Raw genomic sequence first — 64,384 nt, 5'->3', positions numbered from 1 at the left:
TCTTCCCGGACCAGGGCTCGAACCCGTGTCCCCTGCATTGGCAGGCTTCTTAACCACTGCTCCACCAGGGAAGTCCCATTGATTGATTTAGAACAGAACATTCTTGAATTTTCTGAGTCAGAGTTGAAGATTATGGATTAGTTCACTCAACCCTTTGCAGACTAGCATCTTAAATCCCAGGATGTGTACAAGTGTCAAAGGATTAGTGAGTTAAAATGGTTAAGTGGCAGCATAAAGCAGAACATTAAGTGCCAAAATAAAAACTGAATAAAAAGTGTTGGATACTGTGCGTATGTGTTTTTGCTTCTATGTGTACTTCTTTCACAACATATCCTGAGTGCTTACCATGTGTGAATCACTTTACGTGCATTATTTCATTTAATTCCTGGAACAATCATGTGAAGTGTAATAAGTGTCACCCCCAGTTTGCAGAGGAAGAATCTGCAGTACAGGGCAGTGCAGTGATAGAGCTCATAAGTGGTCTAGCTAGGATACAGATCTGGGCTATCTGAGGCCAGAGCTTGAGTGTAACCACTGTACTATACTATAGAAACCACGGGAGAGAACCCAGGAGGGGGAGGCCCAGAAGCACTTTTGGGGACGGCCCCATGTCTTTTGTCATTATACCTCTCTATGCTTGTGGGGCATCAGTTGCAGGGAATCCTGGTAGTGGGAGGAGTGTTTGGGAAGAGGCTCCGCTCCAGAGAGGAGCTGATCAATAGAAGCGGGAAGAGTGAGAGCATTGCAGGGCAGCCTGGCCCAGTCCTCTCCCACTCTGGCTTTCGCTTCCAACCGCAGTGAGCCAGCAAAACAGAGGCAGACTGGAAGATGCCTGGTGCCTCACTCGCAAAGCTGGGAAAGAAAGGCAGGGGTTGGCCGGGGTGCCAGAGAATGGTGACAAGCGGATCGTGAAACAGAGGGCAGGGGCTAACGAGGGAGGGTTGGTGTTGGGGGTTTCAGTGGTGAGTCTGTACTGTTAAGATCAGGATGACTCATGGAGAGTGCCAGGCTCATCCTGTATTACCCTCACCCCATTGGTACAACTGCCTGACATTTTCACAACGGTATAGAGGCTGCCAGGACTCTGCGGACATCAGCCCCGCCCTCCTCTCCCACACACTGGCTGTTCCTTTGCCCTAGAGCTGGGCAGAGGACATGGGTGCCTGTATCAGGGGACTCCAGTTGATCTCTCCAGGGTCATCCTCCACCTACTCTTTTTCTGGGCCCTTGTTGCTCACTGTCTAACCTCAGTGTCTACTGTGGTTGAAACTCAGCTCCACCTGCCTTTGGTAGAGGTGGACACTGGCTGCATGAATATCTGGAGAATGACTCTTGAAATTTGAAATCTCTTTCTGCCCACCTCTGCTTACAATTTCCCACTCAGATTATTTTTCTCTTAGAATAAATGAATGCAACTCTATACTCTTTTTGTCCACTCATTTCCCTGTTCTTTTGAGGTGTCTTTCAGATAGCTTTAATTAGCAAGCTCCAAGCTGACTAGCCGGGCCAAGCCTTAGGGCCGGATGCTGCTGAGCTGTTAGGAGTTGGGTGAGGACTGAGGGAGGACATGGTGTGAGTGGAGAAGGCTTCTCATACTGGGAGATCTGGCTGGGCTTCAAGAGGGGGCCGTTGGTGGTGTGGCCAAGTTCCAAATGTTGGCCTGAAGCCAGTGCTCAAAGAAAAGGGGCCCTCAAGACAGTCTAAATGGCTCACTGTGGGAAGTGACCTCACAGTCCTTTTCCCCAAGACGCAAGGGGTTTCCCTGGGATCCTCAAAGACCAGAGCGGTCAAGTCATTTCCCCACTGACTGTCCTCAATCACGTTTATATTCTTTCTCTCCCAGCCACTCCCATAGTTCGAACTTTGCTTCCAGCCAGAATTCAGAGGCTAGCAGAAGGATTCCAGTGCTGGAGAGGTGGGTGGGGTGAGAAAGTCCTCATGTATGTTGGGGAGGAAGAGGCTGACCCTGGGACATATGCTCCAAGGCTCTGCTGCCGATGAGGTATAGGGAGAAGTTAACCCTGCAGTGTGTGTCCTGGAAGTGTCTGCTCCTAAGCTAGAGACAGCAGCTGGGAAATGTGTGATCTGGGGGAGGTGAAAAACAGGGGTCCCTGTCAGAGGGGAAGAGGGCTGTTAGAGGGGGAGGGGCTGCCAGACAAGGGCCAAAGTCTTTGCTGGGTCTGGAATCCATCAATGTTTAAAATGTTTTGAAATTATTTTGAAATAGTTGTAGACTCAGAGGAAGCTGCAAAAAAAATAGTGCGTGAAATCCTGTGTACCCCTTCACCCAGCTTCCCCCAGAGGCGGCATCTTACATAACTGTAGCACAATATCAAAACCAGGACGCTGACATAGGTACAATACTGTTAACTAGCCTACAAGCCTTATTCAAGTTTCTCCAGTTTTCTTTTTTTAACATGCATTCATTTGTGTGTGTGCATAGTTCTATGCAATCTTATCCCACGGATAGGTTCGATAACCACCACCAAAATCAAGATACAGAGCTCTTCATCCCCAGGAAGGAACTCCCTGTGCTATCCTTTTATATTCACACCTCTACCTCCCCCATCCCTGTACCCCGGCAATCAGCAATCTGTTCTTCATCTCCACAGTTTTGTTATATTAGTGGAAACACATAGTATCAGCATTGGTGTTTGTTTTTTTTCTTTTGCGGTGCCGCAGGGCTTGTGGGATCTTAGCTTCCCGACCAGGGATCAAACCCGCGGCCACCGCAGTAAAAGCGCGCGGGGTTCTAACCACTGGACCACCAGGGAATTCCCAGCATTGGTTTTAGTTTAATGAATTCCTGAACTTTGAACTCAAATACAAAAGTCCTCTGGCAGGTTGTTTATTCGAATATTAAGCTTGTTCCATTCTCTGGATTCCTCCGGCTTCTTCATTCCCCCTTAACCTGAAATACTGCTCCCCACTCCAACAATCTGGTTTCATTTCTCCTTTAGGGAAAATCTACACATCTACATTTACTAGGCTGGTCTGGGGCTGGTCTGGGAAAGGGAACCTCCCTCCCTTTCTCGGCTATTTATAGCCAGGCTAATTTTGGGTGGCCTGTCTCTCTCTCTTCTTTCCTGCTCCTTCCTCCTGTGGCGGGTGAGGTGACTTCTCAAATATTTGGGCAGAGGAGGTCAGAAGCAGATTCTTGGCGTCTGACTTCAGCCTCGGATTTAGCAGGAGCCAGTGGAATAGAGATGCAGGGAGGCAAGGATTGCAGGTGCAGAGAGAGAGGCAGCTGGGGCTCTGAAGGCATTTTGACCCCGGTCGGATGTTTGGGCCGAGAGTCAGGAGTCTGGGTTCTATCCTGATTTTACTCCTCTGCATTCTCCTAGCAGCTCTTCTCCATTGTCTGCGCTCTGAGATAGAAAAGGAACGGAGAGCGCATATCTGGGGGATAATAAAAGTAGGATCTAGGGGCCAGCCTGCTGAATTACCTGGACAGCACCTGTTTAGAGGTGTGCTGGTCCCCTGGAGGGGATGGCCACAAGTGTAGTGTTGCAAAAATGGAGGCCCAAACTTTCAAATGTGTAGAAACTTACACAGGGCAAGGATTGTCCCACTGGGCAGCAGAGTGAGAGCCTATTTAAAAAATTAAAAAAAAATTTAAGTATAATCCTGGAAAAAGAAGTAAGAGAGACAAAGGGAATATGGGAAAAGGAATTACGGAGAACACATGTTGGAGCTTTGAAGACAGGGAGGGAGAACAGAGAGTCTTAAGGATATGATACTGTTCGGGGGGCAAAGGAAATACTAGGGACATTGAGAAATAGTCTAGAAAGATTCCAAGTGACAGAGACAAGAAGGGGGATAAAGACAGAGCTGGGGATGAGACAAAACCAGAGGGTGAGAGAGAGAAGGGAGAAAAATGGAAAGATGGATATACCCAAGACCAACACCCAGTAAGAAAGAGAACCAGGAACGGGATGTGGCAGCAAGTGAGGTTCCAGTTGTGTCAAATTATTTCCTATCTCTCTTCTTGGCCCCATTTCTGGATTAGAGTTATAAATAGCACAGTTGGAAAATGTCCTCCCCCCCTTTGCCTTTGTCTCAGCCTGGGGGGAAGGGAGAGGCAGAGGGGCAAGTCCCTGTGCACATCCCTGGGAAGCCCCACCCCGATCCTGCCTGGGCCAGCGCAGGACCCTGTCCCCTCCAATCCCTTCCCCTTTGGAGGGTAGGAAATGTACGGTTCTGGGAAGGATCTGGAAGCCAGAGACATCTTTCCCATCCCTCTCCCTCTTGGGGCCAATCTCTCGCATTTTTGGCCTTCTTTGACAGTCCATGCTTTCCCCCCAGCTTAATTTCCTCTTCCTATATCACCCTCAGTCTTTTCCTTGTTTTCTCCCTTCATTCCGTCCTTGTTGATCAAACTCTTACCCTTCTTTCTCAATCTCTTTTCTCTTTCAGTTTTCTTTCTACCTGCCTCCTTTGTTCCCCTCCCCAGGCCTGATGAGTTTTTCTTTCTTCTCGCCTCTCTTTTCCTCTGCTTCTCTGAACGCTGACGATGTGTGTGTCTAGCAGAGCCGTCGCCACGGCCGGACTCTGAGAGGTGGGATGGGATGGGTTGGGAAATGGTTTGATTCAAACAGCAGGAGAGGTGCTCTGTGTGTCCATGAGGAGAAGGTAGCATTAAGGGACCACTCCGGACCCATCTGCATCTTTCTCTCTGCATTTCTCTCTTCCCAGACTGCCCTTGAGCCTCATCCACTTCCCATCTCTTACCCGTCCCGCCCCCCGCCGCTCCTCTTTTTCGGCGCCTTTCTATCCGTATTTCTCACTCCCTCCCCGTTCCCAGACGCCGCCTCCACCGCTCGCGGGCTAGGGCAGGAGTCGGGGGAAAGGGAGAGCGCTGGCGGGGGCGGCGCCCGAGGTGGGGTGGGGCTGGGAGGGTTCCCACCCGGAGCCACCCTCCTGGGCATCCCTCTGCGACTCCGGCGGCCTCCACCTGCAGCGGGGCCGAGGGGCGGGTCGAGGGCGGGGCCGGGGCGGCACCCGTGGGAGCGGAGGCGGGAGCCGGAGTGGACCAGAGGTTGCGGCCGCTGCAGTTGTCCTGGCTGGTGCTGGGGCGGCGGAGCGGCGGGAGAGGGGTGGCGAGGCGGAAGACTGGGAGACCCCCTGAAGGACCAGCGAGACTCGGAGACCAGAGACCCGCCTCGGGAGACCTGGGACTCGGGGCGCGAGCGGATTTCCTTGCGCTCTCCCGGAGCGCGCGCGGGGGTCGCCCCATGGCAGGGACTCCGGGCCGCGATCCATGGGGGGCCCCTGGCATTTGTTACCTTCTTGGCTCCCTGCTTGCCGGACTGCTCTTCCCAGGGGCTGTCGCCTTCAATCTGGACGTGATGGGCGCCCTGCGCAAGGAGGGCGAGCCAGGGAGCCTCTTTGGCTTCTCTGTGGCTCTGCATCGGCAGTTGCAGCCCGGACCCCAAAGCTGGTGAGTCACCACACCCGCGCACAATCCCCGTGCCCGAGCCACAGATGCCCCCCCCGGCCCGCCCCATCTCTCAATCTTCCAACCCCATCAAGACTCAGGCTGTCTACAGATAACCCACACCCCAGCCTGGAGCCTTGCCTGTCTTGGGTCTGACTGAGACCCAGCATCTTGCTTTGGGGATAAGTTGGAGAACAAGGTCCTTGTCTTGGCTGGGAGCTGTCTCCTTTCACCTTTCACCCCAACTTGCATTCTTGCTCCAGTCCCAGGGCTTGTGGCTCCCCTCCTTCCGGGGGCTGAACTCCCTCAGGGAGGGAGATTGAGCATTTGGCCTCTGCTTAGGTCAGGAGGAGAGGGAAAGGACAGAGATGCTGAAGGTGCCGTGAAGGGATGAAGGGTAGACTCCAGAAATAACTTCCTGCCAGGCCATTGCCATGGGATGGAAAGAGAGCATCAGGACACTGGGCTGCCGCTTCTGTGGCTCAGGACCACAGGAAGGCTGGGAGAGGACCTGGGAGGGTCTGGCAGTCTGAACTATGTGGTTTGGTGATAGAGGGTGGCAGAAAACAGAGCCTCCAAAGTTGTAGCAGCAGCAGCAGCAGTGAGAGAGATCCAGGAAGGATGCTGGCCAGGCTGTTCCCCTTCCTCCTCCTCAGGAAATTTCCAGCTCCAGGAATCTCAGCAGTGGGGAGAGGCAGGGAGAGTGAGGGGCAGAGGAAAATTCTGGTTATTTTCTAATCAGTTCAGGACCTGTAGGAGAAAGACACACTTATGGGGCCTGTGGCTGTCATGCTTCCTGTACTATTGGCCCCAGCTCCTTATACGATTTTAAAAAGAGAGGCAGGAAGGGGAAGAAAGCGGCCCACCCCTTCCTGCCTGGGGACTTTTCTCTCCTAGGCCAGTGCCTAAGCCACACTAAGTGTCCATTACTGGGATCAGTGCTGTCCACTGGGACTATCTTCTCCCCACCGCTATTGGCCTGGGGGCAGAGCGTAGGGACAAGAGCTCATTTCTCTCCCCTGCTCAGGGAGGAGGGGCTAGCTCTGATTCTTCTTCTTCCGTTATCCCTGTCATCAGGGAGCGGGGTCAAGCAGTCCCCCAAACTTTGGGAGCAATGGAAATCTCTTCTTCAGCCTTCTATCTGCTTCCTCCCTCATCTCTGTCTCCCTCCCTCCCCCTTCCCCCCATGTGCTAGAGTTCTAGGACTGGAGGCCTTTTTAGGACATGCTGAGCTCTCTGAGCTATTTCCAGGCAAATTCTAGGTTATTTTTAATAGCTTGGTCTCTTGTCATTTCCCCCTCGTCTCTGATGGTGGCCCCTGAGCCAAACTGGGGGCCTTCCCGGAGGGGCCTGACCCCCTCACCCTGCTCTTGCCCCAGCAGGGGGCGCTCTGCTGTCTGGTGGCCTGTGAGAGGCCAGATACCTCGCTAAGTCCCTGGCTTTGGGGTTGCAGGTCCCCTTCCCCAGCACTCGCTGATCGAAAGACATCACCAATTTTGATGTCTTTCAATCTGGCCCCGGATGAGACTTTGAAGTGTAACCTTCTTTGCTCTGTGGTTTCAGCCTTATTTATTTCCATCAACTGTAATACCATCAACGGTGCTACCATATAGAGTTGTGAGCATTGAAAGAGTTGTTAACACACGTAAAACGCTGACAATAGTGCGAGGCCCACAGTGGGTGCTATAAAAGTGTTGGTACCTTTTTTCTTGTATGGTGATCCACAGAGCTGGAGCGTAGCTTTAGTGCCTTACAGCGAGCCTGGATCCAAAGGCTTGGCTGGAGCACCCCCCCCCCCCCCCCCCGGGCTGAGCCAACCTTTCAGGCCAAGCACCCTCCCCAGAGGGCCATCCAGATTGAGAGAGTCAGAGTGGGCCGGACTTGGGTTGGGGCCTGGAGTGAATGGGGAATTGAGAAGTGCAGAGGTACTGGGCTACTCCTTCACCTCCACTTAGCCAGGCTCCCAGGGAGTCCTTTGCTCCTAGCTGCCTTTCTCTCTGCAGTGGCTGCATCTGTGGCTACTGTTCTGTCCAGAGGCCTGGGGTGGCTGGGGACCATGGGATGAAGCCAGGAGGGAGTGTGTGGCTGGGGCAGAGGTGGAGGGACTGGAGAGGCTGTGTGTGGGAACTCTTGTTCCAGGTGGGATGGTCTGGTCTGTTCTCCACCAAGGGTGGGGCTGGGCATAGCTATGCACTCAGCTTCTTTCCTCCATATGGACCCCTCCCCTCCTTTCTACTCCCTACTCATGACTTCCAGGGGAGATGTGAGCATTAAACACGACTGTTAGCTTCTCCTGGTGCTTAGTTATGCGCTGACCAGCTGAGACACTGCGTGTCTCTGTGAGCCTACATAATGTGTGGGTCCAGCAAACACATATGGACACCTCCTAGGGGGCAAATGCAAAGATGAATGAGGCAGCCCCAGTCCTCCAAGGGCTCCCCATCTCTGTGTTTGGAGGTGGGAGCACCATGGACTTGTCTGAAGGTTGGCCATGCCACCTAGCTTCTTTTTCTGCTTGGGTACCCTCCTCTCCTCATCCCTGTCTTCCTTTTCGGAAGGTGGCCAGTCATTGGGTGGAAAAGGCATGGATATTGGAATTAGGCATATGTGGGTTTGAATTCCAGCATCCAACTAATGTCTCTGAGTGAGTTTCCTCATCTGAAAGAGAAGGAAAGAATCCTCACATAGGATTGTTGTGTAGGTTAAATGAGATAATGCACGTAACATGCCTAGCCTGGTGCCCGGCACCTAGTAGGGAGTCATAAACGTTAGTTCCTCATATCCCTGGCATCTAGCCTAGGGCCTGACCCATGGTAGGTGCTGAATACATATTGCTTCCTTGTGTCACCAGTGCCTGACACAGGGCTTGGCACATGATAGGTTCTCGATAAATAGTTGTTAACTATGCCCGGTGTATGCTCTCTTCCCTGACACTCCCCATCCCCCTCTCTTGTGACATTGGCTCTGACACGGGGTGACAGCTGCTAAGAGACGAGGAGGAGTTGTGGGAAGGGAGAATGGCTCTGTGCCCCATCAGAACTGGCACAGTGCCCCACAGATGCCTGTCTGCAGTATTGCCCCACACAGTTTTGGGCCTTGCGCCCCAGCGAGGGCGATGGAGGAAAAGAGCGGGGGAGAGAGGCCTCGAGGTTTGTCTTGCTGACGCTTTTGAGTCTCCTTCTGCGAAGAGAAGATCCTTGTAGCCAGCTGGGTGCCAATCACCTCACCTCTCTCTCTCCTTCACTCCTGGCCTGGGGGTCCTCCCCAGGGGACCCAGGCAACCTCCATTCCCAGCACAGTCCTCCCCTGGGGAAGAACTTGGCTGTGATCATGGAAAATTGTCCTGCCAAGAAAGTTGTAGCTGGGAAAGCGTCTGAGGGGGAGGTAGGAGAGCAGGCTGGGCCGGGGTGGGGCGGGGGGAGGAATGGAGAAAATCATGGACAGGGGGAGCAGAAGGAAGGATGGGGTAGGGGATTCAGGATGTATGGGGAGAACGGGGCTAGGATTGGAGACAGAAAGAGAAACTTGCCCCTACCTCCATGCCAGCCGGCGTGACTGATAGAATCCTGGGCTGGCACGGTTGCTGGGCGGTGGGTCTTTGACAGATCCCCGAGGAGAGGGTGAGGGAGGCGGACCCATATCTAGTCTCTTGCTTGGCCCCCCAAGGCTCGTCCCTGGTCCACCTCATGGTGCTGTTACTTTTGCTCCCAGCATTTTTGGCATTTCTTGGAAGGTTTCAACTGAACTGTGGTTGGGGAGGAGGGCAGAGCTTGGGGATGGGGCCAGGGAGTGGGGGGTAGGAAGGGCTGGTCAGGAACAGGTGCTGGGAACAGGCGGTTCTTTCAAACCAGCAGTGCTGGCCAGGCTGCTTGGGTGGCGTGTGTGTGTGTGTGTGTGTGTGTGTGTGTGTGTGTGTGTATCTACTATGTATGTGGTTCTTCATCCAGATGGTATGTGCATGTGTAATGTGATGATTGCACGGCCAAGTGTGTTAATTTGCCCGTATCAGGACATGGGAGAACCGGCTTTTGGCCCTTTGCCTTAGTCCTTCAACACTCTGCCTGGTACCGAGGAGCTGGGCCTGGGCAGCTCTGGGGAGGTGGCCACCAACTCCTGCCGCTGCCCCACCGTGCAGGCTGCTGGTGGGCGCTCCCCAGGCCCTGGCCCTGCCTGGGCAGCAGGCGAATCGCACTGGAGGCCTCTTCGCTTGCCCCCTGAGCCTGGAAGAGACTGACTGCTACAGAGTGGACATCGACCGGGGAGGTGAGGGCCCTGTGGGGGTGGGGTGGGGAGCACAGGAGGAGGGGAGGGGAGGACTTGGCTTCCTCTTTCCTCCCCTAATTCCCAGTGTCCCGCCTCCAGCTGACGTGCAGAAGGAGAGTAAGGAGAACCAGTGGTTGGGAGTCAGTGTTCGGAGCCAGGGACCTGGGGGCAAGGTTGTTGTGAGTACCATATCTTTTTTTTGTTGACTTTTAATATTTACTATTTTTATTGAAAAAGGTCATGAAAATTAATTTTTAAAAAGAAGGAAAAGCAGTTTGACTCTGTAACGGTAATATAATTGCAATGAGTACCACTTCTTGTGGCTTATGCAAGGGTGGTGTGTGTGCGTGTGTGTGTGTGTGTGTATGGTGTGTGCATATGCACAGATGTGCTTACAGAACTCAGGTTGGCAATATGGTATGATGGTCCGCTTCTGAGGACCTCAGAGAGATACAAAAAGGTGTAAGACATGGTCCCTGTCCTTATAAATTAAAAAATATCTAACCGTTCATCCATCCACTGATTTGTCAAACTTACTGAGAACCTTTTATACATCAGGCATTGTGCTAGTTACTGAGAGAGGATGTGTAAACTCAGGGAAAAGCCTGGTTCTCAGCTAGCCTCCTGCATAGTTTCAGAGATTCTCATTCTCTCTCTCTCTGTTATCACTAACATGCACAAACAATAAGTCCCTATGGGGCAGAATATGGTTAATGCTAAGTGAGTGGTATGGTCCCCAGTCTATACAAGTTCAAGGGAGGAGTGGAGAGCAAAGACTCCTGCAGGTGGGGTGATTGGAGCCAGGATTTCCAGAATAAGCAACACTTGGAGAGTGGAGTAGGGAAGGGAGTTCTTTGCAGACAAGGTGGCGGTGCTTAGAAAGGTTCAGAGGCAGTACCAAGCTGGGCATGTTGGGGGTGGTCCCATCTGGTGGGATCGAGGAGACACGAGTTCTGGGTGCTGGCTTAGTTGTGCTGTGGGTGCAGAATGTACAACAGGGTTTCTTCCTGCCAGGATGAAGAAGTGGGTGCAGAGAGGATAGGGCAGGGGATTATATATATACCTGCCTTACACTGGGCTGGGGGGCGGTGCCCAAGTGATGCTGGCAGATGTGTCTGTGTGTGTGTGCGTGCCTGTACGCACCTGCGTGCGTGCACCTGTGTGCAAGTGAACCAGTGTCTGCCAAATGTCTGCACACGGGCAGTGTGGCTCAAGCAGGGTCCTGGCCCTCACAGTGGAATGACCCCCTCTCCTTTTCTCCCACAGACCTGTGCACACCGATACGAGGCGCGGCAGCGTGTGGACCAGATACTGGAGACGAGGGACGTGATTGGTCGCTGCTTTGTGCTAAGCCAGGATCTGGCCGTCCGCGATGAGCTGGATGGTGGGGAGTGGAAGTTCTGTGATGGACGCCCCCAGGGCCACGAACAATTTGGGTTCTGCCAGCAGGGCACGGCTGCTGCCTTCTCCCCCGACAGTCACTACCTCCTCTTTGGGGCCCCAGGAACCTATAACTGGAAGGGTGAGTGACTCCCTGGGGAGGGGAGAAGGGAACAAACATGTCCAGTACCTCAGAGAGAGGGTTGGGGGCAGCATGTGGCCAAGCACGCCCACATGTTCACTGCCGTGGAGCCCTGGGGCCCTGCCACGCTTCTCACCACAGCCATGCCAGCACGCACACGAACGGGGCCATCGCCTCTCCTCCGCATGGCCGAGAGTTCCGCAACATGCTGGCATGAGCTCCCACATGCCCAGCCGGGGCCCGCATGCTCCAACACACCAGCCCACACCTCATCACTCCCATTCCCATCTCCGCACGCTGCCGCTGGCCGGGCTGACACTCGGTGAGTGTGATGCCAAGTCTGGGGGACCCCAGGCAGCTTGGGCCGGGAGGGGGTGGAGATAGGGCTGGAAAGGAGAGGAGGGGCTTCCCTGGGTGCCTGTCTAACTAGCGCCTGGCCTGTGGGTGCTCCGTGCTCCCTGCCCTGGGCACTAACAGGTCTGTCCTTGCAGGCACGGCCAGGGTGGAGCTCTGTGTGCAGGGCTCAGCGGACCTGGCACATCTGGACGACGGGCCCTACGAGGCGGGGGGTGAGAAGGAGCAGGACCCCCGCCTCATCCCCGTCCCTGCCAACAGCTACTTTGGTAGGGACCCCTCCCCGGCCCAGAGCCGCTCTAACCCTCTGCTTCTCTCTCTTGTCCTCTCTCTCCATGCTCCCATCCTTCCGTCTCTGTCTCTGTCCCTCACTCTGTCTCTGATTCTTATCTCTCTTGTCTGTTTGTCTCTCTCGTATTCTTTCTCCACTTCTTCCTCTTCCTGTCTGCCTCTGTCTCCCCACTCTGTGGCCCCTCCTCTGGATGTCCCTCCCCTGGTGTCTCCCCTGCCCCGCCCCCCGCAGGGTTGCTCTTTGTGACCAACATTGATAGCTCAGACCCTGACCAGCTGGTGTATAAAACCTTGGACCCTGCTGACCGGCTCCCAGGACCAGCCGGAGACTTGGCCCTGAATAGCTACTTAGGTTTGTAAGCGCCCCTCCACGTCCTCCTGGGCCCTGGGGGCTTAGCCTGGCCTCCCCACCTCTCCTGCCCTGCCCCCCAACACGTACCCAGAGAAACACCCACTGGGCCCAGGTTACAGACAAGAGCTGAGCGCAGTAACCAGGCCCAAGGAGAAGAGGCCCCAGGGGTGAAGCCTCGGGGCTGTGAACGGGGGTCTCCACGGAGGAAGATCCAGATGGGCTGAGGCTGTACTAGGAAGGAAGGAGGCTAGGCCTCTGGGGGACTTTCTCTGAGGGATGGATGGTGGGCATGTGCGGAGAAAGGTCCAACTGTGTTGGTAAGTCCCTCTCCTTTATCATCCGCGTCCTTCTGCAGAAGAGGAGGAAACGAGGCCTGGGAGAAGCTCGCGTGAATCAAACTCTTCCCCATCTCCCCCCGTTTCTTCCTCTCCCGTCCGTGTGAAGTCTTCTTCTTCCTGCCAGGATGGTGGGCGTAGGGGGCAAAGAAGGTGCATTGGATGGGATGGGGGCCTCCTGGGTGTGCAGAGAGGAGAGCAGTTCCACGGAATCATATGGGGGCGCCCTGGCCCAGCTCCTGCCAGTGCCTCAGCCCCCAGCCCCGCGGCCTGGCCTTCTCAGCCATTGCCTTTCTCCTTCCTCCCCAGTCCCTGAGGCCGACCTCACCGCACTTCTCGTGCCAGACCTTAGTCTCTGGGTGGGGAGGGCTTCCGGGCCTCTGGAGGGGAGGAGGAGTGGTCCAGCTGTGGTGGTGATACCTCAGAGGGCACCTCTACCTTTTAGGGAGGGGCAGGGTGGGAGGAGCTGTGACCTACCCTGGCTGGGAGTCTGGTGGGGAGAGCTCACTGGTGAGTCGCCCCCATCCAGGTTTCTCCATCGACTCGGGGAAGAGTCTGGTGCGAGCAGAGGAGCTGAGCTTTGTGGCAGGGGCCCCCCGTGCCAACCACAAGGGTGCTGTGGTCATTCTGCGCAAAGACAGCGCCAGTCGCCTGGTGCCTGAAGTTATGCTGTCCGGGGAGCGCCTGACCTCTGGCTTTGGCTACTCGCTGGCGGTGGCTGATCTTAACAATGACGGGTGAGAGTGGGCTGAGGCGGGTGGAGCCTGGGGGAGGCTGGGTCTAGGAGGGGTAAGGCGCCTCTGGCCTCTCCTCCTGACTCCACTGGCTGTCTCTCTCTCTCCATAGCTGGACAGATCTGGTAGTGGGTGCCCCCTACTTCTTTGAGCGCCAAGAAGAACTGGGGGGTGCCGTGTATGTGTACATGAACCAGGGGGGTCACTGGGCTGGGGTCTCCCCTCTCCGGCTCTGCGGCTCTCCTGACTCCATGTTTGGGATCAGTCTGGCTGTCCTGGGGGACCTCAACCAAGATGGCTTCCCAGGTGTGACTGGGGGCAGGGAAGGCTGGGGAAGGGGGGGAGGGAAGGGGGAGGGGCAGGGGTGCAGAAGCGCCTCTGAGGCCAAGGGGAAGGTCTTCTGAGGGCTCAGGGAGAGGAGCAACCTGGGCTCCTGTCTGAGCTTTACCATTTACCAGCTTTGTGACCTTGGGCAAGTACCCTTTCTGTGCTAGTGATACCTGTGGAGAGTAGCTGAAAGGATGAAAAATGACATGTGTAAGGTGCCCAGGACTTAGTAGCCTCTCAATCAAATAGAAAACACAGGGTATGGAACTGAGTGACTGAGGGAAAGTAGGGGCCTGGACCTCATGCCTCCCACCCTCAGCCGCCAGGTCTGATTGCCTTTCTCCCACTCCTGCAGACCTTGCTGTAGGGGCTCCCTTCGACGGGGATGGGAAAGTCTTTATCTACCACGGGAGCAGCCTGGGGCTTGTCGTCAAACCTTCCCAGGTGAGGGGAGTGGTGGGGATGAGGGAATGGGTGTCTGGGGGACCCAGGGGGCACAGCAGCAGAGGGCGGGGGAGGCAGAGGCTGGGGTGTGACGGGTGGGGAGGCTGATGGTCTGGTCCCCCAGGTGCTGGAAGGCGAGGCTGTGGGCATAAAGAGCTTTGGCTACTCTCTGTCGGGCGGCCTGGATGTGGATGGGAACCGCTACCCGGACCTGCTGGTGGGCTCCCTGGCTGACACTGCCGTGCTCTTCAGGTGAGCCGTCCTCCTCTGCTGGCCTCCCCCTCCAAGGCCCAGCCGCTCTGCAGTGCCAGATCTGCCGCCTCCCCTCTTTCCCAGCCTCATGTTCTCATGTTTCCTGTGCCCTGGACTCCCCCTTCCCCAGGGCCAGGCCCGTCCTCCACGTCTCCCACGAGGTCTCTATTCTTCCAAGAAGCATCGACCTAGAGCAGCCCAACTGCGCCAGTGGCCACTCGGTCTGGTGAGGCGGGGTCCGAGGGGAGGGTGGAGGGGAGCCTCCAGGGTCCAGTTCTCCACTGTCTACCCAGTTTGGGGCTGGGGCAGGAGTGGGCAGGGTTGGGGTGTGGCCGGGGCCTGTCAGCCTTGTCTTCGTCCCCGCAGCATGGACCTCAGGGTCTGTTTCAGCTACATTGCATCGCCCAGCAGCTACAGCCCCGCTGTGGGTGAGTGAGGCCCCTCCACGCTCACCCCGTTGGGTGTCAGGGTGGGTCACTCCGGGGTGCAGAGAAGGGCCCATTGGAGCTGCTCTGCAGCTCACCGGCCCCTCCTCTCCCACCTGCCACAGCCCTGGATTACACGTTAGATGGGGACACGGACCGGAGGCTCCGGGGTCAGGTGCCCCGTGTGACCTTCCTGAGCCGTGGCCCGGATGACCCCAAGCACCAGGCCTCAGGCACCGTGTGGCTGAAACACCAGCATGACCGAGTCTGTGGAGACACTATGCTTCAGCTTCAGGTGGACGCTGACCCCTTGGCCTCTGAGGGTCATTGTCATCGCATCTTCTCTTTTCCTGGCTTCCCCTGGCTTCCTCTCATCTTCTTCCCAAACACACTCACACCTCAGTCTAAGATCTCGACTTTTTGGAAGGCTCCCTTTCGGGCCTCTCTTTTACCTGCCATTTTCTTGCATCTCCTGTCAAGTTCTATACGCCCTGGAGATGGCCACGGCAGGTTCCATCTTCTCGTCTGGTCCCCGAAGCCCTAAATCCTGGCTGTCCTCCCTTCTCCACCCCAGTTGCTCTCCCCCGGCTAGCCCAGTTCTCCACCTCTCTCCTTCGTGTCCCTGAGCCTCTTTCCAGGATCTGTTCTAGGTCTGGCTGGGGCTTTGGGCAGGGCTGGGGTCTGGGAGTTGTTCTTGTATTCATGTCTGTCTTTTCCCTTCCCCAGGAGAATGTCAAAGACAAGCTTCGGGCCATCGTGGTGACTCTGTCCTATAGTCTCCAGACCCCTCGGCTCCGGCGACAGGCTCCTGGCCAGGGGCTGCCCCCCGTGGCCCCCATCCTCAATGCCCACCAGCCCAGCACCCAGCGGACAGAGGTGAGCATGCGTTCTGGTTTAGCCCAGGAAAAGAAGCTGGGAGGGACAGGGATCGTGAATCCCTCGCCAGTGACATTCATAGCTTGCAAAATTCTTTCATGCTACCCCAGTTGTTCCTCATATCTCTAGGTGCTGTAACAGGTGGGCCACAGATGTAAAATGGCCCAAATTATCATGCATTCCTAGTCAGAGGGGACAGGCAGTCATTCAGGGGCCCAGGGTGCTGGGGGTCTGCCATGTTCAAATGTGGCCTCCAAGGTCCTTAGGTCACCTCTATCCCATCAGTTGGAGGGGGGCGGGGACTTCCTTGTATGGGTCTTACGGCCAGTCCGGAAGCGATGCTCTTTACTTCTCTTCACGTTCTAAGTCTGGGACTTAGTTACATGCAAGAAAGGCCAAGGAAATGCGGCCTCACTGTGGACTAGCCTGCTGCTCTCTACCACGGCACTGTAATACTCCCACAGCTGAGGACACAGCTCAGAGCGGTTAGGTGACCAGCTGGGTGTCACACAGCTAGGAAGCAGCAGATCTGCGGGTTGAACTCAGGTTGTTTATTCCCGTGCTCCTCTACCCCGCCATACGCCTTGGCGATACATGCACCCCCTGGGAATGACCCCCTCCTCAAATCTCTCCCCAGATCCACTTTCTGAAGCAAGGCTGTGGTGAAGACAAGGTGTGTCAGAGCAACCTGCAGCTGGTCCACGCCCGGTTCTGCGCCCGTATCAGCGACACGGAGTTTCAGCCTCTGCCCATGTGAGGGGGAGCGAGGGAGCAGGTGGGGTGGGAAGGCAAGAGATCAAGGGACGGAAGGAAGTCCCCTTGCGGGGGCCAGCAGGAGCGGGGGCTGAGCCTGCAGGGAGGGGGTGGAAGGTGGAAGGTGGGGAGGACCTGCTGAGAGCTCAGAAGTTTGCAGGATGAGGGCAATGAGGGGCCCACAGGGGTCCTGTGGCAGAAAGTGACAAGCCTTCACCATATAAAACATTATACCGTCACATACATCCCACTGTTAGGTCTTCACAACCCCATGAAGCAGGAAATATTACTAGTCCCACTTTAGAGATGGAGAACGGAGGCCTAGAAAGGTTAAGTTACTTGCCCAAGGTCAGTAAGCGCTGGAGCTGGGGCCAGAAACGAAGGTCCCCTGACTCCCAGTCTTGACTCTCTTGAGTCTGAGGCTTGGAGCCGTGTGTGCGGAGATCGGGAGAGCCAGGGTGGGAGGAGAGGTTCAGGGAGTGGGGGCAGGCAGCATGCACTGGCGGGGGGAGGGGGAAGGGAGAGGCGGGGGCAGGTGTCCCGGCCTTAGAGTGAGTGGGGTCTGGCCCCCCAGGGATGCGGATGGGACGACAGCCCTGTTTGCGCTGAGTGGGCAGCCAGTCATCGGCCTGGAGCTGAAGGTCACCAATCTGCCTTCGGACCCAGCCCAGCCCCAGGCTGATGGGGATGACGCCCATGAAGCCCAGCTCCTGGTCACCCTCCCTGCCTCTCTGCACTATTCAGGAGTCCGGGCCCTGGACCCTGCGGTGAGGGCCCGGGGCAGGGCAGGGGTGGGGTCTTGGGGGCTCCAGTAACCCAAGCTGATCTCTCCTTCTCTCCCCACTCCAGGAGAAGCCGCTGTGCCTGTCCAATGAGAACGCCTCCCATGTTGAGTGTGAGCTGGGGAACCCCATGAAGAGAGGTGCCCAGGTCGGCATATCTGCCCTTATCCCTATCCGAGTGGCTCTCTCACCCCTGACCCCTCCTTGCCCTCCTGGACTCTAATCTTGCTCCACCCTTTGCCTAGGTCACCTTCTACCTCATCCTTAGCACCTCAGGGATCACCATTGAGACCACAGAGCTGGAGGTGGAGCTGCTGTTGGCCACGTAAGGCTGGCGGGGCAGGGTGGGTGAGGGTGGGGGCAGTGGCTTGAAGTCCACCTAGAAAGGGCTCTGCTGTCCTCACCTGATCCCTTGGGGCGGTGCCTGTGCCCGCCACCCACGCCTGCCCCTGCCACACTCCAGGATCAGCGAGCAGGAACTGCAGCCAGTCTCTGCCCGAGCCCGTGTCTTCATCGAGCTGCCACTGTCCATCACGGGGTAAGCCCTGTCCAGGGGGGCACCTCCGCCAGAGCGGTGGGCATTGTTACCCCCAAACCCAGGCCTGGGCTCTGCCTTACCTGGCCTGACCCTCCTGACCCTCCATCAGGCCCCAGGCCTCCTCAGCCCCTGTTTTGACCCCTCCTCACCAGGGTGGCCATTCCCCAGCAGCTCTTCTTCTCCGGCGTGGTGCGGGGCGAGAGCGCCATGCAGTCTGAGCGGGATGTGGGCAGCAAGGTCAAGTATGAGGTTACGGTAAGTGGCCTGGTGAGGTCCCTCCCTTCTTGGCACAGAGGAGAAGCTGAGACATGTCCCAAGGGCTGTGGCTTTTCTCCCATCTGGCGCCTGGTTCGAGGTCTCCCCCAGTTCCTGGGCCTTGGCTGTGTGCAGGTGTTTGTGTTGAGGGCTCAGTTGACCATTTCCTGCTCATTCCTGACTGGACATCTCACCTGCTGGTCTGGGGAGGCCATGAGGGCCCAGGGGCCTCCGCTGGTGGATGGGGACATGGGGGAGGGCTGATGTCTCTCCCTAGAACCCTGCCCTTGCTTGGCTGGGGCCTCCCCGCATTTCCCGGTGACATCTCCGGGTTTTCCTGGGTTTGGGGTGGGCAGAGAATGGTGCCTGTATCTAGGGTCCTGAGTCTTTGTTGAAGCTATGCTTCCTGAGGCTTCCCCGCAGCCCCGTCCCCTCCATCTCTGGGGATTCAGAACCTGTCCTTTGCACTCTCTGTGCCCACAGGTCTCCAACCAAGGCCAGTCACTCAACACCCTGGGCTCAGCCTTCCTCAACATCATGTGGCCCCACGAGATTGCCAACGGGAAGTGGCTGCTGTACCCCATGCGGGTGGAGCTGGAGGGCGGGCAAAGGCCGGGGAAGAGGGGACTCTGTTCCCCCAGGCCCAACATCCTCCACCTGGTGAGGCTTAGGCGAGGTGGGTGGGGCTGCAGAAGCAGGGTGGGGCGTGGTCAGACTTTGGGAAGGATGCCATGGGGCTGGGGGTCTGCGGCCGGTGGGGGGGCCAGGAGGAGGGTGCTGGGGAGGAGGTGCCACCTCTCCTTGCTGCGTTTGGAGGGACCCTCACTGGGCCCCCTCCGCACCTCAGGATGTGGACAGCAGGGACAGGAGGCGGCGGGAGCTGGGGCAGCCGGAGCCGCAGGAGCCTCACGAGCGGCCGGAGCCCAGCACGTCCTGGTGGCCAGTGTCCTCTGCTGAGAAGAAGAAAAACGTCACCCTGGTGAGGGCGGGGCAAACGTGGCCCAGGCAGGATGGGGTGGGGCACGTGGTATGACAGAGGATGGCGGGGAGAGGGGAGGGCAGGGAGTTTCAGGGTGCTGGGTGGCCTGTCAATAGCTGTGATGGTCACAGACACCGGGGGCAAGGTGACAGGGCACTTCACATCACCAGCGCCGCTCCCCCATGCCCACCAGGTGTTCACTCCAGAGCAGGGCACTTACCATAGCCCGTTACCCACGCGGTTGATTCTCCCTGCGCTTGTATGAAAGGTCACATTTTATAGGGGGTGGTTTTAGCCATCTCTGAGATCTGTTTGTTATTCTTTTGAATTCTTTTAGGCCAGAAAGTCAATTTGCATAAGGAAACCTGCTTGATTTTCACAATGTCAAAAAACACTTGAAGGTTTTAAAAGTTCTAATAATTAAATCGATAGTATATCTATGTGATTCATTAAGCCTACCCTCTTCGAGCCCTTTTGCCTCCCTGTTTCCTCCTTGTTTCACACGGCTTTGTTCCTGGCGGGGCTCACTGAGTAGATTAGCGCAGACTCTGTGTACTCGTCCCTCTTAGGATGGCGCTGGTAGTGAGAGTGGGGGGGGCACAGATCGGGGGGTGCTTGGCCTGGTGGCAGAAGGTGAATCCCAGGTGCGGAAAGGATGGGCAATAGAGGCAAAAAGAGGCAAAGAGACCTTGGCAGGGGGAGGGCAGCAGTTGGGCCAGCTCTGGTGGCATCTCTGGGAGGAAGTTCCGCTACCACAGCCCATCCTTCCTGGGGGCCCTCAGCTTCCCTGCCCCCCTGAGAGCATGGTGGAAAGCAAATGAAGTCACCTCAGGGGTGGTATGAGCTTGTGTAACTGCTGTTTCCCTGTTACATGGATAGTCCTGCTTTCTCCAGGTGAATGATTTCTTCTGAAAGGCCACCCTTTTTGCTAAGAACTTTGAAATGGATTCTTTTACTTAAAATGACTTTTAGACAGATCGACCAAGGATTCTTGAATTGCTCGAAAGTGGCCATTCTTCCGTATAGGCAGCGTGATGAATAGAACGTTAATTTTTAGGCAAATGGGCCATTAGGTGGGATTGGGCCAAATGGATTTAGGTCAGGCTTGGAAGGAGAAGGGCCTAAGTCCCCTGTCCCCCCAGCAGCTCCGGGCATCCTCCTGCTCATTCAGTGAGTTTGGGCTTCGCGGAGGAGCGTAGCTTTGCCCCCTCTGGACCTGGGTTCAAGTATCTGTGCCACCTCTTTCCAGCTTTGCTAGCTGTGTGACCTGAGGCAGGTCATCTGGCCTCTTTGAACTTTAATTTTCCTAGTTTGAAAAATGGGGATGATAATAATATTCACCTTGCAGGACAGTTGTGAATTTAAATGAGATAAGTACCTTGCAGAGAGATGCTCAATATATGGGACTGTCATTAGGTAACATAAGCATCTACTGGGGAAGATACTCTGCCTGCTGCTGTCAAGAGACCTCCTCCCTGCTCCCCATGCATTTCAAAGCCAAATAGCCCAGATTTGGGGTAGGCTGCTATTTTGGACCACAGGGTTAGTTTGGGGAGACTTCTTGGAGGAGGGGAGTTTGAAGCCAGGTAAGGAAAATGGGAGAGATATTGAATGAAGAGCCAGGGGAAAATGGGGGCTCATGGAGGGATGGAGGGAAGGCTCTGGGTAGACAGTGTCTGTGTGACCACGTCTGTGAGGGTGCTGGGCCCTGGGCAGCTCAGTGGGCTGGGGCCAAGCAGCTCAGAGCCCTGCCTGTCCTGGTCCACAGGACTGCACCCGGGGCACGGCCAGCTGCGTGGTGTTCAGCTGCCCCCTCTACAGCTTTGACCGTGCAGCTGTGCTGCATGTCTGGGGCCGCCTCTGGAACAGCACCTTCCTGGAGGTGAGAGTCAGGCTGGGGCGCTGGGCTGGGCATCCTCTTCCCCAACCCCCGCCCTGGGGTTCACTTCTTCTTCCTCCTTCCTATCCAAATGCAGCACACTCTCAACCCAAGACAGGCAGAAACACCCTCTGTGTTGGGCACCATTCCGTTTACAACTTCAGGAGCTCGGGGGAGGTGGGGGCGTGGGGGCATTTAGGAGGACGGTCTCCTTCCCTGCTCCCTTAGGAGTACTCGGCTGTGAAGTCCCTGGAAGTGATTGTTCAAGCCAACATCACCGTGAAGTCCTCCATCAAGAACTTGCTGCTCAGAGATGCCTCCACAGTGGTGAGCTGCTGGGCTGGGGGCATGAAGCAGGGGAAGCTCTTCTGTCCTGTTGCTCCAGCCCTTGTTCCCTTAACCCCTTGCTCCCCAGATCCCAGTGATGGTATACCTGGACCCCGTGGCTGTGGTGGCAGAAGGAGTCCCCTGGTGGGCCATCCTTCTGGCTGTACTGGCTGGGCTGCTGGTGCTGGCGCTGCTGGTGCTGCTCATGTGGAAGGTGAGGCTTGGGGAGGGTGATGCCGCTGGGAGCAGGGCTCCCCTGTCAGGCAGGTGGCCTTTCATGGTGTGGTTCTCTCACCCAGTCTCCCATTTATTCAGCAAATCTGCATTGAGCACTTACCCTGCGTGTACCAGGGTCTCTATCGGGCCCTGGATGTTTCAGAGATAAGTCAGATGTAGATCCTGTTCTCAGGGGTTTTATAGTCTAGTTGGGGAGGGGAGTAGTCCAGGACGAGGCAGTGGACTGAGTCAAGAAAGTGCAGTGGGAGCTCAGGCGAGGGAAAGCTTGAGAGCAGGTGGCCCTGGAGCTGTGCCTTAGAAGGTGGGGTGGTAGGATCTGGATGTGGGGAGAGGGATGGGTGGGTGTGGGCCTTTCAGGACTATGAGGGGCAAAGCCATGGAGGCAGGGAAGTGTGGTCTGAATTAACTAGAGCATGGTGGGTAAGGCTGGGAAGGAAACTGTGGCCAAGAAAGCCAAGCAGTGTGGAGAACTGCCTGCAGGGAACTGTTGCCAGGACTGAACTCGGAACCTCCACATACCAGGCTCTACCTGGAGCCATTCTCATACACACAGAGTGTAGCCAGAATCACGTGTGCGTCTGGGGCTCCACATTAAAAGCCTGTTCATGCGCATGTCAGTACAGAGAATCACGTCCATCACCAGCGGTCATCCCCTGAACCACATGCCACATCTGGGCCATGTGGAGCCATGCATGCCCTTGGGGCCCTATGGAGAACTGCCCCCCTCCCCAGGACCAAGCACACCCTCTGGCAAATGTGAGTCATCAGTGGACCAGGCCTCTGGGCGTCCAGACTCTCGGGAACCTTGCCATTCTTAGGGGAGATTGATGCCTCCGAGAAACTGGCTCCAGAATCTCTGCTTCCTGCTCCCATGGAAGGGGGACAAGGCAGAGGTAGAGGCGCCCATCCTTCCTCAGTCTTCCCATCCTCCACCTCTTCTGCTCCCTTCCTCCCTTACGTCCCAGTGTGGCTTCTTCCATCGGGGCAGCCAGAGCTCATCTTTCCCCACCAACTACCACCGGGCCCGTCTGGCCGTGCAGCCCTCAGCTGCGGAAGCTGGGGGTCCAGGGACCGTGGGGTAATTGTTGTGTGTGAGCATGTGTGTGCGCGCGTGTGTGTGCGTGTGTGGGTATGTATGTGAGTGTAGGTCGAGCTCCCAGCATTCAGGGGACCAGGAATGTGCAGGGTGTAGAAAGGAGATTGCATGAGGGTGGTGTGAGTTCCAGGAACTGAGGGGAGGTGGTTGTCAGGGTGAGGCCCTAAGGGTGCGTGTGCACAGCCTGGGGCACGCACAAGGGTTGGGTGGGCTCCTGGGGTTGTGAGCATGTGGGGAGTGCAGGGAGGTGCCGTGCATGTCTTTTCTGTGGGCATGAGTGTGCAGAGACACATGTGCAAGGAGGTGCCATGCAGTCCAGCATGTAGGAGTCCTGGGAAGTCCTGAGTGTGAGTGTGCAAGGGGCACATTTCTGTCTTGGTAGGTAAGGGCCAGCATGTTCATGACTTAGGGAGGGGCCAGGCTACTGTATTCATAGAGGAGAGGGCCCGCCTAAGGGCGACGCTGCTCAGCACATAGGGGTTGTGCGTATGAGGCTTGGGAGGAATCATTCTGGAGTTTGCGGGGCTCTAGGAAGCCATGTTTTCCCTCTGCTCTTGTTTGTGTTCTAGGGGATGCTACTGGGTCTCTTAAAAATCTTGGGGGTGTGGAAACCTTTGGGGTCAGCAGTCCTGATGTTCTACCTTCAACCCCCTCTTTCAGGCACCAAGGGAGATGTCCTTGGTCCTGCACCTCAGGCCCCTCCTGGTCTTTCTCTTGCTGTCAGTGAGAACCTGGGGACCCAGCACTGATGGTCGCACCTGTGAGGGCTGCTTCCTGCACGAGCTGCTGCCCAGCCAGCCCCTTTCTGCTGCTGTTGGTTCTTTCTGTCCCAGGCATGGTGGAGGCAGGAGGCTGGGCTGTGCTGGGCATCTGCTCCAGGGACCTCAGCCCCGGAGCCTGCTCATGTCTGGCCTGCTGTTCTTCCAGATGGGATTCTTCAAGCGAGCGCGGTACCCCGAAGCCACTGTGCCCCAGTACCACGCGGTGAAGATCCCACGGGAAGACCGGCAACAGTTCAAGGAAGAGAAGACGGGCACCATCCTGAGGAACAACTGGGGCGGCCCCCGGGGCGGGGGGCCCGATGCACACCCCATCCTGGCTGCGGATGGGCACCCGGAGCCAGGCTCCGATGGGCACCCTGTGCCAGGCACTGCCTAGCCTCCTCCTTCCCAGCCTGGCCAATGGGTCCCCTGCACCCCTTCCCCAGAGATGGCTCCTAGGGATGAAGGGGGCAGGCTGGGTTGCTGGTGTCCCATCAGGATGTGGCAGGATCTGTTTCCTCAGGGGCACAGACCTCTCTCCCCATGAGGACCACACCCACCCACCCCCAAACCTCCCCTTAGGATGCTGTGAGATGAGAGGGGGTAAATCAGGGATGGGTCGTGGGGGAGGGTGAGGAGGGCAGTGGTGTCCTGATGCAAAAGTGGGGAGAAGGGACCCTAATCCTTCCCTCTCCCATTCACCCTGTATAATGGGACCCCGAGGACCTATCTCCCTGAAAGTGCCTTAAGCCCAGAGGGTGGGGAGGAGGTTATGTCGCTGACTCAGGGGCTCTTCCCTCCCTGGCTTCCCCTCTCCTCTGACCTTAGTTTGCTGCATCCATCCGTGGGTTTTGTCTATTTATTAAAAACGATGCGAGGATGAAGCCTCTGGCTTCTTTGCTGAGTGCTGCAGGGTCTCCAGAGAGGACTGGTTCTCTCTGCATCCCCGCAGCCCAGGACAAAGGTGGTGGTTGGAGGGAGCCCAGGGCGCCTGGCAGGGATACTGGTGACTTTTGTGACCAGGTCCTGGGGGCACGTGGGTGTGGTCTCAGAAGTGGGGGGAACACGGGGAAGGGACGGGGAGCTGTCCTAGGGGTAGTGGGCAAAAACTGGGAGACCCAGTCGAGGAATTTGCAGTTAGGGATATGACAGGGTATAACTGTTTCCTCCCCGTAGTCAGGATGGGAATAGAGCTTTTTCACTGCACAAGGAAGGGTTGAAGTTAGAGAAGGAGAGGGGCTCCCCGCGGAGAGGTGGGAGAAGGAGGGGCTTATTTCACCGCCTTTCCCATGATATGGGGCCCAACAGGTAACCACTTGATGGGAGGGGGTTGTCGTTCCATTTGGAGTTCAGAGAACTGGGCATTCTCCAGATCTTTCCAGGTCTCTCTGGTGAGGCAGCAGCCATCCCCAATGTGTTTCCAGGTGGGCTCTAAAACTTGCTGCCACAGGAAGGCCCAGCTTCCACGTGGCTCAGCCACGTGCTCCCAGAAAAAAAACATTCCTCCCTGGGAGAGAAGAGAGAGCGTCACTTACCTGCTCCATTCTGCAACCTTCCTCTACTCTCAACTCCATCCCGCTGACCAAGCCTGGTCAAAACCTCTTGGTGGAGTGGGAGGTGCTGGCCTGCGAGTTTAGGGAGATCGTCCGGCTCTGTGACCTTCTCCGCATCCCCCGGCTCTTACCCCCCAACTCAAAGTGAGTGTGAAGAGCCTCCTGTGACCTAGGGGCCATGACCGGTGAGATATTTTTAAACAATGACCCGAAGGCCAGCGTAGCCGAGGGCAGACAGATGGGGAGGTGGGGAACCAGGAGCAGAGATCTCATTGGATACAGAGATGCTCGCGCTGAGCCCTCTCCCGAGACCAAGACGCCTGCATCCCGGACATCTCAGCCAGCATCCCACGGAAGGGTGCACTGGGCTCCTGAGTAAGCTGGGGTTCCTCCAGCTCTTTCCTCCTCACTGTACCCTCCCTAGGTGATCCCATGCACCCAAAACAACAACAACAAAACAACCAAAAGTTATAAGTAACTGTTAACGTTAATGAATTTAAACCTTCCAGAAAGCATGAATCTAAAAGGAAATGTCCAATAGGTGATACAAGCCAGATATTCTACGGCCTTTCCTGTTTTGGTCTCAAATTCCAATGCACTTGGAATTTACCAGCTACAAGCTGATGACTTCCAAATCTAAATCTCCAGGCTACATCTTTTTCTGACCTCCAGATCTGGACTTAAAAGTGCCTCTGGGTTTTCTGCCTGGCTGTCTCCATGGCACCACAGACCTAACAAGTCCAAAACAGGTTTCTTCTATCTTGCAAATGGCACTTCTCTCTACCCTCCCTCACTCCCTCCACAAGTCGCTCATGCCAGAAACCTGGAAATCATCCTAAACTCCTTTCTGTCCACACCCAGTTCCAAAGTTTATGGATTCCACTACCCCAATACCTCTACTTAGAACACTCTTTTGTTTCCGCCACTCCCTCCACCCCCTGCTTAACCCCTCAGATCTCAGTTTAAACACCACATCCCTAGGTGTCCTTCACCCCTCTTTCCCCCTTTGTTAGGTGGATCACCTGTGTGATTCCACAGCACCCTATCCTGCCCCATCCAGGCCCTGGTCATATCTCCTGTTCACCAGCAGGTGGGGGTGGGTGGGTGTCTAATGCACTAGTGCCTGAGATTCCCCATCCTGGGTGCCCTGGACACCGGGGTGTCTGATGCTACGTTTGTTGCCCCGTGCCCATACACTTCCCAGTCTGCTCACCGGCCTCAGTACTCTCCGAACTTCCTGCAGGACCCTCTTTGGGCTCTGCACCGAGCACAGCACCAAGGTGCTGACCACCACGTCCATGGAGCCACTGGCCAGCTGTTTCATGTCCTCTCCGAAAGCCACCACAAACCGTTCATATTCAAGATGCCTATTCTTGGCCATACTCTTTGTCAGGAACTTCTCAAAGTGAGGGTTCGGGTCCAGGCAGGTGATCCTGCAGCCACATGGGTAGAACTGGAAGTTGGCGCCGGTGCCACAGCCCAGCTCCAGCAGGGCCACCTTCCCCGAGGCTCCTGCCAGCCCCTTTATCTGGCTGAAGAGCTCCTGTTTCTTGCTGTCCATCTTGCGGTTGCAGTTGACTGTCAGCATGGCCATCAGGTAGGGGAAATAGGTCTTGCACAGGGGCTCCCAGAAACCCAGCAGAGCCATGAGGTGCAGGGGCAGGGTCAGGATTAGCACCAGCAGCTGCAGGAGTCGGACCAGGGTGTCCATGGTAGCCTGGCTCTGAGTGGAGCTTCCCTTGGGTGGCTGGCCTGTCTCTCTGCTCCGCCGCTGCAGACTCGAGTCTCCTTTCGCCCAGTGATAGGACTTTGTTCCCTGTCTCCTACTTGGCCGTTTCCTCTTTGCCGGGGAGGAGTTGATGTATGAAATCTCTCCAGAGGGCGCTGGTTCCAAAATCCCGTAGGCTCTTCAACCAATTTTATTACGTGGGGGCGAAGAAACAGGTGGTGCCAGTGTGTCCTGAGTTCTGGGGCGCTGTGCCCAGTTGAAGAGGCTGGTGTGTGCTGATCATCTCAGAGGGACGCGGGAAGGGGGAGGGGAGCTACGTCTCAGATCACAGCCTCATGGGGGCCAAATGCCCCGGCAGAGCGGACTCCTGCGGCACGTCCCGGCCTCATTCCGGGCTCAGGTTCTGCTCAGTTTATGCAAGTTGGAAATTCTGGTTGGGTGCCCCTGGAACACCCCCAGGGCTTTGTAAACTGTAACATGCCTCTGCCCCAGATAGAAGCCAAACACAGAGAAGGATGTGTCAACCCCAGGGGGGCGGTCACAAAACTTCTCTGCTGGGCAGCAGCACACGGGCTGCCCTGGCTCCAGCGGCGCCGTGTGGGAGACACTTTCCTGAAATAGCTCATCCCTGCCTGACTCAGGAATTGTCCCAGACCTTATCCCTCAGCCCCGCGCTGGCCGGGGCACAGTGGGTTTGACCGGCAGGACAGAGGCAGTGGACTTGGACAGAGCACCCGCCCCAACCAGGGACTTTGTTTAAAGTCGTCCTCCCCCAGAGGCCACCAATGACCCTGGAAAATGCTCCTCGTGAGACTTGAGGGTATTGGACTTTCCCTCTTGTAGAGAGTCCATGCGTAGTGGCTGAAGGAAGTTTTGTTTAGAGAAAAGAAAATCAACATTCATTTTATTGTTGAGTGGTATTCCATTTTATGGAGTTACCATAAATTATTTATCCATCCAGCTGTTGACGGACATTTGGACTGTGTCCAGTTTTTGTCTATTACAAATAGAACTGCTATGAACGTTTATGTCCATGTCTTTGTGTGGATATATGCTTATATTTCCTGTGTGTAAATACCTGCATGTGGAATGGCTATTTGTTCATTTATTTAAAATGTGTAATTATTCTTTTGTTTTGGTGGTATCATTTAATTTTTTCTTCTTCTTTTTTTTTTTTTGGTTGTAGTAAAATGCACATAACAAAACTTACCATCTTCACCATTTTAAGTGTACAATTCAGTGGTATTAAATATATTAACACTGTTGTGGACCCATCACCGCCATCCACCCCCATAATTCTTTTTATCTTGTAGAATTGAAACTCTGTATCCATTAAACAGTAACTTTCCATTCTCTCCTCCCCCCACAAGCCCCTGGCAACCACCATCATACTTTCTGTCTTTGTGATTCTATGTGACTGCTCTAAGTACCTCATGTAAGTGAAGTCATACGGTATTTATCTTCCTGTGACTAGCTTATTTCACTTAGCATAATGTCCTCAAGCTTATCCATGTTGTACCATATTGAAGAATTTCTTCCTTTTTAAGGCTGAATAATATTTTGTTATATGTATACACCACATTTGCTTATCCATTCATCTATCAATGGACACTTGGGTTTCTTCCATGTTTTAGCTACTGTCAATAATGCTGCTATGGGGGACTTCCCTGGTGGTCCAGTGGTTAAGACTCCGTGCTTTCAATGCTGGGGTCGCGGGTTTGATCCCTGGTCGGGGAACTAAGATCTCACATATGGTGCAGCCAAAAGACAAAAAAAACGGGTGTACAAATACCCCTTTGGGACCCCCCCTGCTTTCAATTCTTTTCAAGGGCATATACCCAGAAGTGGAATTGCTGATCGTATGATATTCTATCTTTGATTTTTTGAGGAACCACCATGCTGTTTTCCACAGCGGCTGTACCATCCATTTTATATTCCCACCAACAGTGTTCTGTTTACTCCACATCTTTGCCAACAATTGTTGCTGGCTTTTTTTTTTTTTTTTGATGGTAGCCGTCTTAATGGGTTTGAGGTACTATCTCATTGTAGTTTTGATTTGCATTTCCCTAGTGATTAGTGATGTTGAGCATCTTTTCATGTGCTTCTTGGCCATTCATCTATCTTCTCTGGAGAAATGTCTATTCAGGTCCTTTGCCTATTTTTGAATTGGGTTGTTTGTTTTTGTTGTTGTTGAGTTTTAGGAGTTTTCTCTTCTGGGTAATAATCTGGTATCATATATGATTTGCAAATGTTTTCCCCCATTCTGTGGGTTGCCTTTTTACTTTGGGGATAGTGTCTTTTGATGTACAAAATTTAAAAAATTTCACAAAGTCCAATTTGTCTATTTTTTCTTTGTTACCTGTGCCTTTGCTGTCTTATGAGGGTTTATTTTTGGATTCTATTCTATTGTACTGCTTTATACGTCTGTCTTTACTCCAATACCATACTGTTTTTTGTTTTTGGCCACATGGCATGCAGGATCTTAGTTCCCCGACCAGGGATTGAACCCATGGCCCTTGCAGTGGAAGTGCAGAGTCTTAACCACTGGACCACCAGGGAATTCCCTATCTAATACTGTACTGTTTTTTTTTTTTTAATGTAGATTTATTTATTTGGTTGCGCCAGGTCTTAGTTGTAGCAGGCGTGCTCCTTAGTTGTGGCTCATGGGCTCCTTAGTTGTGGATCACTGGCTCCTTAGTTGTGGCAAGCAAACTCTTAGTTGGGGCATGCGTGTGTAGGATCTAGTTCCCTGACCAGGGATCAAACCCAGGCCCCCTGCATTGGGAGCATGGAGTCTTAACCACTGCGCCACCAGGGTAGTCCCTATACTGTTTAGATTACTGTAGCTTTGTAGTAGGTTTTGAAATCAGGAAGTGTGATTCTTCTACTTTTGTTCTTTTTTCTTTTTCAAGATTGTTTTTGCTATTTAGGGTCTCTTGAGATCCCATATGAATTTTAGGATGAATTTTTCAATTTCTGCAAAAAATATCTTTGGGATTTTGATAGAGATTGCACTGAATCTATAGATTGCTTTGGGTAGTATTGACTTTTTTTTTTTTTTTTTCCACACGGCTTGTGGGATCTTAGTTCCCCCACCAGGGATTGAACCTGGGTCCTCGGCGGTGAGAGCCTGGAGTCCTAACCACTGGACCACCAGGGAATTCCAGTACTGACATTTTAACAATATTAAGTTTTCCAATCCATGAATAGGGGATGTATTTCCATTTATTTATACCTTCTTTAGTTTAATTTGGCAATGTTTTGCAGTTTCATTGTACAAGTCTTTCACCTCCTTGGTTAAGTTAATTCTTAAGTATTTTATTCTTTTTGAAACTATTGTAAATGGAATTTTTTTCAGATTGTTCATTGTTCATGTATAAAAATGCAACTGACTTTTGTGTGTTGGCTTTATGTCTTTCCACTTTGTTGAATTTATTTATTAGTTTTAACAGCATTTTTTGTGTGTGTGTGGAATCTTTAGGGTTTTCTACATGTAAGATCACATCATCTGTAAACAGAGATAATTTTATTTCTTCCTTTCCAATGTGGATACTTTTTTTTTTTTAAGAATCAATTTTATTTATTTATTTATTTTTGGTTGCGTTGGGTCTTCGTTGCTGCGCACGGGCTTTCTGTAGTTGTGGCGAGTGGCGGCTACTCTTCGTTGCAGTGTGTGGGCTTCTCACTGCGGTGGCTTCTCTTGTTGTGGAGCATGGTCTCCAGGCACGTGGGCTTCAGTAGTTGGCGCACACAGGCTCAGTAGTTGTGGCTCACGGGCTCTAGAGGACAGGCTCAGTAGTTGTGGCACACGGGCTTAGTTGCTCCGTGGCATGTGGGATCTTCCCAGACCAGGGCTCGAACCCGTGTCCCCTGCATTGGCAGGCGGATTCTTAACCACTATGACACGAGGGAAGTCCCACCAATGTGGATACTCTTAAATTAATATTTCTTGCCTAATTGCTCTGGCTAGAACTTCTAGTGCTATGTTGAATAGAGGTGGTGAAAGCAGTCATCCTTTTTTTGTTCCTTATCTTCAAGGAGATTTCAGTCTTTTACTATTGAGTATGATGTTTGCTGTGGGCATTTTATTAGGATTGTATTAAATATATTTTAGAGAGAACTGACATATCTTTTTATCCAAGAGTATGCTATGTCTTCTCAATTATTCACATCTTTTGTCCCCTCAGCAGTATTTCAAAGATATTGAACATTTCTATTGTCTAGTTATTTTACTTTTTTGGTTAATATAAGAGGGAGTCCGTTTTTCATTGTATCTTCTAGTTGGTTGCCATTTGCATATATATATCATCTTTTTTGATTTATGTTTGTTCATTTTCCACCTAGTCATCTTACTAAATTATCTCATTGTTTATAATAATTGTTTCTATTTAATTATTTGGACTTATTGGGTATAAAATGATCTGTGTAAATAATGATAATTTTACTTCTTTTTTCCATCCTTCCCAATTTTTATACCTTTTATTTCTTTCTCTTGCTTACTTGATTTCACTAATGCCTTCAGAACAATGTTAAATAGTAGTATGTACACTAAATTCCTTTCCTTGTTCTTGAAATTAATGGGAATACATCTAATGCTTTCCCACCGGTTATACCTATTTTCTCTCAGGCTTTCACCCACCCTTTTATACTATGCTCTAGTTTGCTGGGATGAAGAGTCTGCAGACTACAATTACCTGGCTCCCGTGCTTGTGGGTTCTGCCAATAGTAAGCATTCGAGGGAGGTCAGACTGTGGTAGGAAGAGGGCATCTTCCTGCTTTCAGCTGGACAGGATGGCTGTTGTGGGCAGAGGTCGTTGTGTAGCAGCAGTGGAGATGGGTGATTCAAGGCTCCATCAGCCTGAGCCAAAGGCTGTACTTTCCCTGGTGGTGCAGTGGTTAAGAATCCGCCTGCCAATGCAGGGTACACGGGTTCGAGCCCTGGTCTGGGAAGATCCTACATGCTGCGGAGCAACTAAGCCCGTGCACCACAACTACTGAGCCTGCACTCTAGAGCCCGTGAGCTACAACTACTGAGCCTGCGTGCCACAACTGCTGAAGCCCACGTGCCTAGAGCCTGTGCTCTACAACAAGAGAAGCCACTGCAATGAGAAGCCTGCCCACTGCAATGAAGAGTAGCCCCCGCTCGCTGCAACTAGAGAAAGCCCGCACGTAACAACAAAGATCCAACGCAGCAAAAATAAATAGATAAAAATAAAAAAAAAAAAAGAATGATGTGGACTTTGGGGTTGAGATAAAAATACATAATTGTGTTAAATGAGTATTGAGATGAATGTTTCATACCAAATCCTCTGTCCTCAAACCTATTACAAGCTCTTTTCTACCCTTACTCTTAATTGATGAATTTATCTCATCCTTTATGATAGAAACTATCAGATGTAAACTTCTTTCTTTTCTATCACAAAACCTACAGATTATCTGAATCTTCTCCCATCCTTCCTGCTTTATTATAATGGATGCTATGTTGTTACTCCTGTCCAGGGTTAATCCCTCTATTTAGGTCTCTAATATAGCCCAACCTTTTTTATTACTCATATAACATAACAACTCTATTGAGATAATTCACAATTCACATACCATAAAGTTCGCCCATTTAAATTATGCAATTCAGTGGTGTTAGTACATTTAGAGTTGGGCAACCATCACAACAGTCAATTTTAGAATATTTTCATCACCCCCAAAAGAAACTCTGTGTTTATTAGCAGTCACTCTCTGTTTCTTCCAACATTCCCATTACCACCAATCTGCCTCCTGTCTCTATGGATTTACCTATTCTGGACATTTCATATAAATGGAATCATTCTATATGTGGCCTTCCATGACGGGCTTCTTTCACTTAGCATAATGTTTTCAAGGTTCACCCATGTTGTAGCATGTACCAATGCTTCATCCTTATGTCCGAATAACATTCCATCGTATGATATACTATAGCTTGTTTATGCATTCATCAGTTGATGTTCGTTTGGGTTGTTTCCACTTTTTCGGGTATTATGAACACTGCTGCTACGGATTCTCATCTTAGTTTTATCTCCTCTTTCTCCTGAATCATTTATCTCTACCCCTTCTTGGATCTTTCAACTTACTAATGTACTCTAATATATGTCAGGTTAATAAAACCCAGCTCTCTCTTGACTCCACATCTCCCTTTAGCTAACCTCATTTTGTAGATCGACTTCACAGTCGTGCTTCTTGAGTCACCTGCTCGTGTTATCTAAATTTCCTCACCTTTCATTCGCTCTTCCACCCCCTCCAACCCATCGCTCTAATAAAAACTGTTCTTATCAAGGCTGTCGATGACCTCCACATTGCCAGATCCAGTGGCTATTCCCTGCTGTTATCCTTTTATTTTTTTAACATCTTTATTGGAGTATAATTGCTTTACAATGGTGTGTTAATTTCTGCTGTATAACAAAGTGAATCAGCTATACATATACATATATCCCCATATGCCCTCCCTCTTGCCTCTCCCTCCCACCCTCCCCTCTAGGTGGACACAAAGCACCGAGCTGATCTCCCTGTGCTATGCAGCTGCTTCCCACTAGCTATCTATTTTACATTTGGTAGTGTATATATGTCCATGCCACTCTCTCACTTCGTCCCAGCTTCCCCTTCCCCCTCCCTGTGTCCTAAAGTCCATTCTCTACATCTGCATCTTTATTCCTGTCCTGCCCCTCGGTTCTTCAGGACCATTTTTTTTTCTTTTTATTTTAGATTCCATATATATGTGTTAGCATACGGTATTTGCTTTTCTCTTTCTGACCCTGTTCTTATCTTATTTGACCCCTTAACAGCTTCAGTTGGCTACTACTTCCTCCTTGAAATATTATCTCCTTTAGGCTGTCCCAATAACAGTCTTCCTTTTTCTATACCATTCCCTGGGTTTTACTTCTCAGACTCCTTTCTCATTTACTCAACCCTCTAAATTTTGTTTCTTTGGATTTGGTCTTGGATCTCCCTTTGTCTACATTCTCTCATTAAGTAATTCCATCCATTTTCATGGTTTTAAACACCATGTATATGCTAATTATTCACATATTTATCTCTTTTGTGCAGATTTTTCCTCTGAGTTTCATTCAGATTTGCATATCCAGTTGTCTACATGACATCTTCCTCCGCATGCCTCCTGGATGTGTCCAACTTAAAAGTGTCCAAAACGGGACTTACGATACTCCTTAAATCTCTTGTTCCACTCTCTGCCCATTCTCTTCACCAGCTCAGTAAATGGCACCATCAGCTGCTCAAGCTAAAACCTAGGACTTAATTTATTCTCCTTCTCCCTTTCAATCTCCCCTCCCCCTCTCCTCTTCTTCCTCCTCCTTCTTTCATCTTATCGTTCTCTCTTTGAAAACTTTGTATAATGGAAAATTTTGAATATATACAAAAGTTAACAGAATAGTACAATGCACCCATGTATATGTCGTCCACCTCAACAACTTTTTTTTTTCTTTTTGAAACCTTCTGGAATTTTTTCCTAAATTTTAAAAAAATTAATTAATTAATTAGGCTGCGCTGGGTCTTAGTTGCGGCGTGTGGGATTGAACCTGGGCCCCCTGCAATAGGAGGGTGGACGATCCTGGACCACCAGTGCGGTCCCCAGCCCTAACAAACGTTGACCCTTGGTTAGTCCTGCTCTGCCCACATCTTCTTCCACTTTCCCCTCCCACCCCCGAGTATTGTTTTGAAGCAAATCTTTTCAGTTCATCTCTAAATATTTTAGTCCACACCTTTAAGAGATACAAAACAAAAAAATATAACTACAATATTATCACACTTGAAAAAGTGTAACGTAATTCTCGGACTCATTTTTTTTTTTAAAGGTTTTCAAATTTATTTTAAAGAAATAGCTTACAAAGAATAGTAATTATATTTAGAGAACGTTTTATAAACAAACACACACACAAAGAAACAACCAGTCATGATACACAGTTACAACGCCAGCCAAAAGTTCTTCATCAAACATGTTTAAAAGCTGGACTCATTTCTGATTTTTCTTTTTCCCTCATTCCCACATCTAAGCCACCTCCAAATCCTTTCAGCTCTACATCTCAGATTCACCTTAATCTCATGTGCTTCCATCGACTGGCACAACCCCAGGCAGGCCACAGCCCTCCTCTGCCTGCTGCACTGCAACAGCCTTGTAACTGGTCTCCCCACTTCCACCCTCTGCTTAAAATCCTTCAGTGACTTCCCATTATCTTTTTTTTTTTTTTTAACATCTTTATTGGGGTATAATTGCTTTACAATGGTGTGTTAGTTTCTGCTTTATAACAAAGTGAATCAGTTATACATATACATATGTTCCCATATCTCTTCCCCCTTGCGTCTCCCTCCCTCCCACCCCCCCATCCCCCGCTCCAGGTGGTCACAAAGCACTGAGCTGATCTCCCTGTGCTATGAGGCTGCTTCCCACTAGTTATCTACCTTACGTTTGGTAGTGTATATATGTCCATGCCTCTCTCTGGCTTTGTCACAGCTCACTCTTTCCCCTCCCCATATCCTCAAGTCTGTTCTCTAGTAGGTCTGTGTCTTTATTCCTGTCTTACCCCTAGGTTCTTCATGACATTTTTTTTTTCTTAAATTCCATATATATGTGTTAGCATACGGGCCACACTAAGGAGTTTGAATTTTATGTTAAAGATAATAGGAAGCAAATACCGTATGCTTCCCATTATCTTTAACATAAAATTCAAACTCCTTAGTGTGGCTCAGAGGCCCTGCCTCTCTGGCCTCTGCCCACCTCTCTACTCTCCCTGCCCCCAGGCTTCAGCCATACCGCCTTCTTCACACAGTTCCTCCTGTGCTCACTCCTTTTTGCTTCAGGGCCTTTGAGCCTGTCATTTCCTTTGCCTCTTATGCTCCTTTCTCTTCAGCAGTCCCCTCCTCCCTCCAGCCTAGTTACCTTTTACTCACCTTTGAGATCTTAGATCAAGCATCGCTTTCCTTCCCCCATCTAGGGCAATAGTCCTTAGCTTAGTTTGTAATTAGTGTTTATTGCTGTTGCTATCTAATTAGTGTCTGTTAATACATTCCATAAGAGCAAGGATTCTGTCTTTTTTTCCTTATCACCACATGTCCAGTACCTAGCATGGTACCTGGCAAGTAGTAAACACTGAAAACGTGTGTGTCAAATAAACGACAGTAGGGAATTCCCTGGTGGTCCAGCGGTTAGGACTCTGTGATTCCACTGCAGGGGGCACAGGGGGCATGGGTTCCATCCCTGGTCAGCTGGTCAGGGAACTAAGATCCCACATGCCGAGCCCAAAACAAGAACAACAACAAACAAAACTCATGACTAATAGATTCATCACAGTTTGTAATTTAAAAAATTGGTCTATATTTTAAAAACTGCTGTTTTCTCTAGTGAGTTAGCTCTACAGTGCCAGACAGCATATTTTCCTCTTCACTGCCATGCCCTCGGGGTCATTTCCAGTGCATGTCTCAGGGACCATTCAACACACATCTATTGGATGGATGAATAAAAATTGAGAAAAGGGTCCATATCACTGAGGGCCTTCTATGCCAACCTAAGGGGTTTGGATCTCATCCTACAGGTAATGGGAAGCAGTAATATGGTTTGATTGGCTTGTTGGAAACATCTCTCTGATGATTGATTTAAGGAAAAAAGACTGGAGGCTGGGAGACCAGTTGAGAGAGGATTTGCAATGGTCAAAGGGATAATGACATTTGGAACAACGGAGGTGGGGACAGAGAGGAGGAGATTTATACAGGAGATTTATAAGAAGGTAGCACTAATAATCCCTTTTTTTCATTAAAAAATTTTTGGTAAAATATGCATAACACAAAAGTAACCGTTTAAACCATTTAAAAAATTTTATTTATTTATTTTTGGCTGCGCTGGGTCCTCGGTGCTGCACGCGGGCCCTCTCTAGCTGCAGTGAGCGGGGGCCACTCCTTGTCGAGGTGCGAGGGCCTCTCATAGCGGCAGCCTCTCCCGTTGTAGAGCACAAGCTCCAGGTGCGCGGGCCCAAGCCGTCGTGGCACACGGGCTCAGCAGCTGTGGTTCGTGGGCTCTTGAGCACAGGCTCAGTAGTTGTGGCGCACGGGCTTAGTTGCTCTGCGGCATGTGGGATCTTCCTGGACCAGGGCTCGAACCGGTGCTTCCTGCACTGGCAGACGGACTCTCAAGCACTGCACCACCAGGGAAGCCCTACACCATTTTTAAGTGTATAGTTCAGTGGCATTAAGTTCATCCCATTATTTATTTATTTATTTTTATTTTAAATTTAATTTTAAAATTTTTAATTAAAAAATTTAAAAATATTTATTTATTTATTTATTTATTGGAGTACAGTTGCTTTACAATATTGTGTTAGTTTATACTGTACAGCAAAGTGAATCACCTATACGTATACAAATATCCCCTCTTTTTTGGATTTCCTTCTCATTTAGGTCACCACAGAGCATTGAGTAGAGTTCCCTGTGCTATACAGTAGGTTCTCATTAGTTATCTATTTTATACATAGTATCAATAGTGTATATATATCAGTTCCAATCTCCCAATTCATCCCACCCTCCCCTTTCCGCCTTGGTATCCATACGTTTGTTCTCTACATCTGTGTCTCTATTTCTGCTTTGCAAATACGATCGTCTATACCGATTTTTTCAGATTCCACATATATGCATTAATATATGATATGTGTTTTTCTCTTTCTGACTTACTTCACTCTGTATGACAGTCTCTAGGTCTATTTATTTATTTATTTAAAAATATTTATTTATTCATTGGGCTGCGCTTGGTCTTAGTTGCGGGATGTGGGATCTAGTTCCCTGACGAGGGATGGAACCCGGACCCCCTGCATTGGGAGCGCAGAGTCTTAACCGCTGGACCACCAGGGAAGTCCCTCATTCCCATAATTGTGCAACTATCACCGTCATCCATCTCCAGAACTTTCCGTTCTTCCTAACTGAAATTCTGTACCCATTAAACATTAACTCCCCAGGAGCTCTTGGCAGCCGCTAAGCATTTATAATTCTTAGCAGATTACTTTGATGCTTCTGATTCTGGTCACTAGATTAAATTTACCAGAATAAGGAGATTTCTTCTTTTGAAAGACGGTGAATTTGGTTTTAGCATATGCTGATTTTGTGGTGATACGTTCAGGGAACAGTTAAATGGTGAATCTAGAACTCTGAAGAACATTTTAGGCTGGAGATAAATATTTGAGACCTATTAGCCTAGAGCTTGGATCTGGTCCTGAACTCCAGACAAGCAACCCTTCTCGTCCTCTCTGATTTGGTTGGCTACATCAAAATTGACCCAAGCCAAGCACTGGGAGCCGTTCTTCAGCCTCCTGTTCTCTGTCTCCATCCTCATTCAATAAATCACTAAATCCTGCCATGTAGCTCCAAATACCTTCTAAACATGTCTTGAATCTGTCTCCTCTTTCTTATCTGAACCACCAGTGCTTTAGTTCAGGCACAACTCATTGGTTTCTGGACCATGAAAACAGCTTCCTAGTGGGTAACCCCCGTTTTTAGTTTGGTACCTTCAAATCCATTCTCCACACGGTCACCAAATATGCTTTACCAAAAACACAAACATGACCATGTCACACCCTTATTTAAAAATCTGATTTGTTTCCTCCTTGTCTGCAGGAAAAAGTCCAAGCCCCTTGATGTGGTAGGCGAGGCCCTCTGTGATCGGCCCCTGATGGAAAGAAACCCCAGCCTCTTTTCTGAGGCTTCATCCCTTGCCAGCTGTGGTCCCACAAGCTGGAGTGTGTGCATGTGCAGTTCCCCCTCCTCCCCAGCTGTTTTGTGCTCTGCCTGGCGGGTCCCCTGCACCTAGCTTGGCTCACTCCTCTCTTTATTAGATTCACTTCAGGCTCTTCCTTTCCCAGAATGGCTTTCCTGATGAGTCCCTGACCTGATGGGGCTCTAGGCCTCTTTTCCCTCACATTATTTACGGATACTATTATTGTGCTCATCAAAGATACCGGTTTACAGATCTGTCTCCCTGTTGAGCCTGTTGAGCACAGGGACGGTCTGATAACTTCCACTATAGCACCAACACAGTAAAGATCAATAAGGTTTGCAGAATGGATGAGTGCTGTAAAGGAACAAATGCATGAGTAGTAAACAAAACACACCTATAAGAAACTGTTCAGTGAAACACAAAGCAGTGCTGCACGGGATTAGTGCGAAATATGCAGCGACAGACTCCAGGTTCTGTGGGCTGGAGCCTTCTGGGAGGGAATAACTTCTCTTCCCTTGGTGAAGATTAGGGCCATTGTTACTGTGAACTGTGTGTGTGTGTTTTTTTTTTTTTTTATTTTGCAGAACCACAGTAATTAGTATTCTAGAACCCTGGTCCTCAAAGTGTGTTCCTTGGACCAACGATATTGGCTTCACTGGGGCATTTGTTAGCACATTACAGAAATGCAGAAATGCAGAGTCTTGGGTTCCACCCCAGACCTACTGAATCTGAATCTGCATTTTGAACAAGATCTCCCAGGTCATTCATATGAACATCTATGGTTTTTTTCTTTTTTGGAATTTCTGACTTTTATTTTATTTATTTTTTTATACAGCAGGTTCTTATACAACTACGTTCGAGAAGCTCGGTCTTAAGAAACCACTTTCTTGGCTGAAAAGGGGGATGGAGCTTGTGAGTTCAGGGTCCTTGGTCCCTCTGGTTCCTCCAAGAGGCAGTGCTCTGTGGGGCTGCCTGGACATTCCAGAGCTTGACTTCAGGAACGGGTGGTGGAAAAGGCCTCAGTCTAAGCTGTGCCCACATGGGCAGATCTACAGACTCAGCGCCTCACAGGCAGGGTCAGACAGGAGCTGCCTGGGGCCTGGGACTGGGCTTGGCTAAGCAAGCCCAAATGGAGTCCAGCCAGGATCAGGCTGGCGGGGGTGGGGTGAGGCAGGAGGTGGACTTGGATGGAACTGGTAGGGGAGACAGGCAGAGGCTTAGTCAGTGAGCATTGGTCAAGGCCAGAGGATCAGATGAGACAGTTCCTGGGGTTGGGGCAGGGACCAGGGCTGAGTCCTCAGCTTCGGGAATGAGGCAAGGCTCAGGGTTCGAGTAGGGGTCAGAATGTCTAGTGTAAACATTATTCTCCTCAATCCTAAGCAATATTTTCACCTTCTGAAGGGGTGGCTGTGCTAGAATGCCCTGCTTTATAGTGCAGTTTGGCAGACTTTCATCTTAGATATCCTCTGTCCACAAGGACAATTCACAGGAGCATGAGTGGAGTGGCAAGAAGAGCGTGTGCCCTCCAGCAACCCAGGGTGCTCCTCTTGTTACATATATTTGTTGTGTAACTTCTGCATGCAACCTCTTATGGTCTCATATAATGCTTCGGTATTTCACAGCAAAAATAATGGAAGCCATCAGATATGAGTTAACATGCCAACTATGGTATATATATATATATTTTTTTGCGGTACGCGGGCCTCTCACTGTTGTGGCCTCTCCTGTTGCGGAGCACAGGCTCCGGATGCGCAGGCTCAGCGGCCATGGCTCACGGGCCCAGCCACTCCGCGGCATGTGGGATCTTCCCGGACCGGGGCACGAACCCGTGTCCCCTGCATCGGCAGGCGGACTCTCAACCACTGCGCCACCAGGGAAGCCCGACATGACAATATTAAAGAAGTAACACTCTGTAAACAATGATATGCTATATAAAAAGCACTGAACTGTGAGTCAGAAATTCTGCACTTAGTTCCCATTCTACCATTTGCAAGCTAAGTAGCCTGTCATTTATCTGAGCCTTAGTTTCTTCCTTTGTTCCAAGGGAAAAATATGTTGTGCCTACCTCTCAGATGAGGCTCAAATGAAATAATGCAAGTGACAGTGCTTTCTAAACCACTTGCATCATTCAGAGCTAAGATATCACTGTATGGTTATTATTATTTTGCCTAGTAAACATCAAGATGTGGAAGATCAGAGTAAAGCTTCAATCAAAGCCAGATAGCTGCTTTTACTGAGCTCTCTTCTTTTCTTCTCTCAGGGAAGAGTGTTGTGGATGGGAACTTGAAGTTTGCACCTGACCTGGGAGGGGGTGTGTGACCTAGCAGAGCTAATGCAGGCTTGGGAAGAAGTCATGTGTTCCCTAGCATAGGTTGTCATTTTGTAAGGAATAGAATCCAAATCTTAACATGAGGGGCAATATATATATATATATATTTTTTTTTTTTTTTTTTTGCGGTATGCGGGCCTCTCACTGTTGCGGCTTCTCCTGTTGCGGAGCACAGGCTCCAGACGCGCAGGCTCAGTGGCTATGGCTCACGGGCCTACCCGGACCGGGGCACGAACCCGTGTCCCCTGCATCGGCAGGCGGACTCTCAACCACTGCGCCACCAGGGAAGTCCGCAATATATTCTTAATGTGAAACCAGATTTTACTGGCTAGAGAAAAATTAATCCTTGCTATAGTGAGGTGTGCTTGCTTTTTAGATAACTTGTGAGGAAACTGGCTACCGCACACAAACCTACTCCATTCATGAAATCAGAGAGCTCCTCCCCACTTTGGATCTGGTAAAATCTGGACAGAGGAAAGCTTCTATCAACATTTGGCTAAAATCTGAAGCTTGAACACGGTTTGAGAAAGAGGAAGAAGAAACCTTTTTCTTCTTAAGTCCCGGGTCTTTAAGGACTCCTTTGCTGTGTGATACAGGGATGAGTTAAATAAAGCTGCAGTCTAGTCCTTTTATTCTGGACTGCTCTGTCCAGAGTTCCCTGGCCAGACAGGAAAGAATTGGTGTAAATATCCATTATAGCACTAGGAGTGATTTTTTTTTTCACTTGGGGAAGCCTGGAGAGGCAGAAAGATGCTGCCAGGGGCTGAGATATGGCCGTGGATGGGGGAGGATGAACTTCTTCCTACCTCCTTGGGTTTGCTGGGAGGAGGCACCACTTTGACCTACTGAGCTACAGGTGCTCTCCTGGTAAGAGAGAACTTGAGGTTGACTTATCTGAATTCTTACTCCCTACCTCCCATGGGGAGCAGAGAAATTCCCATTAGGACAGAAAGGAAGGCTCTTGTTATCACGCAGGGAACCGGGAGAGCTTTTTGGCCTGGGCCTTGTATTCCTGAAGGCCCTCAAGTATAGATTTTACTATTATTGCCAAGTAAGGTCACATTGTCTTTGCATTTATTGATTGTATTAGAAGTTTTGGTTGGTTAAAAATAAACATAAAAAATATACCAATGTTTTATATATACACTACCAAATGTAAAGTAGATAGCTAGTGGGAAGCAGCTGCATGGCACAGGGAGATCAGCTCTGTGCTTTGTGTCCACCTAGAGGGGTGGGATAGGGAGGGTGGGAGGGAGACGCAAGAGGGAGGGGATATGGGGATACATGTATACGTATAGCTGATTCACTTTATTATACAGCAGAAACTAACACAACATTGTAGAGCAATTATACTCCAATAAAGATGTTAAAAAAATACCAATGTTTTAGTAACTCTGTTCTGGCACTCATTCATTTTCTAATATACCCACAGTCTGAAAAATGGAAGAACACTAGCCCTCTCTCACTCTTTGGGTGACCTTGCCTGCCACATGCAGATTGTCGATAGGATGCGAAATCAGTTATGACAGTTGTAGAAAGTTAACTCATGGTTTCGTATGTTCTGAAACAGTGCAGAAACTGCATTTCCCCTTTCAAGAAAGGCACTAAAAACAATGGAAAACCGTGAGTGCCAGTCTTATGGACCAACTTATTAATATCACAGAAAGCTGTGACCTCACTCCACACCCAAGCAACTCCAGTCCTGCCGGGCTCCTGAAGCACTCCCCAAAGAGCAGAACCCCAGAGAATTGTCACTGTTTGACCTTTCTGGAAGATCCCTGGAAAAGCCCCACTCACAGGCCTTGTCTTTATCTGGTCAGTGAGGAAAGCCCTATCATCAGGGCATTGGTCAAATAATCAGTGACAATATTTTAAGATTGAAGCTGCCCAGTGTGGATGGACCTAGAGATCATCATACTAAGTGAAGCCAGACAGAGAAAGGCAAATATCCTATGATATCACTTACGTGTGGAATCTAAAAAATGAGTATAAATAAATACATCTTCCTTTCAAAACAACAACAACAACACAACATAGAGCTCATACCAACAATTCCATTCCTAGGTATATACCAAAGAGAACTGAAAACATATCCACTCAAAAATTTGTACGTGGGCTTCCCTGCTGGCACAGTGGTTAAGAATCCACCTGCCAATGCAGGGGACACGGGTTCGAGCCCTGGTCCGAGAAGATCCCACATGCTTTGGAGTAACTAAGCCCGCGAGCCACAACTGCTGGGCCCAAGCGCCACAACTACTGAAGCCCACGCGCCTAGAGCGCCATGCTCTGCAACAAGAGAAGCCACCACAATGAGAAGCCCATGTATGGAAGAGTAGGCCCTGCTTGCTGCGGCTAGAGAAAGCCTGCGCACAGCAACGAAGACCCAACGCAGCCAAAAATAAATAAATTAATTAAAAAAAAATTTGTACGTGTGGGAACTATACTCAATATTTTGTAATAACCTATAAGGGAAAAGAATCTGAAAAAAAGATATATATGTATGTATAACTGAATCACTTTGCTGTACACCTGAAACTAACACAACGTAAATCAACTATAATTCAAAAAAAAAAATTGTGAGGCTTTGTTGCAGAGTTATTCATAGTAGCCCCAAAGTGTAAACAACCAAAGTGCCCTTAAACTGATGTGTGGATAAATAAAATATGATATATCCATACAATGGAATATTATTTGGCAATAAAAAGGGTATAAACTGATACATGCTACAACATGGATGAACCTTGGAAATGTTACGCTAAGTGAAAGAGGCCTGATACAAAACTCCACATGTTGCATGATTCTATTTATATGAAATATCCAGAAGAAGCAAATCCATTCGAGAGACACTGGGGGAGGGATGAATGGGAAGTGACCGCTAAGGGGTACAGAGTAACTTTTTGAAGTGATGAAAATGTTCTAAAATTAGGTAGTGGTGGTGGTTACACAACCCTGTGAATATACTAAAACCCACTGAATTGTGCACTTTATATTTTTTAAACTATATATTTTAAAATTATTTATTTATTTGGCTGTGCCATGCGGCATGCAGGATCTTAGTTCCCTGACTAGGGATTGAACCCCGGGCCCCAGCAGTGAAAGCGCTGAGTGCTAACCACTGGACCACCAGGGAATTCCCAAGAATTGCGTACTGTAAATGAGTGGATTTTGTATTCCGTAAATAAGAACTCAATAAAGCTGTAAAGAATAATAAAAATAAAACCAGGTTCCTTTTGTCTCTCCACATTAAAAAGAAAATAGAAGCAATGATTTCTACCCTTGGGTCAGTAGTTCTCAACTGGGGGCGGTCAGACTAGGTCTGAAGACACTTTGTCACAACTGGGGAAAAGGGTGTTACTGGCATCTAGTGGACAGAGGCCAAGGGTGCTGCTAGCCATCCTACAAGGCAAGAACAGCCCCTCACAAGCAAGAATGACCTGGCCGCAAATGTCAATCATACCAAGATTGAGAAATCCTGCCCTAGATCAAGGTCCATGAGGACAGAGCTGGGTACATGGTGCACCCGGTCCCTCCCACAGCTGCCAAAGTCCTTTGGTGCAACGGCATCGCCTGTGTTGAGGGCAGTTGTTAGAATCCATCCCAAGAAACTCCCTTTTAAAGCAATGGTAAGGACGTGAGCCACAATCATCTCTCTAGGGGTGTCCTTGGGAGAGCCTTCTGTCTGGTCTTAGCTCCAAGAACAGTTATACTGCCCTGAGTAGTCTATCTCTGTTTTATCTCATGGACACTGTGAACTCTGGAACTGACTGCACTTTCCTTTCTGGGTTGGCTGCTAAACAGTTTTGAGCCAAACTTGTGGCCCAACCTTAGGAAGGGCATAGGTCTTATATTTTGCATTTTAAAGTTTCATTCTTGGCTCTATTTTATATCCCTAACTTTCTTTTTTAAAAATTTATTTTCTTTCTCTTTATTTCCTTTGCTCCTACTTTTTCCCTTTTTTTGGTTTGTTTGTTATGTCTTTGTAAGCTATTTATGCTGGGCAACAAGAAACGAAACACCAAATCGACAAATATAAACAGCGAGTCTCCCCTTAGCTCTGGGATGGAAGTTCATAGGGCAGAGTGGTGGGTAGGTTACAGACGCATCGTGAGGACTGTGGGCAGGGGCCAATGACCTCCCCAAAGGATGCCCTCGTTCTTGCTCCAGAAGCCTGGCTGGATGCTGAGGGGGCAGGATGTGAGAAAGTAGGGGGATTCTTAGAGGAGGTCAGCTGTTCCTGGGTTGCCGTGTAAGACACTGTGGCCTCTTGATGTTGGAAGGAGCTGGGCTTTCAGAGGACAAGTCACAGATGTGGGGACAGAGCTGGTAAGGGAGGGATTCCCAGCTGGGCAGGACTGGGTGGTGTATTAGAGTGTCTTGGACTGGGAGCCAGAGATTTGGCTTCTGGGTTTCAAGTCCCAGCTCCACCCTCGTTGGCCAAGTGACTTTGCAGTCACGTCGTAGCTCCTTAGTTTTCTGTTTTTACTAAAACATGGTAGTAATACCTGCTAGGCCTGTCTCTATGGTTGATTCGAGGACCAAATGAGATCATGAAATTGCTGAATTGCTCTATTCATTGCTAGGCTGCAAACTTTTTCTTTTTATTTATTTATTTATTTATAAAAATGGAAGTATAGTTGATTTACAGTATCATGTTAGTTTCAGGTGTACAGCACAGTGATTCAGTTACACACACACACATATATAACTCAGTATATATATATATATATATATTCTTTTTCAGATTCTCTTCTCTTATAGGTTATTACAAAATATTGGGTATAATTCCCTGTGTTCTTCTTTCTTTCTTCTTTTTTTTTTTTAACGTTGAGGGACAAAATTAATTGTTCAGTTATTGTGGCTGTGATTACCATTGTACTTGTGGAGATGTTCTCATTTGAGGTCATTACTGCTGCCAAGGCTCTGGGGTCTGCGGGGCTGGTGGGCAGACCTGAGGGAGACCTGGCTGACCCCGAGGAATTAGTTAAAACTTACGCAGCAACCCAGAGGAGAAAGTATTTGTTAATCATTAAGTTACATGTGGATGTACGTAAAACGCTCCTTAGACTTTCAGAGCTAAAAGGATCTCAGGGGGTTGGAGAGCCAGTCTCCTGCCCCAAGCGCACTCTCTCAGGAGCTCTTAGCACCTGTGAGATCTTCCCTTACCCATTTTCCCCACGAAGTGAAAGCTCAGCCCAGGAGAGTCAGGAAGGTCTGGGGTTCAGGATACATGGATTTCCTAGACTTACGTGTGTCTTTGTGATCTCTAGGCTGGAGGCCACTATAGTTCTAGTTCCCTGGGTCTAACCTGACGGTTTCAGCTGCATCTTGAGACCTGTTTCATCTTCTAATCTTTGTGGGCTTGGCTGACAGCCACGGATCCCGTTTCTCTTTTTATTATTCTTCAGTTCTTTTTCCCTCTCCTTGGCTCCCCTCATGTCCACCCATCAACCCACACCCCAGATACTGCAGCCAACCAATTTCTATTTTCATCTGAATAAAAATGTTGTTATGAAAAAAAAAAAAAAAAAAAAAAAAAAAAAAAATGTTGTTATGAGAAAGGTCACAGGACATGATGAAGAAAACCCGCTCCTTGCCCTAGAGGCTGGGAGCGGAGGGCCTCCTAAAGCTCCTCTCTACTCAAAGTAGTAACTTTCAAGGTACTTTTCCTTCAACCTTGGTATCCTTTGGGTGGCTTCTTTTTTGGTTTTGAAATTTTATTGTCTTCCCAGACCAGGGTGGAAATGGACATGGTGAACTCACCTTCTCCCTCTCCCCTGATTCATGTGACACAATGCTGGGTTTTATTATATACCAGACACTGTGCTAAGTGCTTTTCATACATTATGTTATTTAATTCCTACAACAACCCTATGATGTAGGAATTATCTTTGTTTTACAGATGAGAAAACCGAGTCTCTGAGAGGTCAGAGTCACACAGCTTGGTGGTGAAACCAGGAGTCTAACCTGGAGAGTGATCAGTGACAGGCAGCTGAGGTAGAAAGGGCATTGGACTTGGGGTCAGAGGCTTGGGTTTGGGTCCTGGCTCGATTACTGGCTAATGGGACTTGGGCAAGTCACACCTATCACATGTCCCGGCCTCAGCCTTCTCACCTGCAAGGAGATAATAATAACACCTGGTCCACTAGGCAGATGACGGGATTTAACTAAAGTGATTATTCAACTAGGGCTAGACTCAGCAGATGCTCGGGCAATGTCCACTGTAGCAGAGCTGCACACGTGTGGCAGGCAGCCCCCGCAGCTGGCCCCCAGCCACTCTACCTCCTGGAGCTCAGGCCCTCATGTAATCCCCTGCTCTTGAGTAAACGGACACACCAGGTCCTTGACACGTTGGGGCTCACAACGTGGCAGATGCCTTTCCTCTGAGCCAGTGAGGGAGCGTGAGAGAGAGTGATCAAGATCACAGGCACGGTCTTTTGTAACCTGGACATTTTGGGGCTAAAATTAGGGACTTATTTCTAACTGACTGTGCACAGCAAAAGTAATGGGCTGTTGGGCTTCCCTGGTGGTCCAGTGGTTAAGACTCCACGCTTCCACTGCAGGAGGCTTGGGTTCGATCTCTGGGTGGGGAAGTTCCACCTGTCGCAAGGTGCGGCCAAAAAAAAAAAAAAGTAATGGGCTGCCACTTTTGAGATTGGGTTACAAAAAGCCTCTGACTTCCATCTTGCTGGCTCACGCTCTCTCACTCTCTCCCTCGCTCACTCCCTCGGAGGGAAGGTAGCTGTGCCATGGTATAAGCTGGAACTGATGGCAAGGAATGGGTGTCCCCAGCCAGTGAGCGCCTGAGACCTGACAGCAGCCCCAGGAGTGAGCCTTGGAAGCAGCCCCTCTCCCAGGGGAGCCTTGGGATAAGGTCATCCTGGTTGCCATCTTGACCGCAGTCTTATGAGAGCCACAGGCACCCAGCTAAGTCACACTCAGATTTTTTTTTTTTTAATGTTTTTACTTTGCAGTTGTCAACCTTCAGATATTTTTTTAAAATTTTATTTATTTATTTATTTGGCTGCCGTTGGGTCTTCGTTGCTGCGCGCAGGCTTTGTCTAGTTGCAGCAAGCAGGGCCTACTCTTTGTTGCGGTGCTCAGGCTTCTCATTGTGGTGGCTTCTCTTGTTGTGGAGCACGGGCTCTAGACACGTGGGCTTCAGTAGTTGCAGCACGCAGGCTCAGTAGTTGTGGCTCACAGGCTCTAGAGCACAGGCTCAGTAGTTGTGGCACATGGGCTTAGTTGCTCCATGGCATGTGGGATCTTCCCAGACCAGGGCACGAACCTGTGTCCCCTGCATCGGCAGGCGGACTCTCAACCACTGCACCACCAGAGAAGCCCAACAACAAGTAATTTTTTGGTATAAGTGTGTCCTGTGAAATATTTGGCCAGAAGGATTTAGCACCATTTTATCTTTCTCGAGAAAGCAATATTTGGGACATGCGTACGTTAAAAAATTATTCTTTGTTCATCAGAAAATCAAATTTGATTAGATGTCTTATATTTTTATTTGCTACATCTGGCAACTCTATCCCCAGGTGCTATTCAAGCAGGGCTGGAACTGCAGGTGGAGGTGAGGATCTAAGTAGAAAGCTCTGATCATCTCCATTTAGGAAGAAGGAAGCCACTTGGGAAAAAGAGTAATTTCCTCTGATGTGAGTCCTTTGTTTGAGCAGAAACTCACTCTTAGTACCTGCGTGAATGTTGGTCTTCCTGCAAGTGCAAAAGAAGATATGGAAGGCTAGGGATGGAGGAGTCCATGTCTGTCCTTGGGAATAAGGGACATTAAAGAGTGGAATAGGGTTCCTTAATATATTAGCAAGTCTAGGAGTGGAGAATATGGAGCTGGCTAAGGAAGGTTTACCAGAAGGCTGGTTATAGATAGCACTATGGCACAGTGGTTTAGAGCTTGGCTTTGGTGCTAGAAAGCTCCAAGATCCAATCCTGACTGCCATTTACTATCTGTGAGATCTTGGGAGGTTTCTTAACATTTTTATACCTTAATTTTTCCTAATGTGTAAAACAATGATTTCCATCGTTTCTATGGTTCACAGGATAGTCGTGAGGATAAAATGTAGCCTTCCCAGTCACTCTTTGCTATATGGTCACTTAGCATCATCTGAAATCAACTTATTAGTTTATGGTTTCTCTCCTTTCACTAAAATACTTGTCCTATAAAGGCAGGGATGCTGCCTGTCTTGTTCACTAGTGTATTCCTAGTGCCTAGAATAGTGCCTGACACAAGGTAGATGTTCAAGAAATGTTTGCTGGATAAATAAATATTAAAAAAATTGCTCAGCACAGTGCATGGCAAATAGTAAAGTGTTAAATAGTTAATTTTGATTACTAGCATGATTGGTACTGCTACCATTTGCATTTCTGTGAACTTCAGTGAAAACTTTCATTGAGGTTTTTAGACATCTTAAAAATTTGCGGGCTTCCCTGGTGGCGCAGTGGTTGAGAGTCCGCCTGCCGATGCAGGGGACGTGGGTTCGTGCCCCGGTCCGGGAAGATCCCACATGCCGCAGAGTGAGTGGCTGGGCCCGTGAGCCATGGCCGCTGAGCCTGCGCGTCCGGAGCCTATGCTCCGCAACGGGAGAGGCCACAACTGTGAGAGGCCCGCGTACCGCAAAAAAAAAAAACAAAAAAAACAAAACCAAAAAACTATATCCTATAATTGCCTGGGCCTCATCCAGTAAGGAAATTTGCCCTTTTCCTCTCTCTCACTCCTGACTCATCAATTCACCGGACAACACAGGGTCTAGAAGCTGTTATGCATTGGCTGAGTTCTCAATTAAATATGATGAACGTTTTAAAATTCCAATTCACTATGTTATACCTGCAAGTTATAGAACCTGACAGAGATAGTTCAGGGATACAAAAGGAAGAATCAAAAGAGCAAGACTAAACAGTGATTTGAAAAAAGTAAAGCCATTTCATAGTTGTGTTCCTAAAGAATTGAGCATTCTGTTACAAATACTTGATTTTGTTACATGAAAGCCAGTGACACGCATAGCATTTATGTTATACCATGGCTTAAGTAGAAAACTGAATGACTAGAATCATCTATCCTCACATCATTTCCGAAGTATGAAAATTTACCAAAAACAATGAGCACCTTATTAATGTCAACTTGGTAATCTTCATAATTAGTATGCTGCTCTATAAATTCATAAAATATAATATACATAGAACGTATTCACTTTACCTTCAGAGTTCTTCTTCTTTCACTACTCTTTCAAAAATTTCCAACTATTTTAGTAAGAAAGCCTCTTATGAATACTAGAAATATTAAACCCAAACTTCACTTTTCAGAAGAAGATGTTTGCCATTCTAAGAGCATACATCAGGGAACATCTTTGTTAGAAGAAGCTGCCATTTCAAAGCAATGGAGAAAGGACAGAGGAAGAACAGGTGTTGGGCATATTTGAAACTGTAAAAGTGTGTCTTTTTGGTAAAAGTTTATTAACAGGTTTCCTGTAAACTTTTTGAAGACAACTATCATTTTTAAGCCTATTTTGTCCTCAAAAAATCATATTTAGCCAACTCCTTCAGTAAATGATGGATAAGAACACAGACAAATTCCTGAAGCTGGCTGATAATATGCAGTCTCTAATATTACATATGTACCAATGACATTTAAGATACTTCCCTGTAATTTCAATACGTTAACCACTAACATCCCACAGTACCAACTTGATATTTGAAATCCAGTTTCTAGTTGATATCTCACTTGGAAATGCAAGGCATCTCAGCTGGACATGTCCAAAGCAAACTTATGAGTGAACCCCACCTTGAAAATTATGTCAAAATTTTCCATTCTATATCGTAGCACAAACTATTATGGAAGACTCTTACAATTGTCCTTGTAACATAGCTATCTTTGTCACTATATTCAATCTATTACAAAATAATGGCAACTATACACAGGAAATGTATGAAAATCCATCCACTTCTCTTTCTGCTGGCATAGTCCAAATTGTCATCATTTTTTACCCTTTAATTGACCTCTCTACATCCACTAGAACTGACCTTAGTCTGTTCCAAACTACAGTCATGGTGATAGTTGCAAAATATAAATTTCTTTAAACCATGACCATGTCTGAGTGCATACAATAGTCCCCAAAACTTTTATTTTTATTTTTTTTCCTATTTCGGGACAATAATAATTGGATCAAATATTCAGGCATTGCCAGGCATTGTCCTGAGTGTTTTACAAAGTCTGTCTCCGTTCTACCTCACAACACTGCAATGAGGGTATTATTATTTCCATTATATAGACGAAAAAACTGAGGCACAGAGAATTTAAGAAACTTGCCAATGGTAACACCATTTGTAAATGAAAAATTCATGACCTTAAATATTATATTATTATATTTTTTTCTTCAGTTTATACCCTTTTCTTCAGCGTTAACACGTATAAATGGCTGAATGGCGCAGTGGTTCACTTCCTGCTTGTTGCAGATATAAAGAAAAATCATTTATAAAACATGCTCCAATTTTTTAGTCAGTTGTTCATAGGACATTCATTCCCCACATTGTCTTAAGATAGATGTAGCAGTGAGGCCTGCAACTACACTGGAGAAGTGCATAACCTGTTCAGGCAAATACCTAACTACTCAGGGCCTGGTCCCAAATATAAGCTTTCTGTTGATAGTGGAGACAGAAGATTTAGGAAGTTCGAACTCGAAGAATAAACTGATTAGGGTGAAAAAAATTTCTTAAGCATAAAAGGGAAGAAAATGAAGAGGCTAAAGAGAAAACCCAGATATGGAATGTTAATTCAGTCATAGTATTAATCTACCTAACCTCACCCCAATCCCCAAATCAATTAGTCAGCTTGTATTTGTAGTTTCAGAAATCTGATAGGAAATTAGAAGTATAAAATACTCAATTTGTACATTTTCTTGACCCTCCACCAACCATGGGTTGGAGGAGAGAAATCTATTTTAAATACATCTCACTATGCTTTCCTTTCTACCTCCTTTATTAATTCTAATGTGTATGAGGCATTTTTTGAATTTTTATCTCCTGAGCAACCATTGTCCCTTTGCCTTCTTTTTCATTGGAAAAACACACCTTCCCGATTCTCAGACTACATGTTAGCACTACAGAACATGCGGGGCTTGTGACCAAGGCCTCAGAAGGTATTTGCTCAAACTCTGATACATGACTCTGAAAGATCCAATCAGACTAACTCTTGAGTTTTTATTTAAGCAAACAGAAGAAGGTGATATCTTTGCAATCAGACTTGAACTTGGGAATATAGAACTCTGGAGCTCGCAAGAGCTGTAGCACAAGGTAAGAGAGTAATCGTTACTGTGATGTCAATGAGAAGAAAACACTGCCTAGAGCTGCAATAATTATCTTGAGTCATTATGACTTACAGGCCGGTGAATCCAGCTTTAGTAATACATGTGTTGCAATTTTCTACTGCAGACAATAATGTTCCCCCCTTTTATCATTTGCTTACATTATTCTGAGATGAGGTATTCCTTACCAGTAACTGAAAAATTCAATAATTCAAAAGCCATTTTAACTGAAGTTCTACAGACGTAGATATCGCTATTTTTTTTAACTCTATCATTTTACTCTCCTGGAAAAAATTAATTATTGCCATACACTCTTCTTCTAGCTTGACATGTCTTTAATGGTTAAAGTGTTCAGTGGTTTTCCCTACAAATTTCATGAATTAAAATAGATTTTAATAATTCCGTTATTTAATCAAACAAATCTAACATGTACATATCCTTTAAGGGTATTTCAGAATAATGAACATTTCTTCAACAAATATTGCTCATGTATTATAGCATAAACAATTCAGAGTCATCCATCTGGCAGGGTTCCTGAGACTCCTAATTTTATGAAGTTTTTCCACTTTCGTCAGAAGGAAAAAGCCAAACAAATTATATAATGCGAAAGTAATCTTTGTGACCAGATCACCTGACTCAAGAGAAATTTCCCAAATACACAGACCAAAGCATATAATCAGTGTCTACACCCTCTCCTAGACAGCACTATGCATACGGTCATTCGGTGTTAACTTTTGAATTTTTAAAAATAATGCTTAGGTAAGACTCAAAAAGTAATATTTTCTCAATTTCTATATACAGTTGTCACTAGGGAAAAGCAGGTGCCAAGTGTTTGTTAATAATTATTGATTGATCTGGCAACATTGACCAATCTGGTAATAAGTATAATAACCCAGAATAGGATTTTGTAGGCTTACAAATTTTTACCAAATTATATGTGTTTTCAGTATATGCAATACAGTCAGTCCAAGGTACTAACTGCTGAATAAATGCCTTGTAAGGAAGGAAATGACATATAACTATATTCACATCCTACCAGTTAGTTAAGTTCAGAGGCAGTTTATTTCATCGTATAGAGTATAGGACTTGTCCATGAAAAGCTCCCTAGCAGTGCCGTCTGGTGGACAGAATTTACAGTGCCTGTATCTGAACATAGTCGAGTCTGAACATTTTTACACTTTTTAAAAAAAACCTGGCGCTTCGTGACATTTTAGCTCTCAAGATAATGTGACATATGCAATTTTATGAAAAGTATTACATTTATTAAAATTATTTAAAAGTTACCCAAAGAAACAGGATCACTCCCTCCTTTCCTTCTTCACTCTGTTTTATGGGTGTATCAAAGAAAGAGTGTGTCACATATGACTCGTTTTTGTCACCTAACTTTATGATTCTCAATAGCATTTATAATTCCCTGGAATCCCTCTCCACAATAACTTATACGCTGCTTAAGAGCATATCATGGTCATCAGTGATTTCCAAAATATTCAATCCAAGAAGTCCACAGACTTTATCTACATCTTTCAAGAAGCGAGCACCAAATAAATATTTTCAAATAAATAAATCAATAATTCTGTTCAATTTTTTTTTTTTTTTCTGTACGCGGGCCTCTCACTGTTGTGGCCTCTCCTGTTGCGGAGCACAGGCTCCAGACGCGCAGGCCCAGCGGGCACGGCTCACGGGCCCAGCCGCTCCGCGGCACGTGGGATCCTCCCGGACCGGGGCACGAACCCGTGTCCCTTGCATCAGCCGGCGGACTCCCAGCCACTGCGCCACCAGGGAAGCCCAATTCTGTTCAATTTTAAGTGCTACTACATTTGAAAGACCCAGGTAAAATAATATCAAGAGCATAAGGGTGGACAGGATCACTATGTTTGGTCTTGACGGATAAGGTTTGACTGAAGTTGTTAGGGAAGCTGAATATTATACAAGAAACCCAAAGTTACTATCATTACACATGTAAAAGGACAAGAGGTTTGATTTATTCTTAAAGAAGAAAAAGGTAGCTTTTAAAACAATGGGAGGAACTAACAGGAAAGCACCTTTCCTCTTAGTATGAAGAAACTCATTCTAAAAAGCAGAGCCATTTGAAAATGAAATAGACTGCCTTCAAAAATATGAAATTCTCATTTGATTAAACGTATTCAAGTGTAACCTAATTGGTTATTCATTTAGGAAGCATATAGAATGAATTAATTTTGAACTGTCTGTTAAATTAAATTATTTAAAGCATTTCTCTGACATAAAAAAAACACAAAACATTTTGCATTTGAAAGTGTTAAATAAACACTAAAAGAGGGTACCTAAAATTTAAATACCCATTGTATCACTCCTTCCTGATCCCACCCTCTATCTTTAGGTAGAATATGGTTTCCAATCTTTGGGGGGATTATTTATATGCATGAATGCTATAAGATAAACAACTATAATTAAATATATCATTAATTAATTTCTGTCCCATAATCATCTGATAACCTATAATCAAAACTGAAATTCTCTTATTTCACTAAAAATGATAAGAATATTTTTCTACTTTAAGGAAAAGCTTTAAAATTTAAACATTACCTCTTTTTTAAAAAAATAATAAATCTTCCACCTCTAAATGATATGAGGTTCTGGGAAATGTAAAAGAAACCTTTGAATTATAGCTTAATTATTTAGTGTCTGAAATTAGTCTCAATCAGAAGGTATAAAATGTTTTATTTTTGATGAACAGCTAACATAGTGCCTTGTTTTCCTTTTCAATTATTCTGAAAATATAAGTAGAAAGACCCTATGCATTGTTTTATGTAGATTAGATTCATCATTTTCACCATTTCACTCTCTTCTTTCATATTTACTAATTTTAATCATCATAGAGAATTCCTCCCCATAATTATCTTCCCAGAGTTATTTTGAACTCTTGGTGGGTGACAGGGAGAAAACTCTTTAAAGATGGCTGAGTATAATAGATGTCTTTGAGAAGATTTGGACAAGGATTTTTTTGGTAGCCATTCCTCAAATCCTGTGTATACGTAATTGTTATTACAGGTTGCTTGTGATATGATTTTGATATTTAGTTGATATCAAATCCTAAATCATGAGTGGTGAAATTAATTTATTATTCTCTTGTGTGGCTGCTCTGGTTAAAAGGACTAGCTGAGAATATTGCTAGAGTATCATATGACAATAGTTTCTAATGTGGTTCAAAGCAACTGCTCAATCTAATCAATCAAACAATAGCTCTGATATAATATATATAAAATCTATAATCTGTATATGTGACCTTGAAGGGAATACAAATAATGAGTATATTAACTGAGTGAAGTAAAGATTGTAATGTGTTTATCTGATTGACTAATGGAAATATCTTCATTCATTCTCCCAATAATAGCATCTCAAGAGAAATGGTTTAATTGCATCTTACTATTCAAAATGATTTAAAAAATACATATGTGAATATATATATTTAAAATGCCAAGAAATTGGGTAAAATGTTACTTTACATGTGTTAGAAGAGAAACAGTGATTCAAATTTGCCCATATATAAAGAAAACAGTTTTAGAAAAAGAGTTTTTATTTTTTCCCAATTTATTCTAGATTATTAAACCTGATGAATAATATAAGATAGCTATTTCCCCTTGAGGAAAAATAACTGTAAATAAATTTTTAACTTCTAGACGTTAAGAAATGTAAAATGAATTTAAACAGGAAGCTACAAATCACTTTCAAATAGATTTTTTAAAAAAATGATGTGGTCAAGGGCAGATATAATTCCCTGTGAAAGGAGTCAGAAAATAATAGTGTTTGAATATGTACTAAAATTACTTTTAACATGTGGACTCTTTGGAAACTACTCCAATAATGCTGATGTTCACCCAAGAGATTCTTGCGAGTATGTGTGTGTGCGTGTCTGTGTGTGTATGACAAGTATGAAAACTTAAGTAAACACTTGTCTCTGACCCTATATTTTTAAACATGTAATGTACTACTTAAAACTATTTCAACTTTATCTTGCCCTGTAATCACCTATTCAGAGATTTCTTAAAGTTCTTTCTCATTTTGTTCTTTGACTAAATTTACTTTTTAATAGGGCCCAATGAGACAGATTAAAATTGTGAGTTATTTTCCATGGGCTTTATTTAAGATAACTCATAGCAGGATGCAAAAGTCTCATTCCCCCAGTGGGAATCGTCTGGTTGCCCTGGTATATAGCTAATTATGGTAAAACAGATCAAATTGTTAGAGGAAGTTTGAGAAATTAGCTACCCTACACCCCAACTGTACTTTGAGACCTGTGGAGTCCCATTTTCTCATTAACCTCAAAGGCATGATTCTAACTCTCTTAGGTATTTCTCTAACTGGCACACTTAACTGTGAAAATGCAGTGTTATTTTAGACATCCACTGGGAATCACACTATTTGGAAATCATCAGAGTCGACTGGTCCCAAACATGCTACCCTGGGGGTGACTTCATCTTTAACTAAAAATATTTATATAAATATTCTCTAAGGACCAAGGTGATTAATGGCAACAACAGAAGAGTGCTATGTGAGGTTTTGATTGGTCTCCAGGGTTTGCTGTATTAGAGATGTAAATTTCTTTTAACTATGAACTCCAGAAGTAGCAACAGTCCCCAACCTTTTTGGCACCAGGGACCGGTTTCGTGGAAGACAATTTTTCCACGGATGGGTGGGGGGATGGTTTCGGGATGATTCCAGTGCATTACATTTATTGTGCACTTTATTTCTATTATTATTACATTGTAATATATAATGAAATAATTACACAACTCACCATAATGCAGAATCAGTGGGAGCCCTGAGCTTGTTTTCCTGCAACTAGATGGTTCCATCTGGGGATGATGGGAGACAGTGACACCCGAAGTATGTTGCTTATACCCAGTCTGCTCCGTAATCTCGTTTTGGTTGCTGTCACTGCAGAAAATCCTGCTTCACAAAGATAGGATGTTGGAAATAGAAGCAGGCTTTTCAGTGCTTTTGAGGCAATCTCAGGATATTCTTCCTTGACCTTAATCCAGAATGTATGAAGATTGAAGTTGCCTCAAACATACTTTTAAGGCCACCATCATTTGCGATCTCAAGCAGTTGATCCTCTTCTAGTACAAAGTCGATTTACCTGGGTTTCACAAATGGATTGCGGATCCATTCCTTCCCAGTTTGGGGGTCTTTTGTGGTTGGGAAGTAATGCTCAAACTCTTTTGAAAGCTGAGATAGGTGAGCAGTTCTGAAGGTTTCATGCCTTCACTGGATAGCCGGTCGCCACGTATTATACAAAGCTGGCTTGGAGAATGTGAATCACCTGTTGCAATGAACCCGTAATTTAAGTAGGACTCTTGGTATTTTCTTTTAAATGCAGCTTTCTTTTTGTTGGCAGTCTTAGAGTCTTCCACTGTCTCATCACTGGGTCTTTCCCACTTTTCAAAGAAGCTCTCCAGAGACGTTTGTTTTTTACTCATTTTGGCTAGGGTTAGCTTGGGGGCTTACCTAAACTGTGACTGAGACAAGTGCACAGTGCGGGAAAGAGGCACGGACGGAAGTGGTAAATAAAATAATGGGCGGTCCACACGCACACTAAGATAAGTGTCGGATTCTGACTTAAAGCCTGTCACCAGAGGCAGCTTAATTGTCACTTGTTTTTGTTTTGTTTTTTTTTTGCGGTATGCGAGCCTCTCACTGTTGTGACCTCTCCCGTTGCAGAGCACAGGCTCCGGATGCACAGGCTCAGCGGCCATGGCTCACGGGCCCAGCCGCTCCGCGGCCTGTGGGATTTTCCCGGACCGGGGCACGAACCCGTATCCCCTGCATCGGCAGGCGGACTCAACCACTGCGCCACCAGGGAAGCCCCTGTCACTTGTTTTGATATGAGTCTGCAAGCAATTGATTTATTATGGTCTCTGTGCAGTCAAACCTCTCTGTTAATGATAATCTGTATTTGCAGCCACTCCCTAGCGCTAGCATCACCGCCTCAGCTCTGCCTCAGATCATCAGGCATTAGACTCTTATAAGGAGCACACAACCTAGATTCCTCACATGTGCAGTTCACAGTAGGGTTCGCGTTCCTATGAGAATCTAATGCCACCACTGATCTGGCAGGAGGTGGAGCTCAGACGGTAACGCGAGTGTTGGGGAGTGATGGTAAATACAGATGAAGCTTCGCTCATGCCCGCTGCTCACCTCCTGCTGTGTGGTCTGGTTCCTAACAGGCCAGTCCGTGGCCTGGGGGTTGGGGACCCTGCTATAAAGGACATCACTGGTGCATGCAGGAAATTGGTGCAAATATATATGTATATATCTTCAAGACAGTGATTCTATTTCCTTCAAATATATACCCAGAAGTGGAATTGATTGATCATATGGTAGCTCTATTTTTAATTTTCTGAGGAACCATCAAAGTGTTTTCCACAGTGGTTTAACAATTTACACTACCACCAACAATGCACTAGTGTTCCCTTTTCTCCATATCCTCACCAACACTTTTTATTTCTTGTTTTTTTGATAATAGCCAGCCTAAAGGGGGTGAAGTGATATCTCAAACCGGTTTTGATTTGCATTTCTCTGATGATTAGTGATGCTTAGGATCTTTTCATATATCTGTTGACCACGTGCATGTCTTCTTTATAAAATATCTATTCAGGTCTTTTGCCCATTTTAAAATTAGATTATTTGTGTTTCTGCTTTTGAGTTGTATGGGTTCCTTACATATGTTAGATATTAACCACTTATCAGATATGTGGTTTGGAAATATTTTGAAATTCTGTAGGTTGCCTCTTTATTCTGTCGATTGTTTCTTTTGTTATGCAGAAGCTTTGTAGTTTTATATAGTTCCATTTTGTTTTTGTTTTTTTTTTTTGCTTTTCTTGCTTGTGCTTTAGGTGTCATATCCAACAAGTCATTGTCAAGACCAATGTCAAGGAGCTTTATCCCTATATTTTCTTCTAGGAGTTTTAGGGTTTCAAGTCTTACATTTGAGTCTTTAATACATTTAAAGTTAATTTTTGTGAGTGGTGTAAAATAAGGATCAAGTTTTTTCTTTTGCATGTGCATATCCAGTTTTCCCAGCACCATTTATTGAAAAGGCTCTCCTTTCCCTATTGAGTATTCTTGACTCCCTTGTCAAATATTAGTTGATTTCTCAAATATTAGTCGACCAGATATGCATGGATTTACTTCTGGGTTCTCAATACTATTCAATTGGTCTGTGAATCTGCTTTTTTGCCAGTACACTACTGTTCTGACTACTCTAGCTTTTTAGTATAGTTTGAAATCAGAAAGTGTGATGCCAAATACATAAAACTCTGATTTTGATTTGGGTTTTATACGAAAAGTGTAGGGGATTGACAATATGCTACATTTGTTTGTCAATCTGCAAGTACTGATGTTTAGATATTTTTGTGAGCATTCCCTATTTTATTTAATAAACTGCTTATGATTCTTTGTCAAAAAAATAAAAAAGAAAGTGTGATGCCTCCAGCTTTGCTCTTTTTTCTCAAGATTGGTTTGGCTCTGTAGGGTTTTTTGTGGTTCTATATCAATTTTAAGATTGTGTTTTTCTATTTTTGTAAAAAATGCTACTGGAATTTTGATAGAGATCACACTGGATCTATAGATGGTTTTAGATATTATGAACATTTGAACAATATTAATTCCTCCAGTCCATGAAAACAGGATATCTTTCCAGTATTTGTCTTCTTAAATTTCTTTCATCAATGTCTTACAGTTTTCCATGAACAGATCTTTCACTTCCTTGGTTAAACAAACCAACTCAAAGCCATGCTTGAATACCCTGGAGATAATATTCCTCTACCTTAATCATCCCAGGGCCGGGCAACTAGGTACAGCCCCTATTACCCAAAACCCACTGAAATTATTCAAACTAGTCAGTTGTAAACAGTTCACCCTGCCTTACCTTGCCTTCCCACAGAGACCCCAATAAAGTCTCTGGCCCAGTGCTCTCCCACTGCTCCTATCTTCTGCCTCCTGACCACTCTGATAGCTTTCCCATGTGGCCCTGTGTGGTGTGCTGCGCCTCCTGTTTCTTGGGCCTGTGAATACAATAAACTTTGTTTGTTCCTGAGCCTCTCCTCTGTCTCTTTTTGTGACCACAACTGACTGACCATCTCATAAAAAAATAAAAAACATTAATTTATTTTCATTGATGCTATATTTCGTTACATGCATGTACCACAGTTAATTATCCATTCTACTCTTGATGGACATTTAGGTGGCATTTACAAATATTCCTGCTATTAATATTTTGTACATATATTTTGTGAATATACATATATATATATATATATATATATATACATTTCCTCTGACTTAATGAGGAGTGGAATTCTTGGTCATAGGATGCATATGAGATTATGTTAGTAGATATTATCAGACAATTATAAAAAGAGGTTTTACTCTTTTTAATTTACATGATGACAGTCTCAGAAAAAGAGTACAGATAGAAAAAGGCAGAAAAGTATTTGAAGAAATAATGGCAAAATTCTTCTAAATTAGAAAGAAATATATATTAATTTATGAATTAATTCATAAAGTAAATGAAGCTAAAAAACCTGAAACAGGATAAACACAAATAAATTCAATCTTAGACACATGATAACTAAACTGTTGAAAGTTAAATATTAAGAAAGATGTTGAAAGCACTACCACAATATCAAACAAAAAAAACCCTTGGGCTTCCCTGGTGGCGCAGTGGTTGGGAGTCTGCCTGCCGATGCAGGGGACACGGGTTCGTGCCCCGGTCTGGGAAGATCCCACATGCAGCGGAGTGGCTGGGCCCGTGAGCCATGGCCGCTGAGCCTGCGTGTCCGGAGCCTGTGCTCCGCAACGGGAGAGGCCACAACAGTGAGAGGCCCGCGTACCGCAAAAAAATTAAAAAAATAAAAATTAAATATTTCTATATATGGGCATGTAAAGTATATAAGTTAAATATCTATAAAATTATAATGACCTCTATTTCTCATCTGTTAAATGATACAATAATATTTTCTGGAAAAAGATCTGTTACATTCCAAATCATTTGTTTACATATAAGAACAGCTGACAGATATGTGTAATTTTACAAGGCTCGGAGAACAATACTTTTTCTAAAAGTAAAAGATGAGTTTTAATAATTTGTTGAATCTTAAAAGTCGAAAGGTAAAAATGTGATACATTTGCTAATTATAGACACAAGTGATGTAATATAGGCTTATACTTCTCAAAGATGGAGACAGCAGAAGTATTATTTTCTCTAAAACAACGTACAAAAAAGGAACATACATAGAATAAGAAAATATAAAAAATGACAAAAGTGAAGTAAAATAGATTTAACAATGAATGTAAATGAGATATACTACCTTTATTTTAAGAGAATTACATTTGTGACAAAGAAAAGGAAATCTGATTTATAAAAATCTCAGCTATAAGAGATTTCATAGAAAAACTGAAATTCAAAGAATAATATATAATATATTGTAGATGATCTACTACATTGTGGGTAAATATAATAGACTTTTGAGTTTTCTAAATTATGTTTGGTGGTTGAAGAAAAATTCTAATGCAGTCTTCTGTAGTTCTACATGTATAATATATAGATCAAATATTTAAGAAAATTCAATTTTAAATAAGAGAGGGTAAACAAACATAAACAGAGAGTAAATTCCTATATATAAACATAAGTGATGCATATGATTTAAGCTTACATTTCTCAAAGGTGAAAGTGAATGGGTAATTATTTATTTAAAAGAAAAATACAAAAACAAAAAGGAATATAGAACAAAGATATTAAAATGGCAAAAGTAAAGAACAATAACAGATCTTTACAGTCAATGTAAATGAGATAAATCCCTCCCGTTTCAAAATATGGTGTCTACTATATATGTGGGAGTGGGGGGAAAAGCTGAAGCTTTGAAAAGTCACAGCTATAAAATGCTACATAAAAAAGTTAAAAATCAAAGTTTTAATAAGATACACCATATAAAAAATTTTAAGTCAGCACCATAGTGATGTGAGACGTTCTCTTTGTTTCTCCCCTTCAATCTACAACCAGTAAAACATCCATAATTCAACAAAGGTACCTCTGCCCAACACACCAGGACACCAGAGAATGCCACACATCTGCACATCTAAAGCGGGGGTGGGCGGGAAGGCGGGAAACAGAGGAGGCAGAGCCAGGGGATAAGCAGAGTTGGCACATGTGGTCCCAGACCCCCAGCTAAGCTTGTAGTCCCAGAGAAGCCGGTGGCTGCAGGGAAGGTGGCACGCATGACTCAGGCCTGCATGATGCAATAGCGACCACAGCCACAAGAAATCATGCAACAGCAGAGCCCGCCACCCCATTTCTTTAGCTGGAGAGGCACTCGTGACTCTGGCCCCTTGCCCACAGCAGCAGCACCTGTGAACTCAGCAACTCCAGACGCAGCACAGGAACCCGTGACCACAGCTTCCCCGAAACTTTTGCCTTCCCCCTGGGGTGGTGGAGCCTGCATCCCAGGAGACCCCGAAGGTAGCAGAGATGTCAGCCATCCCAGAACCCCAGGTGGTGACATTCGCCACAGCAGCAGCAAGGCACCAGTGACCCTGGATGCACAAGCAGCAACAATGAGGGCACTGGGCAACTACCTCTGGCGGAGGTAGTGGAGGGTGGAAAGTGTCAAATCTCTAATATAACCAGAGGCAGCTCAGGTAAGAGGGACCGAAAACTGGTGTTATAGTACCACCTACTGAAAACAAGAGAAAGACCGCTAATTACTAACCTGTTGAATCATTATAATCTTTTTTTTTTAAAGCAGCTTTTCCTAAAGAAGAAAGGTGTTCACTACTTCAAATGTACCAGCAGAGAAACAACTCATCAAACACCATGAAAAACCACAGTAACACAGTAGCACGAAATTAAAATGACAATTCTCCAGAAATGAAACTCAAAGCCACTTCATTTGTTACATAAACACATTTCTGGTTTCAACAGAAACATTTTTCTTTTAAAAGACAGAAATGTAACTAAAACCATCTAAAAGTAAAGAGTTTGGGAAATATGAGACAGTCTCATGACTGGATATGATTCCTTGTACTCCTTCCAGTAGAGTAAACCCTCTACCAACTATGAAATCAAGTAATTCATGAATAAACAAAAGTATGAAAAGAAGCAAATATTTAACAGGAAGTAATTTTGCAACGTGGATTGCATTTCTTCACTGTTTAGATCATGAGTTAAATTTGTTAAAATGAACAAGTACCAGGGAAAAATATGTAGCTTCTCTCTCTCTCTCTCTTTAGTTCTCTGTACTTTTTTATTGACTAGACCAACAAGCAAGCATACCCGTGATGGGTCCTGAGAGAAATTCTCTCCTGGGGAGGAAAACCGGAGTAGTGGCCATTCCCTCTGCAAGGGACCTAAATGTCTCTCTGACCAGTAATGTGTTTTCTATCATAATGCAAAAAGAAAAATAAGAGAGAAAATTATTAATTAGTAAACTCACCCGACCTTTGGAAAACTAGAAGGGCTCCTGGTCCGGCACCTGGCTCAGCTCTTGCGACACCGCCTGGAGCGAGGAGGAGCTGGCGCCCGGCGCCCGAGAAGGTGGGCCTCGTGCTGGAGCGCGGCGGCCTGACGCTCGACGTGAACCGGTGGCTGCGCGAGCCTGCTGCTTCCTGGATGACGACCGGCAGAAGGAGCGCAGGCCCGCGCCCTGTGGCAGTCCTTGGGGCGCCGCGCAGCCGGCGCTGTGTGGTACGAGGTGGCCCGCGACCGCGGAAGCTGCGCGAACGCGAGGCGCACCCGGACGCCCTGCTGCGCGGGAACCTGGAGCTCACCGAGCAGCTGCTGCTACTGGACCGGGAGCGCGGGGCGGGGGCGGCGGCTCCTGCAGCTCCATCGATAGCCAGGCCGGCTTGAGCAGGCCAATGGCGGGCGACGCGGTGGGAGACATGGGCGACTGCAACAGCCCAGACGCCCACCAGCACTTCCCGGCCCCGCTGCTGCCCCCCGGACCGCAGAGGGCCCGCAAACAAGGCCGTCGCCACTTGCGTGTCCCTGGACGACCTGTTGGCGCCATCTCACCAGCGAAGCATCCCCAACGGCCTGTACGGTAAGGAAGGCACCGGCCGGGCAGCGCGGGTCTCGGGCGCACAACCCCTTCCCCCACAGGTGGCCGCCACTCTAGAGCCCTCCTCCAGCTGGCGTCCGGCTCTGGGCAGGGAGATCCCAAGCCCACCTGCAGTGGGGCTTTGGGTGGTTGGTGATTTTCTGGTTAAAAGATGGAGGCGTGGAATCAGCAGTGGGCCCGGGACCCGCCAGACCCCAGCAAAGTTTCTCTCCGGCGGAGTTATGAGTATTAGAGGCTGAACTGTGGGGCTGGCTGGAGGCGCCGCATCCCAGCCTGGAAACCCTTGTCCGGGAGCGGGAGGTTTTTTGTGGAAAAACAAACCCCAAAAGGCCTTTTGCGCAAAAGTGAAATTTCCCCTCTTATTTGGGACAACAGGCAGCCCCAAACGTGAGCAGCGTTCACGTGTGTGC

General features: G+C 47.5%; 2 protein-coding genes across 5 annotated transcripts; one reads left to right on the top strand and one right to left on the bottom strand.

Annotated features, from left to right (window-relative positions):
- Window positions 1-5,130: 5,130 nt before the first annotated feature.
- On the top strand, window positions 5,131-26,190 carry ITGA7 (integrin subunit alpha 7). 4 transcript variants are annotated; one of them, XM_030763061.2, is made up of 26 exons: window positions 5,141-5,440; window positions 9,573-9,700; window positions 9,800-9,879; window positions 10,967-11,222; window positions 11,714-11,845; window positions 12,100-12,219; window positions 13,084-13,291; window positions 13,401-13,594; window positions 13,971-14,059; window positions 14,184-14,311; window positions 14,442-14,537; window positions 14,678-14,739; window positions 14,862-15,031; window positions 15,463-15,612; window positions 16,250-16,365; window positions 16,940-17,132; window positions 17,215-17,295; window positions 17,393-17,472; window positions 17,611-17,685; window positions 17,838-17,940; window positions 18,424-18,600; window positions 18,788-18,919; window positions 20,688-20,801; window positions 21,027-21,125; window positions 21,214-21,339; window positions 23,386-26,190. In XM_030763061.2, the coding sequence occupies exons 1-26, from the start codon at window positions 5,235-5,237 to the stop codon at window positions 23,614-23,616; spliced, it is 3,546 nt and encodes a 1,181-aa protein (XP_030618921.1). In that variant the 5' UTR covers window positions 5,141-5,234; the 3' UTR covers window positions 23,617-26,190. The 4 variants fall into 4 exon arrangements, with proteins under 4 accessions (XP_022427642.1, XP_030618921.1, XP_022427643.1 ...); XM_022571934.3 differs by lacking the exon at window positions 12,100-12,219 and having other exon boundaries at window positions 5,131-5,440; XM_022571935.3 differs by lacking the exon at window positions 11,714-11,845 and having other exon boundaries at window positions 5,142-5,440.
- On the bottom strand, window positions 24,046-26,887 carry TMT1B (thiol methyltransferase 1B). Its single transcript, XM_089920834.1, is given in 4 exon segments — window positions 24,046-24,726; window positions 24,819-24,862; window positions 24,865-25,018; window positions 25,977-26,887. Coding segments are annotated over 4 exon segments (942 nt in total). The 5' UTR covers window positions 26,484-26,887; the 3' UTR covers window positions 24,046-24,489.
- Between the last annotated feature and the right edge of the window lie 37,497 nt (window positions 26,888-64,384).

The sequence above is a fragment of the Delphinapterus leucas genome, chromosome 11 (genome assembly GCF_059928025.1).
Source record: "Delphinapterus leucas isolate spDelLeu-1000000601 "Yukka" chromosome 11, BTC_Dleu_Yukka2, whole genome shotgun sequence".
Lineage (NCBI taxonomy): Eukaryota > Metazoa > Chordata > Mammalia > Artiodactyla > Monodontidae > Delphinapterus > Delphinapterus leucas.
Note: the sequence above shows the minus strand (reverse complement) of the source record. Positions and strands in the feature narration are given on the sequence as shown.

Bases quoted from the DNA above. Each gene is read 5' to 3' on its own strand.
- ITGA7 (XM_030763061.2), top strand. From the start codon at position 5,235: ATGGCAGGGACTCCGGGCCGCGATCCATGGGGGGCCCCTGGCATTTGT. The intron at 11,223-11,713 runs GTGAGTGACTCC...CTGTCCTTGCAG, and splicing joins AGGAACCTATAACTGGAAGG to GCACGGCCAGGGTGGAGCTC. The intron at 20,802-21,026 runs GTGAGAGTCAGG...CTGCTCCCTTAG, and splicing joins GGAACAGCACCTTCCTGGAG to GAGTACTCGGCTGTGAAGTC.